Raw genomic sequence first — 72,089 nt, forward strand, 5'->3', positions numbered from 1 at the left:
GCTGTCGCATGGGGAACGCCCTCTTGTGTAAGGATTGTACTCTCAGTACAGGCCCTGCTTGAGAGAAACTCAGACATTGTCCTAGATCACTCCCTGGTGGTATACACACCACATGATGTCCATACAATCCTCACACAGGTAGACAGACGTCATTTGTCTTTGGCAAGACAGAGCAAAATGGAGATTGCTCTACAATCCTCCTGCAACATCTCATTTCAGCGTTGTTTGATTTTGAATCCTGCAACTCTTTTACCAGTAGGAGTTCAAGATTCAAAAGGGGGGAGTAGATGACAATATATTTTTGACCTCCCTTTCAGAAGATGACTTATTTGACAGTCAACATGAACATGACTGTGTTGGCCTGATGTCTCAGGAGACAGTCGGCTTCAGTCAGGTTACTGATGCCTCATTGGAAAATCCTGACTATGAGATGTTTGTGGACGGTTCCAGGTACCTAACAGAAAAAGGCAAATTTGTTACAGGGTATGCTGTAGTCACTATACATGACACCATAGTATAAGAAGCCCTTCCACCACACATGTCAGCAAGAGGCTGAACTGAAAGCCCTTATAGAAGCCTGCAAAGTAGCTAAGGATAGCACAGCAAACATTTACACTGACTCCAGGTATGCTTTTGGCATTGCACATGGTTATGGTCCAATATGGAGGTCCAGGAACTTCCTGACGGCACAGGGTAAGCCAATTAAGAATGGAAGCTTAGTAAGTCAGTTGATGGAGGCCATATTGCTCCCTAAGCAGTTGGCAATTGTGAAAGTCAGAGCTCACACAAGGGGAAGAGACCCTGAGACTATTGGAAATGAAAAGGCTGATTGAGCAGCCAGAGCAGCAGCACTGCTAGCATGGAAGGGTCTCAACCAGGTGAACAAAATAGACATTGACCTAGCAGACCCCAAGGGGCTGTACTCTAAAGTGACTAGTGAGGAAATTGAGAAATGGACAAAGGCTGGTGCCAGAGAATGTGAAGGAATGTGGAAAATGGGGGATAGATTGTGTCTGCCCGCAGCAGTATACCCCCAAATGGCTGGTTTGGCCCACGATACGGTGCACACCTCTCAAAATGCCATGGAGTCACTAGTGGGTAAACTATGGTTTGCCCTAGGTTTTGGAAGGGCTGCAGGTAATCACGTAAAAGCATGTCACATATGTGCTCTACACAATCCAGGACAGGTAGTTAAGACACCCACCAAATGCACACCAAAATCCCTGTATCCATTCCAAAGGTTACAAGTAGATTACATACAGTTGCCTAAGTCTGGAATGTACAGTACGTATTGGTTTGTGTGGTTGGGCCGAGGCCTATCTTGTGGGTCGGACAACCGCACAGGTAACTGCCAAGAAATTGATGTCTGAGCTTGTGTGTAGATTGGGGATACCTGAGGTGATAGAATCTGATAGAGGTACACAATTCACAGGTGAAATAATGAAGCGAATAATGTCTGCGTTGGGGATTGAGCAAGCTTTCCACACACCCTACCATCCCCAGAGTTCAGGAAAAGTGGAAAGGTTGAATGGCACACTAAAGTTAAAAATCCAGAAAGCCATGGCAGAGACAGGAAGGCCCAGGCCAGAGTGCCTGTCTCTAGCATTATACTCAGTGAGGACCACTCCGAATAAAAAGACAGGTCTGTCACCATTTGAGGTGATTTTTGGAAGTATGCCTAGACTAGGGTTGTGTTTTCCTAGACTTTACAACTCAGTTATGACGGCACTGCCAGCTATGTCCAGAACTTGTGTCAAAGATTGAAAGCAACATATAAACAGGTGTTTTCTTCTATTCCAGACTCTTTTGATTTTTCAGGAACACATAGCTTGCAGTCTGGTGATTGGGTGGTCTGAAAAGATATACCAGGAAGCCTCTTGAACCCAGATATGACGGCCCCTCCAAGTGCTGCTGACAACTGCCACTTCAGTCAAATTGGAGGGAAAATCTACCTGGATACACGCTTCCCATTGTAAAAAGGGTCCTGAACGACGGCAGGAATGAAAAGATGGACATTACTTGTTTTATGCTTTCTTAGAGGACTCAAAATCAGTGTGGAAATTGTGGGCAAATGTAATTGTAGGGATACCAATAGTGGGGTGGACAGATTACACATGGTGGCAAGGTAACCTTACTGGGGATATTACAAACCATTGTACAAACTGCTTTCTCAAGTTAATTTTGATGTGTTTTAATCGATGTCTTGATAGAGATAAACATAAGTGGTAGACATTAGGAATATCAGATGGGGAATCCAGCGGGCCTGGCATCTACATTGTAGGTGAACCGTACTCATCTGATATTAAGGAATGTCTAAAATGGGGGAGATGTGAAGGGTTAAAATATCTTTTGGAAAATACATGGCTTGCAGTTCAAAATCACAAGGGTGAAAGAGAGAACTGAAACTGATTCAGCACAAATCATTAGCTTCTTATAGCTTAAAATTGTCTGTTAAGCAGCAAAGATGGAACTTTAAGACAAAGGCTTTTTAGCCTCAGCCTGTCTTGTGACATGACGTAATAAGATCATATGCCTTGCTGCTTGTCTGTGACTATATATACTTGAGATACTGTACAATAAAGTGTGGCACTTGAATAACTGACAGCTGTGTCTGTTGTGTGTGTCACCCGAGCGCTCGTAACTTCCTCTTTTTCAATTAGGCCTACGACGAACATACCTCAGGGGGTCTTGAGCCCCCCCTAACAATATATATTCAATTCACAAGATAAAGGAGGAGCATATCGATAAACTAGCAAGTTGGAATACAAAAAAGGAACATAACTTACATGTTGCAACATGATGTATTTTCATTGCATTTTTTTTCTGCAGTGTTTTTTAGCTGCACTTCACTCTGTGGGCCCTTAGCCTTATACAGTATTCATAAATATACCCCCTTATATATACAGCGAGGCATGACCAGTAATAAACTGTACCTACCTCTTCTTTGGAGATTGCACCTGTCACTGACAGCCAACTCCCTGCTCCTGGTGATGCAAGGATTTACCAGTGCATACTTGAAGAGGTTTAACTAACCAACTGGATATGTACAGTCAATGGGCAGTCATCAAGGGGTTAACTACCGATCTAACGTTAATAAAAATGTGATCCCAAGAGCAGTTTTAATAGGTCACAGCTATAAGAGCTATATTTGTTGCAATACTGATACAGAGTGCTGTTGTAGTAGGCTAGCAGCTCAAGCTTATTTGTAGATAGTAAATCCAAAAAGAAAATACATATAGACTGTAGCTCACCGTATTTGTCCGGATCTTCAGGGGTGCACGACTGAAACTCCTCTGGACTAATGGAGCCAAAACTTGCATGACAAAACCAATGAGATAGACCGCACTGCTTCCGAGTTCCATAAAATTTAACTTTTAATCCGACATTGTTAAGATAAAGTTACAAAAATAAACACAAAAGTGGCAGTAGGAAAAACATACAAAGTGGTTAAAAACCTGCGGACGCGTTTCGAGGTGATCTACCTCTTAGTCATAGCGTATCTGACACTGCTTATACCTTCAGTCTTATAAACCCCTCTAAGCCTCACCTTCCACATGTGTGTAGTTGTTTAATTAAAAGTCTCTTCTGTGTGTGTCTCTTTGTTAGTTGTTAAATCGATTTAAATAAAGTTTTATCCAAAATCAATCCTAGTTTTCTTTTTCTTAAATAAAACAAATCGTCATTCTCCATATCTTTCATTCCAACCTTTAGAAATTTTCCTCAATATTCTTTCCCGCCTATTAATAAATATCTATCTTTCTATTTTGCATTTTATATGTATCTATGACCTATCCCTCTCTGCCTCTATAACCATATCTTCACTCATTGGTTGGTAAATAGCTTCCTTATGTACGTTTATAGGCAGCCACAATGTATCTTTGTATATATATCTATCCATCTATATTATTACTTTTGACTTCTCAATAAAAACTTTTAACCAATGGGCATCGAGACACATGATTACTCTATTCAAATTAGACTTCGGACAAGGTTTAATATCTACTATAAAACTTGAATGAACTGTTCTAACCAATAGAAAAGAGGTCATGTGACTTCTCTTAGAATACTATTTCTCCCACGGTAAAGAAAGACAGACCACGTGGCCACTATTGGCCACTAAAATTTCAATGAACGTTTGTTGATTTTCCTTATAGACAAAACTACTGTTATTCGGACGATCTCTTCTTAAAGCAAGATATTTCCAGAGGACCAGGTAAATTTATTTTTCATAGTTCCTTTTTCCACAAAATTATAGCATTCTTCTAAGTTTTATCTATGATGCTGTGACACAGTTCACTTAAAGGGGTTGTTCCATCACAAGGATCCTATCTATACTGCTTGTTAATGTGGATGTAAGACTTTTCCTAAATACACTGCTTCAGCAAAACTGCTTTGTTTGTCCACTATCTTACTTTATTTAATTCATTGTTGACACATCCCTGACTTATCTGCTCAAAAGTCAAGTGATGTGTCTGCCTGCACTCAGGGGGGAGGGAGAAGGGGCTAAGTGCACGGGAGCGAGCCTGTGTATCTAGCTATTCCTGTGTCTACACCACGTGACCTAGCTTCCTGTTAGCAGATAGAGGAGAGGAGCTGCTTTCATTTCTTCTGTTCTCCCAGTTATCAGGTTAGCTAATTCAATTGTGTTCATTATGGCAGAGACAGGAAGTCTCTGTATGTAACACAGAATGGAGTTGCTCCTGCCTGTACTTCATAGTCCAATATTGTGCATATAGTATTGTTTGAGGACCTTTGATGACATCACAGGCCCTTCAGCCGCCCCATAGGATCACGCTATGCGGTGGGCGGAGCTACATGCTAATTTGGGGCGGAGCTAAACAGCAGGTTGCATATGAAACCCAGCCCACCAAATGACGCAAGAAACCAGGAAGACAGAAGATTTTACAGCAGTGAAGACTGGTGAGTATGCAACGTGGGAATACCCCTTTAACACATTGACTAATAAAAATACGCTAAGTCTGACCTTATGCTCATCCCTGACGGACTCCTGCTATTAAACCACTTTGTATGTTTGTATATTTTCCTACTTCCACTTTTGTGTTTATTCTTGTAACTTTATCTTAACAATGTCAGATTAAAAGTTAGATTTTATGGAACTCGGAAGCAGTGCGGACTATCTCATTATTTGTAGAGATGAGCGAACAGTGTTCTATCGAACACATGTTCGATCGGATATCAGGCTGTTCGATGTGTTCGATTCGAATCGAACATCACGTGGCAAACTCCAAAAAAAATTTGATTCCCCTCCCACCTTCCCTGGCGCTTTTTTTGCACCAATAACAGCGCAGGGGAGGTGGGACAGGAACTACGACACCGGAGGCATCGAAAAAAATCGGAAAAAGTCATTGGCTGCCGAAATCAGGTGACCTCCAATTTAGACGAATAGTGGATTTCAAATCCGGTTCATATGAGAATGTGAACTTTGTGACTAAGAGACAGGGATAGATGTACAGGCAGGGATAGCTAGGGATAACCTTTATATAGGTAGGAATGTTATTAAAAATAACTTTTTGGGGCTCTATCGGGTGTGTAATTGTGATTTTTGTGACATAAACTTTTTCCCATAGGAATGCATTGGACAGCGCTGATTGGCCAGAGTACGGAATTCGACCAATCAGCGCTGGCTCTGCTGGAGGAGGCGGAGTCTAAGATCGCTCCACACCAGTCTCCATTCAGGTCCGACCTTAGACTCCGCCTCCTCCGGCAGAGCCAGCGCTGATTGGCCGAAGGCTGGGCAATGCATTCCTATGGGAATGCAGAGACTTAGCAGTGCTGAGCCAGTTCTGCTCAACTACACCGTGTGCCGGTCAGCCCATCTGATATAGCAGAGCCGAGTGTGCACACTCGGCTCTGCTACATCAGATGGCTCTGCCTTGGCCAGCCTTCAGCCAATCAGCGCTGGCTCTGCCGGTGGAGGCGGAGTCTAAGGTCGGACCTGAATGGAGACTGGTGTGGAGCGATCTTAGACTCCGCCTCCTCCAGCAGAGCCAGCGCTGATTGGTCGAATTCCGTACTCTGGCCAATCAGTGCTGGCCAATGCATTCCTATATCCACACTCGGCTCTGCTACATCAGATGTAGGAGAGCCGAGTGTGCACACTCGGCTCTGCTACTTCTGATGTGCCGGTCAGCCCATCTGATATAGCAGAGCCGAGTGTGCACATCTGATGTAGCAGAGCCGAGTGTGCACACTCGGCTCTGCTACATCTGATGTGCCGGTCAGCCCATCTGATGTAGCAGAGCCGAGTGTGCACACTCGGCTCTGCTATAGCAGATGGGCTGACCGGCACACTCGGCTCTGCTACTTCTGATGTGCCGGTCAGCCCATCTGATATAGCAGAGCCGAGTGTGCACATCTGATGTAGCAGAGTCAGCCCATCTGATATAGCAGAGCTGAGTTGGCACATCTGATGTAGCAGAGCCGAGTGTGCACACTCGGCTCTGCTACATCTGATGAGCCGGTCAGCCCATCTGATGTAGCAGAGCCGAGTGTGCACATCCGAGTGTACATGCCGACCGGGACCATTTTGTTAGGTCCGGGCCGCGCCGCGGGGCCCCACTAAGCGCGGGGCCCTGGGCGGTTGCCTGGCTCGCCTGGCCCTGGATCCGCCCCTGGCAATGACCTCTACTGTTCTGGTTTTGGTGTTGTTGACTCACCTCCTGAAATACAATGGAAGTAGTACTCTCCTGCACATACTGTAAAACGCCACAATTTTTCCCGCAATTGCTGCGTTTCTATCCCTTGGATCCTGGCCTAAGAAGGTCATGCACATTATAAGGCAGTGCACAGGTTTCAAGCAATATGGGATAAAAAGGGTCTCTCTGCTGCTGGTGCAATACCTTGGACAAGGTATGAAAACATTAGATATTTCACAAAACTTAGAAGGGCGCTATCACTGGGAAAAGTCATTTTTAACTAATCACATCTTTGCATAGGCTTTAGAAATGCTATTTCACACTTACCTTTAGTATGTAGATTGCCTCAGTGGTTTCTGAATAAGTCCGTTTTTATTCATATGCTAATGAGCTTCCAGCCAGCACAGGAAGTTCCCAGCAGCCTCCTCTCTTCTATTATCTCCTATGTGTGCGTGCAAACAGGAAGTTGAGTCATCAGCAGCAGCCTCCCATAGGAAACAACAGGAGAGGAGTGCACAATGTATCGTGCAACAGTCTAATTAGCATATGAATAAAAACGGACTTATTCATAAACCACTGAGGCAATCTACATGCTAAAGGTAGGTGTGGAATAGACTTCCTAAAGGCTATGCAAGCATGTGTTTAGTTAAAAATGACTTTTCCTAGTGATAGAGCCCCTTTAAGTGTGACTGTTGTGCTGTGAAGAGGTTTGAGGCTGATTTAGAGCACAGACGGGTTTGTGTAGATAAAATAATAAAGAGGAATGAGATAAATACATCCAATTAAGAAAGATGCTGCTAAAATAATTTTACAAAGCAGCAAACAGGTATTTGAAGTTGCTGGTGCCTCTGGTGTCCCACAAACCTCAAGGTGTAGGATCCTCCAGAGGCTTGCAGTTGTGTATAAACCTTCTACGTAGCAATTCCTAAACAGTGCTCATAAGCAGAAATGGTTCCAGTGGGCCCAGACATACATGAAGACTAATTTTGAAATAGTCTTGAACAAATGTATGGCATTTAGAGTTCTTAATTTGTGAAAAAAAAAATTATCACTGGGAGGCAATAAATCTTGATTTATACTCTAATGGTTGATGATTTGAACATATACTGATCATTTGGATTGACCATTTAGAAAAATCAGAGGAAAATATAATTTGCATAATAATTTGGAATGTGGGGGAGGAGTCTATGGACTCTGATACCACTAATATTGGTGATGAATGTCCTGAAACAGTTGAATGGATTGGTGCTGCATGAATGAGGGTCCAAGTATTGGACGTTGGTTCTGAAGTGTAGCTCGTTTAAGTTGGATTGACTGGTAGCAGTATGGCCGCACAGTGACTACAGTATTGAAGCGCTGGATTCCGGATTTGAATCCTGCCAAGGACAACATATGTAAAAAAAAATTATTTTTTTCTGTAGATTGTGAGCCCTATATAGGTGAGTGAGTCAGGCCTGACATATAAACAATGTTGGGAGTTGCAGCTCCAGGAAGTAGCTGATCTGAGGAGGTTCTGACAGCCTAAGTTAATTTTGGGTCCAACAGCAGGGACCCCTGAGGATCAGCTGTTTGAAGGGACCATTGTGCTTTTGAAAGAACCGTGAGCCTTTTTCTATTTACATCACACAGTATCTGTTTTATAGTGAATGTGCAATGTAATTACAGCCCATAGTAAGGGTGTATTCACACGGAGTAAAGTGCCGCGTGATGTGGCACGTATACGCCGCCTAAGATTTTGCGGGCCGTATACGCTCCCATTGATTTCAATGGGAGCCGGGATTGTATACGCGGCGTTATTTTGCGGCCGCAAAATAGTACCGCGTATACGATCCTGGCTCTCATTGAAATCAATGGGAGCGTATACAGCCTGCAAAATCTCACGCGGCGTATACGTGCCACATCACGCGGCACTTTACTCCGTGTGAATGCACCCTAACATTGCATGGCTGCTATAAAACAGATGGCATGTGTTTTAAATAGTGAAGGGGCCCCCCATAGTATAATATGCTCCCCAGACTCCACACTCCCAAAGTATAATACTCCACAGGGAACCCACATAGTATAATTTGCTCCACAATGACCCCACACTATTTAATATGCTACCCAGAGACCCCACACTGTATATTGCTCCTCAGTGTCCCCACACAGTATGATATGCTCCCCAGAGCCTCAATCCCCACACTATAATACTGAGAGCCTCCATGCAGTTTAATGCTCCACAGTATCCCCACATATAATATGCTCCCCACAGAGACCCCACACAGTTTAAAATGCTCCCAAGAGCCCCCTTCCCCAGTATAATAGACTCTGGAAGCTTCAAACTGCTTCAGGCTTACCCCTTAAGATTTATTTCAACAAATATTCGTGAGGCTTGGCCCTATGGTTCATTTAGGTGCCATTATTGTACTCTAGAGTATCATCAGACCCCAGATTATAATAAATGGAGGTCCAGGGGAGGTGAGTAAAAATAACAAACACAAATACTCACCTTGTCTCATCTTTTCTGGTCATCCTTGCTTCATCCGGCTATTTCCAGTGTCCTTTTAAGGTCTCTCTGGCCTACAACTGATGTCTTGTGCCCCTGGGGTCACCACTGAGGCTAGTGATTGGACCAAAGTGGTTATGTGGGGTGCTTCAGCTGTGGATGTGCATTGGATAACCAGCCTCAGCAATCATTTGTACAAGATGCAATACAGAAAAGGGTGAACCAGGACAGTGTACAGCAGGGGTGGGGAACCCTCGGCTCTCCAGCTGCTGTGAAACTACAACTCCCTTCATGCTCCATTCACTTCCATGGGAGTTCCAAGAACATCAGAGAAAGTATGCATGCTGGGAGTTGTAGTTTTGCAACAGCTGGAGAGCCGTACGTTCCCTACCCCTGGTGTACAGAATAAGATCATTGCCCAGACATCATTGATCGACCAGGCCCTCCAGACTACAGAAGTTGCACAGTGAATACTTCACCAGCCCCCACAGCAGTTTGAGTGAAAGACCCTGTCCTGCATTGGTTGTGGCAGCAACAAGAATGCCTGACTGTATGGAACGGAGTACTTTACCATTGGCTGCAGCTGGTAATGATGAGTGCACATGGCTGGTGGTGCTGCCCATTGCATAGGTCACATAATGGTTGCAAGAGAAGAAGGGACATTTTGGACCTGAGTAAACAATTGCCTACTAGATTGGTACTATATTATCCAGACTTGTAGCAGGTCAACAGAATTATTGTTAGGAAAAGAGAGGGGTAGTAAACCAAGTCCTAGTTGTACTCAGCGCCGCACCTCTAATGAGGCGACGTGAGGTGCCCGCTTCGGGCGGCGGTCCGGGGGGGGGAGCGGCAGCCCGGGCATTTTTTTTTTTTCCCTCAGAACAAGCGCTCGGAGAGCTGCCGCTCTCCTTGCGCTGGTTCAGACATCTACGTATCAGTGTACGCGGCATCATCACGCCGCCTACGCTGATACACAGATGTCCTGTGAGAGGAGAGAATGCGGCAGCGGGAGCAGCAGCGCGCGGTCGGTCGGTAAGTATAACTCTTTTTTTTGTTTTTATAATAGGCCGCTGCCTGCTGGAGTATCTACGAGCAGGCAGTGGCCTATTTACCAACCCGGACCTGCTCACTGCCGCCCCCACTTCCCGTTGTACTTTAGGCCGCGGCGGGTGGTAGTGAATAGGCCCGGGCCAGGTTACGATCCTACTGCCACTGATATTATACTTGGGGGTCTTTTCAGACCTCCAAGTATAATAATCGGAGCCCCAGGGAGGTAAGAGAACATAATAAACAATGTTACTCATCTCTCCGGGATCCGGTGTTAATCCAAGCAGGCTGCGGGGCTATATGGTAATGCCCAGATGTCATGTGGTCTGGGATATTACCATATAGGCCCGAAGCCTGTGCTAGCAGTACTATATAGGCCAGAAGCCTGTGCTAGTAGTAATAGCCTGTTACTGCTAGCACAGGCTTTGGGCCTGTAGACTACTGCTAGCACAGGCTTTTGGCCTATATGGTAATATTCCAGACCACGTGACGTCTGGGACATTACCATATAGGCCCGAAGCCTGCTAGGAGTAACATTAGATCCCGGAGAGGTGAGTAACAGTGTTTATTATGTTCCCTCACCTCCCCTGGGGCTCCGATTATTATACTCAGGGTCTTAAAAGACCCCTGAGTATATTAATAGTTCATGGGTATGCAACTGTGGGGCATAATAGAGCTTGAAGGGTCCACTGTGGCCGCTGTAACCTCTATTATGCCCCACAGCGGCCCCCATGCAACCTCTATTAAGCCCCACAGTCTATTGTGCCACTGTGGGGCATAATATAGGCTGCAGGGGATGCTGTGAGATATTATATATATTGGATGTGTGGAGAAGTGCGGAGTCAAAGATGTCTGTGTTTCAGGGGCCACACGGTGGCTCAGTGGTTAGCACTGCAGCCTTGCAGCGCTGGAGTCCTGGTGTTCAAATCCTGCCAAGGGCATAAAACCATCTGCAAGGAGTTTGCATGTTCTCCCCGTGTTTGCATGGATTTCCATCCCATATTCCAAAAAAGACATAATGATAGGGAAAAATGTACATTGTGAGCTCTATGTGGGGCTCACAATCTACATTACAAAAAAAAAAAAAAAGATGTCTGTGTCACAGAGTCAAGTCACAGCTGGAAGAAGTGGTCATGGTGGTCCAAAGGGAAGAGATGGGAAATGTGGGAAGATGTCCCCTGTGAGTATTACTGCACAAAATATCACATCACATCACATTGCATTGTATTTATTGTAATTTATGCTAGCACCCCCCAATCCCCCCGCTGTCTGAGGCGGACGATCAAAAGATGAACAGCCCCCCCCTGGACTCAATACGGGGGGGGGGGGGGGGGGACGTCCTTTGATCGCCCGCCTCAGGCAGCAGAGAGGCTATGTTCACTGCTGGTTGTACTGATCCACATGATAAGCCTGCTGCAGATGGTCTTGATGGATAACCTTTCTTTGGGAGAGTTGCTGAAAGGTTACAAATATGTCTTGACCATCAAGGTCTATTTTATTAAGTTTGTGATGGCAATCTGTACTAAGGATAAATCCTACAAGAAATGGAACAGTTAAAAATGACAAAGTTTATTTATATTCCAATTAAATTATTATTCCAATCACTCTATGTATATGGAGCCCACAATTACTTGGCTGCTTTGTCAGCATGACACTAGATTTAGCATCATTGTTTATTGCAAAAAGCAACTATTTACTGCTACATAATGTAATAATCTGATAATTGTGACATGTTTTGTGGCATTAAATAATATATTTAGTGTATTGACATGAATACAGACTGATTCAACCTAGATGTTCAAGTAGAAAAGCACTCTACCATTCATAGATGTGGAATTCCCATACCTTTATAAATAGGAACAAGGGTGTAGATAGATTAGAATCTGCAATCTACACCTAACGTCTACTGTTCTTATATGCAAATGTCAGTATATACACACATGCAGATCACTCTTTAATTGCATGGATCGCCATTAAGGCTGAATAATTGTTATCCTAAATTGCCTAAATTTAGGATAACTACTACTAGATCACTACATTATCCTGTCTAAGGGCTAGTTCACACGTGAACTGCCCGCGCGGGTTTTGACACAGAGAGAGACGCAGCGAGCCACGTCTCTCTCTTATCAAAACCCGCCCGCCGCGACCATCGCGGTCGCGGCTTTCACCTCCGCTGTCGGCTCAAATGAATGAGCCAACATGGAGGGCGCTGCAGCCGGGCGGAAGCCGTGCGGCACAGCCCGCGCGGCTTCCGCCTGAAGAAAGGGCATGTCGCTTCTTTTCTCCGCTAGCAGCAGCCCGCCGCTAGCGGAGAAAAGAAGCCCGGCGGTCTCCATAGACCACCATTATAAGGGGAGGTTTTGGACGCGAAATCCGCTGTCAAAAACCTCCCCTTATACTCACGTGTGAACTATCCCTTAAGGCTGTCAGATAGATACATAGTTGCTACACTCTACGCGTTTCCACTTGTTATAATTAGTTTCATCAGGGGTGATTAAAGGGAGCATAAACATAAAAAAATAACTTAAAGATAACCATAAGCATAAAGAGGGCACTGCTAGGGTGTTAGTCCATAGCATTATGGTCTCTAAGAAACAAATTGTGGCCAAGGTCCTGTGGAAACATTTCATACTTCCCTATGAATGCCGTGCACATCTCCACTAAGACCAGGGAACCTGCCTCAAAGAGAGGGTGATTAAGGAGATGTGCATGATGTATCAAAAATGAAAGTCAATCATCAGCAGGACACGGGAATGGAGCCTTTCAACACATGACTTGCAACCTGTTGCAGCTGTTGTTTACCTTGGAAAAGCAGAAAAAGGTGGAATGGATGAATCGGTGTTGATGCATCTGTACATGTAACTACTGTATATTCCCCATTCAAGCAGATCTTTGGAAGGTACCAACAGGTGATGGAGGACAATGCCCATGTGTACATGGCCAGAGGCTTGGACGACACAGACCTGGATGGGGGAGCATCGACTGCTAGTGCAAGATTTATATGCCTTGGTGGTCTCACAGCAGAATGCCGAGACAATGAAACTGGCGTGGACAAAAATGATGGTACCCTTAACTCCATATTTTGTTTTACAAATATTGGAAATGATTAATTAAGTGTAGTGGTAGATCTCTTAAGGGGAGTATGGGATGTCCATTGATTATATGTCTCATCCAATCTTGAAGTTTCTAAGTCAGTAGAATCCCCCGTCAGTCCACCATTGAAATGATTTCTTGTGTTTCCCTGGTGGGAAGTCTGTAATACAGTATATGGTCACCAGTGGTCTGTGAGATGACATAAGTATTGGTGTTTATGTAGTTTGTCCCATGATGAGAGCATCTGTGACAGGACCAGCGACATTATTGTTGGTCTGTGTTGCGGTTATAACCAGATTACTGTTCTGATAGGAGTTGGGTGGCACATGTGAGCCTCCAAATTAACCCACTGAGGGAAATAGTGTTGAGAGAACACGTTGGTCATTTGGGCCAGGTGTACAGCATTGTAATAATGAAATAGTTGCAATACTCTAAGCATCCGGCTATTTTTGGAGTGTAAAGAGTTTTCTTGGACACCTAGAACCCCTAATGAATGACACAGCTTAGCTGGGCGATTTTTGAGGTGCTATGGTCTGATCCAAATGGCCAGCACACAGAATAGGTAAAAATTCTTAGGCTTGCAAAAGTATTCACACCCCTTGAACTTTTTCACATTTTGTCACCTGACAATCACAAAGTTAAATGTATTTTATTGTGATAGACCAACACAAAGCAGAAGATAATTGTGACGTCGAAGGAAAATGATAAATGGTTGAAAAGTGAAAATTTGAAAAGTGTGATGTGAACAAGTATTCAGCCCTCTTTACTCTGATACCCCTAAATAAATTCCAATACAGTCAATCGCTTTCAGAAGTCACTTAATTAAGTATTTAATAAGTAGACAATTAATTAATAAGTCAGGCTGTGTGTAATTTAGTCTCAGTATAAATACACCCTGTTCTATGAAGACCTCAGTTGTTTGTTAGAGAGCACTAATGAACAAACAGCATCATGAAGACCAAGGAACAGAAATAAAGTTGTGTATTTTATGTATTTCTGGCCCATCACACATATATGCCCCCCCCCCTTTTTCTGGCCCATCATATGTCCATATGACTCCCTTTTTCTGGCCCATCACATGGTATACGACCTTCTTTTTCTGGCCCATTACACAGTATACAGTATAACCCCCTTTTTCAGCCCATTCACAATATATGACATCCTTTTTTTAGCCCCCCACAATGTATATGACCACCTTTTTTTATGCATCCCCGCAGTATATGACCCCCGCAGTATATGACCCCACTTTTTAAGGCCCCCAACAGTATATGATCCTTTTCTTATGCCCCCCCCCCCCCCAAAATATATGACCCTCTTTTTGCCCACATACAGTATATAACCCCCCTTTTTTCCAACCTCCATACAGAGTAGCAGCCAATAATTTTTTCTTTCTAGTCCATACTCCAGTTTTGGCCACCTATAGTTGATGCTGAAAAACGCTAGGAAGCTGTATGCAGCGTCTCAGTAATCTTCAGTAAGTGTAGCACCACCTAGAGGAGGCAGTGGAAGGCGGCTAGGACTGGAGTATAGACAAGTGAATAAAAATTATTGTCAGCTGCTTATTGCAATAACACAATAAGTAGCTGTTGATTTGTGTCATCCAAAATGTTTTGCCTGGTCACTTTTGACACGCATGTCATAAGATTGCCATCACTGCTCTATTAACTGAGTAAGGGACTGACATATCCTTCATGTATGCATTAAATGCTATTGGAAAAACTTGCAAATCTGTTTCCCAAGATTAAGCCAAATCCTAACCAGATCGAAACAGTGCTGTCCACAGCTGGGATATTGATTTGGCTTAATATCGCATCATAGCAGCAAGGGCTTGTTGAAAAGTTGGGCATAATGTTAAGGGAGCTACCCCTAGAGGGCAGCAAACAGAGGCACTGTTTTCCTATTTACATCTTGGATTTGCATATTTTTTCCCATAATCCACCCAGTGGTGTTAAAAAGGCTTTTTGTAAGACTCCATATTCCTGAGAAGGTGCTCTCTCCTTAGGGAGTGATATTATCCCATAACCTTATATACTATTGCCATATAGGGCAATAAAACCTCTCTGAACTTTTAATAATAAGAAATGGAAAACCCAACAGATCCAGGTGCCTTATGAGCCTTAAAGCGTAACCAAACTTTCATACAACTTTTGATTTCTAGCAGTATTTGTGTCATTAATACATTTTGTAATATACTTTGTTAACAAATTTTGGATCATTACTGTAAAATCACTCTTTCCCTTGCTTCTGCTTTGAGAGCTGTTTTTGCCTCTCACTAAAGGCCCCTTCACACGGCGTAAGCGCTCGGCTCATTCCGAGCCGTACACGCGAGTGCTTCTAAACACTTCCCATTCACTTCAATGGGAGCGCACGTGTGAAGGGGCCCTAAATGTTACTGTGTACGGGACTATGGACTGTAACATGTAGAGAAAAAGAGAGGGGAAGGGTCACTTAAAACAGTTATACCTCAGACATTATAAAATGTTCAAACTTGTTCTTTGTGTCATATGAAAGAGGAGATTCTCTTCTTTCATGTAACACTAAGGCGGCAGTGCTTGCATGTCCACCATTACAGAATCTGAAGGCCAATCACAAGTGTTCAAGCTTTTATACTACACATGACTACCACTGTCTATTGACTGAGAGGCTGTCATGCGCCGCAGCAAATTTGGCTCTGCCCACTTTTATGTTGACTCCGCCCATTCTCATTCATTTTTCATGTGCTCCCACACAGTATAATCCTCCTACAGTCACCCGTAAATTATATGTCTCCCCTCCATCTCTCCCCCAGTTTCATATACGCCCTTCATCTGCCCCTAGTTTCATGTCCCCCCCTCCATCTCTGTCCCCAGTTTCATGCCATTCTCCCCCCTTCATCTGCCCACAGTTTCATGTCCCCCCATCTCTGCCCCAGTGTCATGCCGTTCTCTCCCCTTCATTTGCCCCAATGTCATACCATCCCCCCCCCCCTTCATCTGCTCCAGTTTCATGCCGTTCTCCCCCCTTCATCTGCCCCAGTGTCATGCCGTTCTCCCCCCCTTCATCTGCCCCAGTGTCATGCCGTTCCCCCCCTTCATCTGCTCCAGTGTCATGCCGTTCTCCCCCCTTTCATCTGCCCCAGTGTCATGCTGTTCTCTCCCCCTTCATCTGCCCCAGTGTCATGCCATTCTCCCCCCCTTCATTGTAAGGATCCAGTTCTGTTTTTACGTTTCACCTGTCTGTGGGCAAGTCTGCCTCGTTGTAAGATGGCCGCTATAGCTTCGGTGGCCATCTTGCCTGCTCTTGAGGCTATATTAACGAATGCACCTGTGTTCCTCCCTGCTTGAGTATCAGTCAGATCTTTGTCTCGGCTGCCTCTAGCTCTCCGCCTCTATTGTGAAGAGTCCTGTGGTTCTCTTGTTCCAGAGTTCTGCCATTTCCTACCATACCTGCATCTAGATACCTGTCTTCCTCCCGGCTGTTGCCCTTCAGCTTACCCCCTCAGCTGCACATGAGCTCCCCCTGATTGATTCAGTCTCTCATCAGGAAAACCTCTAGTGCTACACAACCTGCCTTTTACTACCGGCCGAACGCTACCCAGCTGTGCTGCAACTGACTGTAAGTTCGTCTCTTCCTTGCTGTAACTATTGTCTGCTGTGCATTTCCCCTATCAGCCATAGGTGTCCACAGAGCATTCACACATAGTGTAACAGGATACTCAAGCCCACAAGATGGAGGCCGCTGAGTCTGGGGACTTGGAGACCCGTGTTAAGAGAATACAGCAATACACAACTTCTTTGTATACAGAGTTGCAGTCGCTAAAGTCCAAGATAAATTCTCTAGAGATACAAGCTAACAAAAATGTGCAGGATCTTGGCAAAGCGATGCAGGACTTGCATACACGGACAACCGCGGTTGAGGCTTTGAAGTCAGCTCCCCCCGTAGTACTGAGCCCCCCAAAATTGCCACCATTTAGGTTTGGTGGGGACCGCGACAAGTACCGTGGCTTTGTAAACCAGTGTAAACTCTATTTTGATGCACATATCGGTCAATTTCCAAATGATCGCGCCAAGGTACTCTGCATCATCATGCTTCTGACACACAAGGCTCTAGCATGGGCAAACCCGCTAATTGAGACCGCTGATCCTTGTCTAGATAGTCTGACTCAGTTCCTTGATGGCATGGCCCTGATGTTTGATGATCCTAATCGTCGCGCCACTGCAGAGACCAACTTACTGGCGCTTCGACAGGGCCGACGTACGGTCACAGAGTATGCCATGGAATTTAAGAGATGGGCAGTGGACACGACTTGGAAATCTGAGGCGCAACTACCGTTGTTCAGGAGAGGATTATCCAGCGCCATTAAGGACGAACTGGCCCGTTCTGAGGCTCCCTCCAAGTTTGAAGAGTATGTACACCATTGCATATGGATTGATATCCGCTTATCCGAACGAAGACAAGAGAGGTGGGCAGCAATGAATCGCAGGGACAGCCCACCAGCATTTTCTCCTGCATTTCCCAAGGAACCTTCTAATAGGCCCCCACAGGAGACTGAGCCAATGCAACTAGATGTTGTACAGAGGTCTGAGAGTAATGCTCGTAGGGAACGCCGGCTGCGTGACGGTCTATGTCTCTATTGTGGGGAGTCCGGTCACTTTCTCATAAATTGCCCGAATCGACCTCGCAGGACTGTCGCAGCCGTGGCCGAAGGAGATTTGTCTGACTGTGAATCAGAAGCCTCAGAAGCGTCACAGCCTTTGAATGCAGTTATTCAGACCCTGTCGTCGGTGGCTTCACACCTGGAGAAGAGGAAGAAGGAGACCCATTGCCTCCTGCCAATTCAGATTTGGACCAACACTCGTTGGATTTCCACCTCAGCAATGGTGGATTCCGGAGCTAGTGGCAACTTCATGGATCTGGCCTTTGCTAAAGAACATGGTATCGCAACCCAACATAGGGCCTCACCCGTGCTTATGGAGACTGTGGATGGTTCCCCCCTGGTATCGGGGCCAATAGATCAGGAAACCAGATCCCTAAGGGTATCCATGCCGCCTGATCATCAGGAAGAACTATCCTTCATGCTTATCTCCTCTCCTCATTTTCCAGTAATCCTAGGCCTCCCATGGTTGAAAAAGCAGAACCCAGCTATCAACTGGGAAACTAGAGAGTTACGCTTCCCTGCAAAGAAGAAGTCAGCCATTTGCCCGGTCACATCTGTTCCTGACAATCCTTCTAACCTTTTTTCATCAGTCTATTCTGACTTCTTGGGCGTGAGTGACAAGAAGAATGCAGATAAACTTCCACCACACCGGCCATATGACTGTCCAATTGAGCTTTTGCCCGGTGCAGCAATACCGTTTGGCCACATCTATCCTCTAGCCGGGCCGGAGTTAAAGGCCCTCAAGGACTACGTTGATGAAAACCTGGCAAAGGGGTTTATTCGTCCTTCCTCATCTCCAGCAGGTGCTCCAATCTTTTTTGTGAAAAAGAAGGACGGGTCCCTCAGACCCTGCATAGATTATCGGGAACTCAACAAAATCACTGTTAAAAACCGTTATCCACTTCCTCTAATCCCCGAACTTCTGGAACGAGCTCGCTATGCCAAGATTTTTTCCAAATTAGATCTTCGAGGAGCATACAACTTACTGCGGATTAGAAAAGGAGACGAGTGGAAAACTGCCTTTCGGTGTCGGTACGGACACTTTGAATATCTGGTCATGCCGTTTGGTCTATGCAATGCCCCAGCTGCTTTCCAACATTTGGTTAATGACATCTTCCGGGATCTCTTGGATCAGTTCATGGTGGTGTATTTGGACGATATCCTTATTTTTTCCAGCTCTCTACAAGAACATGAGGAACATGTGAAGATTGTTCTGGACCGCCTACGAGTAAACCAACTTTACATTAAACTCGAAAAATGCGAGTTCCACAAGACTGAGATCCAGTTTTTGGGCTATGTAATCTCACAACAAGGATTGTATATGGATATCAGTAAGATCCAAGCAATCATGGATTGGCCGGTCCCGAAGAATACCCGAGAGGTACAACGTTTCATAGGCTTTGCCAACTTTTACCGGCGCTTTATTAAGCACTTCTCAGAGATTGTCAGTCCCATTACCCAACTTACCAAGAAGGGGACAGTGTTCCGTTGGACACCCCAAGCCCAGGAGGCATTTACTCGCCTTAAGTCAAGGTTCACATCCGCCCCAGTATTAATACATCCTGATCCGGAGTTGGCATTTATAATAGAGGTGGACGCTTCAGACAGTGCCGTGGGAGCTGTCTTATCTCAGAGAACAGGAGAGAAGGGTCTCTTGCACCCTTGTGCATACTTCTCCCGAAAGTTATCTTCTGCTGAGAGGAATTACGATGTCGGAAACAAGGAACTGTTGGCGATCATCTCCGCGTTCAAAGAATGGAGGCATCATTTGCAGGGGGCTTCTCAGCAGATTGTCGTACTCACCGATCACCGTAATTTGGAGTTTGTCCGATCCGCAAGATGTCTTTCTCCCCGACAGGTTCGCTGGAGCCTATTTCTAAACCAATTTAATTTTATCATCTCCTATCGACCGGGCTCCCGTAATGGCAAGGCTGATGCCCTTTCCCGGATGTTCTCTACCGAATCGGATTCGGCTCCCTCATTTGAGACTATAGTACCCGACGCCAATGTGGTGGGAGTGATACAGAATGAAGACTTAATCAACGCCTTTAAGGAAGCCTATGTCACTGATCCTCTCTTGTCCCAGCCGGCTAATGACGTTCATCTGACCTTTAAAAATGGAGTATGGTTCCAAGGCCAATGCCTCTACGTGCCTAAGTCTGCCAAACTAAGAGTACTAAGACTGATGCATGACTCCAAGGTGGCAGGTCATAAAGGGGTGCAGAAGACTCAGGAGTTCCTCTCACGATTCTTCTGGTGGCCGGGGTATCAGAGGGATGTTAAAGACTATGTCCGTTCTTGTGTCATCTGTGCCAGATGTAAGACACCTCGGTCTGCTCCGACTGGATTGCTACAACCTCTGCCAGTGCCTTCTCGTCCATGGGGATCCATATCTATGGACTTTATTGTCGAATTACCTATCTCTAAGGGTATGAATACCATTCTAGTTGTGGTTGATCGATTAACGAAGGCTGCCCACTTTATACCTTACCCCAGACTACCAACTGCTAAAGACACTGTGGAATTAATTATTCAAAATGTCTTTCGGCTGCACGGGGTCCCCGACGAAGTCATTTCAGATCGAGGAGCGCAATTCATGGCGAGATTCTGGCAAGGATTTTGTTCAGCATTAGACATTAAAGTCCGCTTGTCCTCTGCCTACCATCCGCAGTCAAACGGCCAGACCAAGAGGACCAATCAGACTTTGGAACAGTACCTGCGTTGTTTCATCAGTCATTTGCAGGATGATTGGCTGGATCTCCTTCCTCTGGCAGAATTCTCCTATAACAATTCCCAGAGTGCTTCTACAAAGGTGTCACCCTTCTATGCCAATCTGGGGTTCCACCCCAAAGTTTTTCCCAGGCTGCCAAGTGATGTCACCATACCGGCAGTTACGGAACGTGTGGCAATCATTCAGCAAAACTTGGAAGTGTTGAAGGAAACCTTGACTGCAGCTCAGGAGAGATATAAGAGATCAGCGGATCAGTCCCGCAGACCAGAACCCATATTCAAAGTTGGAGACTTAGTCTGGCTTTCTACAAAAAATTTAAAACTGAGAGTACCCTCCCCGAAGCTGGGGCAAAGATTTGTAGGACCATTTAAGATAAGTGCCATCATCAGTGCAGTGGCCGTTAGATTAAAGCTCCCCAACACCATGAAAATCCATCCAGTATTCCATGTTTCCCTATTGAAGGCTGCTATCCCTAATCCGTTCCCGGGACGCGCTGCCCAACCACCCGATTCAGTATTGATTGATGGTGAGGAACAATTTTTGGTGGAAGAGATTCTGGATTCTAGAATCCATAGGAACCAATTACAGTATCTGGTCAAGTGGGAAGGGTACCCGCCTGAAGAAAATTCTTGGGAACCTGTTGATAATATAAATGCTCCCCATCTGGTGTCCAGGTTCCACCGAAGACATCCCGGTAAGCCTGCCCATAGGGTGTCCGGAGGCCACCCCTAAGGGGGGGGTAGTGTAAGGATCCAGTTCTGTTTTTACGTTTCACCTGTCTGTGGGCAAGTCTGCCTCGTTGTAAGATGGCCGCTATAGCTTCGGTGGCCATCTTGCCTGCTCTTGAGGCTATATTAACGAATGCACCTGTGTTCCTCCCTGCTTGAGTATCAGTCAGATCTTTGTCTCGGCTGCCTCTAGCTCTCCGCCTCTATTGTGAAGAGTCCTGTGGTTCTCTTGTTCCAGAGTTCTGCCATTTCCTACCATACCTGCATCTAGATACCTGTCTTCCTCCCGGCTGTTGCCCTTCAGCTTATCCCCTCAGCTGCACATGAGCTCCCCCTGATTGATTCAGTCTCTCATCAGGAAAACCTCTAGTGCTACACAACCTGCCTTTTACTACCGGCCGAACGCTACCCAGCTGTGCTGCAACTGACTGTAAGTTCGTCTCTTCCTTGCTGTAACTATTGTCTGCTGTGCATTTCCCCTATCAGCCATAGGTGTCCACAGAGCATTCACACATAGTGTAACATTCATCTGCTCCAGTGTCGTGCCATTCTCCCCCCCTTCATCTACCCCAGTGTCATGCCGTCCCCCCCTTCATCTGCCCCAGTATCATGCCGTTCCCCCCCTTTCATCTGCCCCAGTGTCATGCCGTTCTCCCCCCCTTCATCTGCTCCAGTGTCATGCCGTTCTCCCCCCCTTCATCTGCCCCAGTGTCATGCCGTTCTCCCCCCGCCTTCATCTGCCCCAGTGTCATGCCGTTCTCCCCCCTTCATCTGTCCCAGTGTCATGCCGTTCTCCCCCTCCCTTCATCTGCCCCAGTGTAATGCCATTCTCCCCCCCTTCATTTGCCCCCAGTTTCATGGGCCCTCTTCATTATGTTCCACCTTAATGTTTAACACAAAACAAACACTTACACTCACCTTCCAACGCTCCCCCACCGCTCCTCTCCCCGCTCTTACTCCACTCACATAGTTGTAGGCCCGATGTGACGTCATCACATCGCGCCTACAAATGCAGAAGCCGGACCGCAGCGTTAAAGCAGAAGCTGAGCTGTGACAGCTCCTGCTTTAATCGCCTATGTATTCAGCTCATCGGCGTCCGAGAGACGCCAATGAGCTGAAATTGGGACAGGCAAGTGCTGGGGCGGGCAAGTTCCGGGGGGCCCCCGAGGCTCTGTGGGCCCCGGCACTTGCCCGACTATGGCCCTGTTATTAATACCCTATGAGTTTCCTAATTAAAGGGGGTTTCCAGGTCAAGAAGAAAAAATAAATTAGTGGGATTCCAACATCCGGGACCCCAACTGATCAGCTGTTTGAAGGGACCATAGCATTTGTGTAGGCACCGTGACTCCTTCTCTGTTTACATTATAGCATTTATTTCATAGTGGCCATGTGATGTAACTACAGCCTCATCCTATACACATCTATGTGACAAGACTGTAATTACATTGTACTGACACTATTTTTTCCGGCTAGCAGAAAAAAAATCGCTAGCGGAAAAAAAAAGCGAGCTGCTCCCATTCAAATGAAAGGGAGCCTTTTTTTGCAGGTGGATTTTGAGGCGGATTCCGCCTCAAAATCTATCTGCAAAAAAAACTGTGTGAACTAGCCCTAAGGGTTCAAAGAAAAGAGAAATAAAAAAGGTTGGAAAATTATAACTGACAAAGCACAAAACAGGCAAAAAACCCTGCTCTACTACACTCAGGACCCCTGCAGGTCACTGGTACTGAGACAGCGCAGTTCAGTTTTGTTTACATACTGCAAGCCACGCTGTTCACTGTATAAATGAGTCTGGGTACTGTAGTCTGGGACAGTGCTGCAGTACCCACACTCGCCATACAAACTGTAGGTGGTACCGGCGACCTGCGGGAGTCCAGGGTGTGGTATAGCAGTATGTATTTTGTAATAGTGATAACACCTGCCGCCACTCATTCAGAAATGTCTTACAGCCTGTTCTACAATATAGCCATATATTGCCATATGTTGCCATAGCTACCACCACTGGTAAAATTATTGTGGACTGGTCCATCACATTCTACTCTACTACACTGTTGGCGCCACAGTGTTAGCATAAAAAAAAAAAGTCAGATTTTAAAAAGTCCATATATCAAAAATAGCCATGTCATTGGATCTGCCTATGATTAGGCCCACAGAGTCACATGAGGAGCTGCGGCTTAATGACGACAGTGCATTCCACGTGACTGCTTAAAATGGATTTCCTTATTTAGCATTTCATTCCAGCATGGTCACAAAATCGATAGCGGGGAAATAAACAGGCGACAACCATTTTGCGTGCACTCACACTTCCTCAAGAGCTCACTCTGGTCTACGATACACACCCCTCTCTAACTATACATTGTAGCTTTATTTATACAAACATTCTCAAAATTTAATGACTTTAAAAACATATACCCAGGAGTATTGCAAAGTGTCAGCTGCATCACTTATTAGATTTATTGTATTCAATTGGGACATAAGTTGCATCTTTCTGTTACTTACTAATTAATAGAACTTAAATCATTGTGGTCATTCAGACTTAATGGACGAAGCATGTGTCTCCATTATAATTGCCGCTTCTTTTTGCAGCAGTTGTCTATGTCAATCTCCTCCAGCAGGAAGAAAATAAAAGAAATTAAAGAAAAATCTGAGTCCTTTAATTTCTGTCCCTGTATCTAAACTTGCTGTGTTTATGTCGATCTCCTCAGCAAGAGATTGGTGAATTACCTTAAATCCGAAAACCTCAAGACAGACGTGTCCGAATTATGGCATACTCCTATGTAATCAATTATGTGCGTAAGGAGAAAATACAGTATATTCTCCAAATCATGCATACATTGGATGGAATGTTTGGCCTACATAAAAGCACTACAATTACAAATAACTGCATAAATTACAGACTACGACATGTAATTAATTCAATCATATAGTAGGTGTGACCTCCAATCACCACATTCCTACCTATATTTAGTTGCTGGTAATACATATATTGCCTACATCGATAATTACATTTAGGGTGCATTCACACTGAGTAAACGCTAGCTTATTCTGAACGTAAAACACGTTCAGAATAAGCGGCGTCTAAAGCAGCTCCATTCATTTCTATGGGAGCGGGGATACGAGCGCTCCCCATAGAAATGAATGGGCTGCTTCTTTCACTTCGTGCAGTCCCATTGAAGTGAATGGGGAGTGCCGGCGTGTACGCTCCGGCATGAGCAGAGCTTGCCGTATACGCCGGCACTCCCCATTCACTTCAATGGGACTGCACGAAGTGAAAGAAGCAGCCCATTCATTTCTATGGGGAGCGCTCGTATCCCCACTCCCATAGAAATGAATGGAGCTGCTTTAGACGCCGCTTATTCTGAACGTGTTTTACGTTCAGAATAAGCTAGCGTTTACTCAGTGTGAATTCACCCTTATAGAGCTCTCACACAGCCAATTAGTTGTGTTTTTTGAACATACCTTCCCCATACCAATATATTTCCTATTGTGCAGCTTTTCTGAATGAAACAATGGGCTTTCTATTGGCTACTGTTTTTAATCTTGGATCACTCTCAACTATTGCAAATTTTTTGTATTACAGTACTAACTATATCACTCATTGGACTAAACATAAAGGAAAATATAACTTTTTTGTCTTTTTGTCCCTATTGGCTTTTACCTTCAGATCCCTGTGATCCTGCAGGGCAATCTGGGTTCTTGCCTTGTTTATAACTTGATCTGGGTGACCCCTGATTTGAAGTCTTTTTCCACTTGTTGTTCACAAGTATTAACCTTACTATTAATTCTTTTTAGACGAGTAAAATGTCTGTAATCGACTGATCTTTTAACACATTTAGAATGTTAACTTTAATACTTGATTTGCATTAGTGCATGTGGAGTTTGTGATATTCCATTGTTAGCAAACCCTCTCTATCCATATAGACTTGTACGTCCATAAACTCAATTGACTGATACCCATATTTAGAGATAAATTTCATATTTACACAGTGTGAAGTGGAGAGGGATATAGTGTGGGAGAACTGCTATTTTTCCCCAAGACTGTTGCAGTATGCACAGGCGTTTAGCTTGTAGGTCTCGGACTGGAGTAAAGTTCGGGCCAGTCCTGCAGGGCAATCCATTCCAGGCTTGGAAACAGACCAGCAGGGCTTTGTAAGCAGCACAGGTGTGCTGGTTAGAGAGAGAGAGAGAGGAGAGAGACTGAAACACACGCTCAACCAGTCTGGGAAAGCTCTGCCAAAAAGAACGCTGTTAAAGGGCCGGGTATGTGTACCCCTTGTTTACTTGTGAACCCTGTTTGTTAGGAGGTCAGCGGTAGGCTGACTTCCTGGTTAGTGACGGAATAACTCGTTTAGTAAGCCGCCGGAGAGGCATAGGTCTTTATTTTCAATTGTTTGTTTTGACATGCTGAGCAGCACTACCTGTACCTTTAAGCTTGTCTGCTGCAATAAAGACTGCTTTTGGGAAAGAAACTTGGGAACAAGCTGTCCAGGACTGGCTTGGCATCGAGCGGTGGATTGGGGAGGCCGCTGAAGCAGCGCTGCTCCAGCAGCCTCCCCTCACGCTCAGGCAGAGAGCAGGTCCTCTCCCTGCCTGCTCTCTGCCTGTGAACGCCGCTAAGCCCCGCCCCCTTTGCGTCGCCCCGCCCCTTCGCTCCGTCACACCCCTCCGCTCCGCCCCCTCCTCCCAGCGGGGGGGGGGGGCGGCTTTCTGTCGTTCGCCTCGGGCAGCGAAAGGGGTAGGTTCACCCCTGCTACCCCCCCTTCCCCCCATGGAGCTCCCAGTATTGATTCCATGTTGGATGCTGCACTGCTCACTCTATATATTCTTGATAACTGCAGTTGCGTGTATTTATAGTTGTATGGGCCATTTTAAGGTTAACAATTCCAGAAGCCACACTGCTCGCTTGCCATAGTGTGTAGATGGGTTTAGGTAGTGCAATGGTGCACATCGCATGGCGGATGAGCAGCATGGAATTGTCATTACCTGTAGCTGCGTTGTGTGAGTACAGCTGATCTGGAGGGGTCTTGACGGTGAGCTCCTAGACACAATTTCACTGGTGGGCCCTAGACATCCCAGTGTGGCACTGAACTAAACTTTATATTAGATTGCGCTTACTGTTGGAGGCGTAACAATAAGTGCAATGTGTGTAAAAGGTATAGAAAGGGTTACTTATAAAGAAAGAATGAAAATGTGGGATGGACTCAACCTTAGCTATATTACAGCTTCAGAAGACTGTGAAAACACAACACCCATACAATCATTCAATTAATCACCCAGTGTACTCTAGGTTCATCCTGGCCATGTTCACCTTTCCTGAGCTGTTATTACTACTGCTGAGTTGCCTGGTTACTATCAAATATCTCAAGGTAATATGGGCAACAAGGAGTCTTCCACCTGGACCAATTCCTTTACCTTTCATTGGTAACCTATGGACACTGAGATTTAAACTACACCCAGAGACTCTTAGAAAAGTAAGTCCTTGTCTTCTTAAATATATTGGTTTTACTTTTTTATTATGTATTTGTCTTTTAATGTTTTTATTTATCAATGTTGTGTCCTCTTCTGCGTTGTGTTGTATTATTAGTCACGGTCCCACAACTGCTAATAAGGGGGTAGTAGCTAAATCTAGCAAAACAGCTAAAAGAAAATTAGAAGAGGAAAAATATTGTATAAGGGTGCATTCACACTGAGTAAACGCTAGCTTATTCTGAACGTAAAACACGTTCAGAATAAGCGGCGTCTAAAGCAGCTCCATTCATTTCTATGGGAGCGGGGATACGAGCGCTCCCCATAGAAATGAATGGGCTGCTTCTTTCACTCCGTGCAGTCCCATTGAAGTGAATGGGGAGTGCCGGCGTATACGGCAAGCTCTGCTCATGCCGGAGCGTACACGCCGGCACTCCCCATTCACTTCAATGGGACTGCACGTAGTGAAAGAAGCAGCCCATTCATTTCTATGGGGAGCGCTCGTATCCCCGCTCCCATAGAAATGAATGGAGCTGCTTTAGACGCCGCTTATTCTGAACGTGTTTTACGTTCAGAATAAGCTAGCGTTTACTCAGTGTGAATGCACCCAAAGGGTGCATTCAGACTACGTAACGCCGGGCGTGTATGAGAGCCGTACACGCCGGCATTACGGCAGACTGCCGAACACTTCCCATTCACTTCAATGGGAGCGCTCGTAACAGCGGCGTTTACGAGCGCTCCCATTGAAGTGAATGGGAAGTGTTCGGCAGCCCTGCTGTAACGCCGGCGTGTACGGCTCTCATACACGCCCGGCGTTACGTAGTGTGCATGCACCCTAAGGGTGAATTCACACTACGTAACGCCGGGCGTGTATGAGAGCCGTACACGCCGGCATTACGGCAGACTGCCGAACACTTCCCATTCACTTCAATGGGAGCGCTCGTAACAGCGGCGTTTACGAGCGCTCCCATTGAAGTGAATGGAAAGTGTTCGGCAGTCTGCTGTAATGCCGGCGTGTACGGCTCTCATACACGCCCGGCGTTACGTAGTGTGAATGCACCCTAAGACTGTATACTGGTTCACACTAGTGTTATCTCTCCTTTGTTTTGGTCCATCAGAGGCGGACCGCTAAACAGCGGTAACATATTGACTATATTTGTGTCCATAGTTTTTAAACTTAAACTAGCGGATGAAAAAGTTTTCCGTACGGGACTTTTTACTCCACCAATTTTTATCATACACTGCAGAAGAGTCTGAAACTGAGATTGCAGCACAGAGGTGAACATAACTCAAAACCCTTTTCACATGGTCAGAATTTGGCACTTTCGCTATGTATGTTCCACTTCTGGTTTTGGCTTTCTAATATTGATGCAAAAAAACAGACTAAACACTGACCATGTGAAAGGGGTTTTCCCATGAACATAATATGAAAAATTAAACAATAAATAAGTTGATTTAGGGGGAAAAAAGTGTCTTAGATTTGGCACTTCTTTCTAAAATTTATCATGTCTGTGTTCCCCTATGATAAAAATCTTTACATTGTCTAACTATTAGACATAAGTAGATGTGGACTATTTTGCAGCAACTATTTTCTGCAATCATGTTGTGTATAACGGTTGTTTATCATGCATTCATGGGGAAATTACTATGGTGAATTCTGGCCTCAAATAGTTTGACAATTTTGTTTCCTAATATCTCGGCAATGGGTTCAAAATTAAGATGTGACAACTCGTGAGCCAAATAAAATGGAATATAAACTTAAAGGGGGTTTTCAGGGCAAAAATGTTTTTTAAAAAATAAATAAATGTCTGTTAGTGCCATTACTGGGTTAATAAATACACCCCTCTTGGAGCTCCTGGTATCTCCAGCATTCGATTACATGCTTCTGTTTTCTGCTATGTAAGTTCTTCACTAACCCCTCTCACCTTACTCCCCCCTCCCTCCCTCCTTCCTCACTTCTCCCTTCCTTCCTCATCCCCCTTCCTCACTCCTTCCCTCCCATACACTTCCTCCCTCTCTCTCTAGCTATCCCACCCTTCCCTACCTACTGAGCCCTACCCTCAACCCATATTATATGCTTACTCTCTGTGATTGTTCCTATTAGACAGCCCCTCCTCTTGTATTGATTTGGTTTGTGTGCACTCTTCTCCTCCAGCGATGATCCACTTCTACTGCGCATGTCTGCATGCGTAGTAGAGGTGAATTGTCGACAGCAGTGTGCACAGCGCTTGGAGAAGAGTGCGCATTCTGCAGAATCCATACAGGAGGAGGAAGAAGCGTGGAGAGTAAGTATAATGGAGTGGATGGGAGGGGGAGTAGTAATGATGAACTGTTTCTGGAAATGGGGAAACGGATCGTCACTAGATAATCAGAAAATGTCCTTGGGGCAGTCACATGATCACCTGAGGGATATGGGTAAATATACATTTTTTATTAATTATGTTATTTAAGAAAGTAGAAGGGTGGAGGGTGTTTATATTAGGGTAGGGATTTCCAGTTATCCCTGACAACCAGGGTCGGACTGGGGTGTGTAGGGCCCACCAGTGGAATTGTTTTTAGGGGCCCACCGCCAGTACCCCTGTAGATGAGCTGTACCGAGACAGGGCGGCTAAAGGTAATAACATTTCAGGAGCTATGCTGCTCACCTGCCATACGATGTGTACCACTACACTACCTAAACCCACTGCTACATCCTGTATGGCAACAGAGCAGCGTGGCTCCTAGAGTTGTCATTATTACCTGTAGCCGCACTGTAATGGAAAAACTCATCTGCAGAGGTCCTAGCTTTCAGACTCCTGCAGATGTAATATTGATGGCTTATCCTAAGGACAGGCCATAAATATTAAATCCTTTAAAGATGTTGTCCAGGAATTGGAGCAAAACATATGGCGGGTCTGAGGTTTAAAATAAAAAAAAGCATACTCACCTGTCCTCGGCACCACGTTGTCCACCGCCAGTGTCCATTCAGTCTCGTGCTGGCAACTTCTTGCTGGGAGTCCTGCAACTCATGTGACCGCTAAGATGAATTGGGTACAGGATTTCCAGAAATGAGGTGTTGCCATGAGACTGAACAGACAGCGGCAGAGGACAACAGGGTGCTGGGGATAGGTGAGTATGTTTTGTTTTTGTTTGTTTTTTAAAAAAAAATTCACACCTCTGTGGCAGCCACAGCGTCCTGCACTAATTGTTTTTAATGGGAGTCAGAATGAGGGAAGAATCAGCTGATTGAGTGAACTGTGGTACCTGTGTAAGCGCCGTGCCTTCTCTGTATATATAGTGTCATATATCTCATAGCGGCCATGTCATGTAACTACAGGCTCGTCCTATACATGTCTATGTGACAAGACTGTAACTACATCACACGGTCACTATAAACAGACATGTGATATAAACAGGAACCATAGCCCCTTCATACAACTGATCAGTGGGTCACTTATCTCTTATTGATGATTTATTTTGAGGATAGATCATCAATATAAATGAGCTAAAAAAAACTCCTTAAGCTTAAGGCCCCATGTGGCATCCTGTAGCAAAAAAGCGCTGCAGCCATGACGCATCGCGTTTCTTCCTGCAGCCCTTGGCACAGAAAGTTTGCAGAGCTTTCCTCTGTGTATTTTCTGCTTCAATTACCGTATATACTCGCGTATAAGCCGACCCGAATATAAGCCGAGACCCCTAATTTTATTTCTAAAAACTGAGAAAAACTTATTAACTCGAGTATAAGCCTAGGGAGAAATCCACCATTGCAGATAAAAGTCTGGTCATGTGCATTACAGCTTAGTAACTCCATGTGCCTCATAGTAATAGCAGTTAGCCCCATCATGTCCCTCACATTAACCCCCTCTGTGCCTCACATAAGAGTTACTGATATGTGGGACATATGGAGGTAATAATTAGGTATCTTCATAATTAAGGTCCTTCATTAGTACCCTCATGTGTCTCACATATTAGTAACCCTTATATGGGGCACACAGGGGTTAATATGAGGGACATGATGGGGTTAACTGTTACTAATGTAAGGCACATGGAGTTATTGATGTTCTATCCCCACATGAAGGCGATTGAAGGTGTAACTAATAGTGGCCATGTGACTCTCCTACCTTTGTATCCAAGCAGTGGAGCAGACCGGCAGGAGCTCAGGATAGATGGATTCAAACATAGACACGATGATATGATGAACCAAAGTGGGTTTATGTGACCCAAGAACAGCGACAAGAGATAACACAATACTGTAATAGCCTTGGTAGTAGTGGTATTAAATGCAGTCCTGTTGGTGTCTTTCCTGAGGCTAACTGCTGGTCAAAAAATAATGTCTTCACAAGCCCAAGTATTAACAAGTCCAGTCACACAGCTATGAAAAACTAAAATGGCTGCAGGGAGTGACATGTACCAGGGCTTTGCCTAAAACCACGCCCAAATAGAAAAAACTTTATTAACAAGAACAAGGGCGTGCAGCATGCAAATTTTGGCCAGCAGATGGCAATGCATAGAAATAACATGAAAGGGAAATAGTAATACAGGACATTTAACCATAGCTCCCAAGTGTCCCGATTTCCGCAGGACATTCACGATTTCAGACTGGTGTCCCACGGTCTCGCACAGCTTACTACATGTCCCGCTATTCCCCTCATGTGTGCCTTCATAAATAAACTTTATTAGATCAACATCGGCTGTTATCTCTGGGGAAAAGCTTATACTATGTTCCTGCAAGGACCTGGCTGATTACATCAGATGTCACATGACAGGGAGAGGGGGCGTGTCTGTGCTTGAAGCACGATCCTTCACATGAAGAAGAATCATATCAGTGGAGGAAAATAGAGAAACGGCAGGTGCCTGGTGTACTGTGAGAGGGCAGAGATGTGGGGTGCAGGGTGTACTGTGTGAGGGAGCAGAGATGTGAGGTGCAGGGTGTACTGAGGAGCAGAGATGTGAGGTGCAGAGTGTACTGTGTGAGGGAGCAGAGATGTGAGGTGCAGGGTGTACTGAGGAGCAGAGATGTGAGGTGCAGAGTGTACTGTGTGAGGGAGCAGAGATGTGAGGTGCAAGGTGTACTGAGGTGCAGAGATGTGAGGTGCAGGGTGTACTGTGTGAGGGAGCAGAGATGTGAGGTGCAGGGTGTACTGAGGTGCAGGGTGTACTGAGGTGCAGAGATGTGAGGTGCAGGGTGTACTGTGTGAGGGAGCAGAGATGTGGGGTGCAGGGTGTACTGTGTGAGGGAGCAGAGATGTGAGGTGCAGGGTGTACTGAGGTGAAGAGATGTGATGTGCAGGGTGTACTGTGTGAGGGAGCAGAGATGTGAGGTGCAGGGTGTAATGTGTGAGGGAGCAGAGATGTGAGGTGCAGGGTGTACTGAGGTGCAGAGATGTGAGGTGCAGGGTGTACTGTGTGAGGGAGCAGAGATGTGAGGTGCAGGGTGTACTGAGGTGCAGAGATGTGAGGTGCAGGGTGTACTGAGGTGCAGAGATGTGAGGTGCAGGGTGTACTGTGTGAGGGAGCAGAGATGTGGGGTGCAGGGTGTACTGTGTGAGGGAGCAGAGATGTGAGGTGCAGGGTGTACTGAGGTGAAGAGATGTGAGGTGCAGGGTGTATTGTGTGAGGGAGCAGAGATGTGAGGTGCAGGGTGTACTGAGGTGCAGAGATGTGAGGTGCAGGGTGTACTGAGGTGAAGAGATGTGAGGTGCAGGGTGTACTGTGTGAGGGAGCAGAGATGTGAGGTGCAGGGTGTACTGAGGTGCAGAGATGTGAGGTGCAGGGTGTACTGAGGTGAAGAGATGTGAGGTGCAGGGTGTACTGTGTGAGGGAGCAGAGATGTGAGGTGCAGGGTGTACTGAGGTGTAGAGATGTGAGGTGCAGGGTATACTGAGGTGCAGAGATGTGAGGTGCAGGGTGTACTGTGTGAGGGAGCAGAGATGTGGGGTGCAGGGTGTACTGTGTGAGGGAGCAGAGATGTGAGGTGCAGGGTGTACTGAGGTGCAGAGATGTGAGGTGCAGGGTGTACTGAGGTGCAGAGATGTGAGGTGCAGGGTGTACTGTGTGAGGGAGCAGAGATGTGGGGTGCAGGGTGTACTGAGGTGCAGAGATGTGAGGTGCAGAGTGTACTGTGTGAGGGAGCAGAGATGTGGGGTGCAGGGTGTACTGAGGTGAAGAGTTGTGGGGTGCAGGGTGTACTGTGTGAGGGAGCAGAGATGTGAGGTGCAGGGTGTACTGAGGAGCAGAGATGTGAGGTGCAGAGTGTACTGTGTGAGGGAGCAGAGATGTGAGGTGCAGGGTGTACTGAGGAGCAGAGATGTGAGGTGCAGAGTGTACTGTGTGAGGGAGCAGAGATGTGAGGTGCAAGGTGTACTGAGGTGCAGAGATGTGAGGTGCAGGGTGTACTGTGTGAGGGAGCAGAGATGTGAGGTGCAGGGTGTACTGAGGTGCAGGGTGTACTGAGGTGCAGAGATGTGAGGTGCAGGGTGTACTGTGTGAGGGAGCAGAGATGTGGGGTGCAGGGTGTACTGTGTGAGGGAGCAGAGATGTGAGGTGCAGGGTGTACTGAGGTGAAGAGATGTGAGGTGCAGGGTGTACTGTGTGAGGGAGCAGAGATGTGAGGTGCAGGGTGTAATGTGTGAGGGAGCAGAGATGTGAGGTGCAGGGTGTACTGAGGTGCAGAGATGTGAGGTGCAGGGTGTACTGTGTGAGGGAGCAGAGATGTGAGGTGCAGGGTGTACTGAGGTGCAGAGATGTGAGGTGCAGGGTGTACTGAGGTGCAGAGATGTGAGGTGCAGGGTGTACTGTGTGAGGGAGCAGAGATGTGGGGTGCAGGGTGTACTGTGTGAGGGAGCAGAGATGTGAGGTGCAGGGTGTACTGAGGTGAAGAGATGTGAGGTGCAGGGTGTATTGTGTGAGGGAGCAGAGATGTGAGGTGCAGGGTGTACTGAGGTGCAGAGATGTGAGGTGCAGGGTGTACTGAGGTGAAGAGATGTGAGGTGCAGGGTGTACTGTGTGAGGGAGCAGAGATGTGAGGTGCAGGGTGCACTGAGGTGCAGAGATGTGAGGTGCAGGGTGTACTGAGGTGAAGAGATGTGAGGTGCAGGGTGTACTGTGTGAGGGAGCAGAGATGTGAGGTGCAGGGTGTACTGAGGTGTAGAGATGTGAGGTGCAGGGTATACTGAGGTGCAGAGATGTGAGGTGCAGGGTGTACTGTGTGAGGGAGCAGAGATGTGGGGTGCAGGGTGTACTGTGTGAGGGAGCAGAGATGTGAGGTGCAGGGTGTACTGAGGTGCAGAGATGTGAGGTGCAGGGTGTACTGAGGTGCAGAGATGTGAGGTGCAGGGTGTACTGTGTGAGGGAGCAGAGATGTGGGGTGCAGGGTGTACTGAGGTGCAGAGATGTGAGGTGCAGAGTGTACTGTGTGAGGGAGCAGAGATGTGGGGTGCAGGGTGTACTGAGGTGAAGAGTTGTGGGGTGCAGGGTGTACTGTGTGAGGGAGCAGAGATGTGAGGTGCAGGGTGTACTGAGGAGCAGAGATGTGAGGTGCAGAGTGTACTGTGTGAGGGAGCAGAGATGTGAGGTGCAGGGTGTACTGAGGAGCAGAGATGTGAGGTGCAGAGTGTACTGTGTGAGGGAGCAGAGATGTGAGGTGCAGGGTGTACTGAGGTGCAGAGATGTGAGGTGCAGGGTGTACTGTGTGAGGGAGCAGAGATGTGAGGTACAGGGTGTACTGAGGTGCAGAGATGTGAGGTGCAGGGTGTACTGAGGTGCAGAGATGTGAGGTGCAGGGTGTACTGTGTGAGGGAGCAGAGATGTGGGGTGCAGGGTGTACTGTGTGAGGGAGCAGAGATGTGAGGTGCAGGGTGTACTGAGGTGCAGAGATGTGAGGTGCAGGGTATACTGAGGTGAAGAGATGTGAGGTGCAGGGTGTACTGTGTGAGGGAGCAGAGATGTGAGGTGCAGGGTGTACTGAGGTGTAGAGATGTGAGGTGCAGGGTATACTGAGGTGCAGAGATGTGAGGTGCAGGGTGTACTGTGTGAGGGAGCAGAGATGTGGGGTGCAGGGTGTACTGTGTGAGGGAGCAGAGATGTGAGGTGCAGGGTGTACTGAGGTGCAGAGATGTGAGGTGCAGGGTGTACTGAGGTGCAGAGATGTGAGGTGCAGGGTGTACTGTGTGAGGGAGCAGAGATGTGGGGTGCAGGGTGTACTGAGGAGCAGAGATGTGAGGTGTAGGGTGTACTGTGTGAGGGAGCAGAGATGTGGGGTGCAGGGTGTACTGAGGAGCAGAGATGTGAGGTGCAGGGTGTACTGAGGTGCAGAGATGTGGGGTGCAGGGTGTACTGAGGTGCAGAGATGTGAGGTGCAGGGTGTACTGTGTGAGGGAGCAGAGATGTGGGGTGCAGGGTGTACTGAGGTGCAGAGATGTGAGGTGCAGGGTGTACTGTGTGAGGGAGCAGAGATGTGGGGTGCAGGGTGTACTGTGTGAGGGAGCAGAGATGTGAGGTGCAGGGTGTACTGAGGTGCAGAGATGTGAGGTGCAGGGTGTACTGAGGTGAAGAGATGTGAGGTGCAGGGTATACTGAGGTGCAGAGATGTGAGGTGCAGGGTGTACTGTGTGAGGGAGCAGAGATGTGGGGTGCAGGGTGTACTGTGTGAGGGAGCAGAGATGTGAGGTGCAGGGTGTACTGAGGTGCAGAGATGTGAGGTGCAGGGTATACTGAGGTGAAGAGATGTGAGGTGCAGGGTGTACTGTGTGAGGGAGCAGAGATGTGAGGTGCAGGGTGTACTGAGGTGTAGAGATGTGAGGTGCAGGGTATACTGAGGTGCAGAGATGTGAGGTGCAGGGTGTACTGTGTGAGGGAGCAGAGATGTGGGGTGCAGGGTGTACTGTGTGAGGGAGCAGAGATGTGAGGTGCAGGGTGTACTGAGGTGCAGAGATGTGAGGTGCAGGGTGTACTGAGGTGCAGAGATGTGAGGTGCAGGGTGTACTGTGTGAGGGAGCAGAGATGTGGGGTGCAGGGTGTACTGAGGAGCAGAGATGTGAGGTGTAGGGTGTACTGTGTGAGGGAGCAGAGATGTGGGGTGCAGGGTGTACTGAGGAGCAGAGATGTGAGGTGCAGGGTGTACTGAGGTGCAGAGATGTGGGGTGCAGGGTGTACTGAGGTGCAGAGATGTGAGGTGCAGGGTGTACTGTGTGAGGGAGCAGAGATGTGGGGTGCAGGGTGTACTGAGGTGCAGAGATGTGAGGTGCAGGGTGTACTGTGTGAGGGAGTAGAGATGTGAGGTGCAGGGTGTACTGAGGTGCAGAGATGTGAGGTGCAGGGTGTACTGAGGTGCAGAGATGTGAGGTGCAGGGTGTACTGAGGAGCAGAGATGTGAGGTGCAGGGTGTACTGTGTGAGGGAGCAGAGATGTGAGGTGCAGGGTGTACTGTGTGAGGGAGCAGAGATATGGGGTGCTGGGTGTACTGAGGTGCAGAGATGTGGGGTGCTGGGTGTACTGAGGTGCAGAGATGTGAGGTGCACGGTGTACTTTGTGAGGGAGCAGAGATGTGAGGTGCAGGGTGTACTGTGTTAGGGAGCAGAGATGTGGTGTGCAGGGTTTACTGTGTCACAGGGGCAAAAATGTGAGGTACAAGATGTTCTGTGTGTAAGGGGGACAGATGTGGGGTGCAGGGGGTACAGGGGACATGAAACTGGGGGCAGATGAAGAAGGACATTAAAAAATAAGGGTCAGTGGGTGGAGACATTAAGCGGGGAGCAATTGGAAAGGGACATTAAACTGTGGACAACATGTCCACCTCTAGTTGCCCCCAGTTTAATGTCCCCTTCCAGCTACCCCAGTTTAATCTCCTTCTCTAGTTGCCCCAGTTTAATGTTCACTCCAGCTGCCATTAATTTGTCCTCCTCCAACTACCCCAGTTCAATGTCCCCCCCCCCCCTTTTGTATTTTCCCCCAGTTTAAACTGGGGCATGAGGAGAGGGACTCGTTACTCTAGGGAAATTGGAGGGGAACATTATAATATGGGGGCATATAATGTTATGGTGACTGTAGGAACATTATATTGTGTGGGGCACGTGGAAAGATGGATCAGTGGGCGGAGTCAACAGAAGTGGGCGGAGCTAAATTTGCCACACATTTTGTCCCTCTTTCTGTTCCTTGAAAGTTGGGAGGTATGATTTAACTAATAAGTATTAGGAGAACAGCACAACTGAAACTAAATTAATAACCCCAAATGCCTGACATTAATAGGCAGAGTAACTAAAGGAAGGTCCCTGTGTGTCACTTTACTGTAGCTTCCTCTCCTCCATACAACAGACATCTTCCATAAGACACAATGAATCCTGGCCACTCATCTGCAGGGTACATGATAAATCCTAGTGTGCTAAAGGACCTCTGATGACGTCATGACCATGTGATCAGACTCTGGTGTGGGCGGAGCTACTAGGATTTAGACTCAACCTTATCTGCAGATGTTACATACCAGTGGCTACAGGATCTTTGATGACATCACAGTCACGTGACCTCATGACAAGCCAATCACAGAGCAGTAGCACTAAAGGAGCTCCCCCTTCCAGGTCCTTCCAGTTTTCTGTTCTCCGTGGACCCTGACTCGTGTATAAGCCGAGGAGAGCTTTTTCAGCATGGAAAATGTGCTGAGAAAGTCGGCTTATACTCGAGTATATCTAAACCGCCAGAATTTCCATAGGTATGCTGCAATGTCTAAAACCGAGAAATTACAGCGTGTATCTTATTTTACCACAAAGCTGGGATGGGGCTTCACGTGGCGAAAACTCCACGGGAAAAAAACCCGGCATGTTACAATTCCTGCAAAGTGAATGGGATTCTAGCAAATCCCATCCACACATTGTGGATAAATATGTGCAGTGATTATGCTGCTAAACCGTTGGGGTTTAGTAAATCGCAACATATCAATTATACCTACGAAAACACTGGTGGATTCCCTATAGGTGTAATGGAAGTAGAAAGTGAAAAGTACTGCGGGAAAAAAACACAATGCATTACTGCTGCGGTTTTTCCTGCAGTGCTATTTTGTTGCAGTTTGCAACATGAGGCCTTAGTCTTAATAAAGCCCAAGTGCCACATTCATTAAATTAATTGCCCCCTCATAGTATGCCCCTGATTCCCCCTGACATAAATACTGCACCCTTAATGACCCCTTTATCAATGACCACCTCCTTGTGTTCATAATGCCTCCTAATATAACTTCCCCTTGTAGTCATAATGTCACCTAATAACCCTTATATAAATGACCCCCCTTATGTTCATAATGCCCCCTCTCTTATAGTTATAATTTCCCCCTTGTACTATTAAAATACCCACAACTAGGCTAAAAAAAAAGAGTTATACTCACCTATCTGCGATCCTGATGAACAGAGCCGCCGCCTCCCTTACGTCCAAGCACAGGACGTCTGTATATCAGCACAGTCAATCAAGATAAAAGTAAGATATATTAATGGCAACGCCTGGGTGGGCCCAGGGCAGCAGCCATTGGCATAACTAAAGCCTTGTGGGCCCGGGTGCAAACTTTTGTCCAGGGCCCCCTATCCCCTTACTAGAGCAAATTCTGGATAGTGGTGGTTACGGGCACTAAAGCAATATCTCAGATACTTGAAAGTGATACAGATTTAGTACCCACAACTGCAGTTATCAGGTATACGGTGAAAAAGCAGCGCCCCACATGTAAGCAATACTGTAACAGTACAACGTGCTCCACAGGAACCCCCAAACAGTATTATGTGCTCCATAGTGACCCCCAAACAGTATTATGTGCTCCATAGTGACCCCCAAACAGTATTACGTGCTCCATAGTGACCCCAAAACAGTATTATGTGCTCCATAGTGACCCCCAAACAGTATTACGTGCTCTATAGTGACCCCCAAACAGTATTACATGCACCACAGTGGCCCCCAAACAGTATTACATGCTTCATTTGTGACCCCCCCAAACAGTATTACATGCTCCATTTGTGACCCCCCAAACAGTATTACGTGCTCCAAAGTGACCCCCAAACAGTATTACGTGCTCCATAGTGACCCCCAAACAGTATTACATGCTCCATAGTGACCCCCAAACAGTATTACATGCACCACAGTGGCCCCCAAACAGTATTACGTGCTCCATAGTGACCCCCCAAACAGTATTACATGCTCCATAGTGACCCGCAAACAGTATTATGTGCACCACAGTGGCCCCCAAAAAGTGTTGGTGCTGTCACAATTTGCTTTTTCAGATAGATAGATATGGGAGAGCTAGCTAGACAGATAGCTATGGGATACATACAGTGTTGGCCAAAAGTATTGGCACCCCTGCAATTCTGTCAGATAATACTCAGTTTCTTCCAGAAAATGATTGCAAGCACAAACTCTTTGGTATTAATATCTTCATTTATTTTGCTTGCAATGAAAAAACACAAAAGAGAATGAAAAAAAAGTCAAATCATTGATCATTTTACACAAAACTCCAAAAATGGGCCGGACAAAAGTATTGGCACCCTCAGCCTAATACTTGGTAGCACAACCTTTAGACAAAATAACTGCGAACAACCACTTCCGCTAACCATCAATGAGTTTCTTACAATGCTCTGCTGGCATTTTAGACCATTCTTCTTTGGCAAACTGCTCCAGGTCCCTGAGATGTGAAGGGTGCCTTCTCCAAACTGCCATTGTGAGATCTCTCCACAGGTGTTCTATGGGATTCAGGTCTGGACTCATTGTTGGCCACTTTACAAGTCTCCAGTGCTTTCTCTCAAACCATTTTCTAGTACTTTTTGAAGTGTGTTTTGGGTCATTGTCCTACTGGAAGACCCATGACCTCTGAGGGAGACCCAGCTTTCTCACACTGGGCCTTACATTATGCTGCAAAATTTGTTGGTAGTCTTCAGACTTCATAATGCCATTCACACGGTCAAGCAGTCAAGTGCCAGCAAAGCAACCCCAAAACATCAGGGAATGTCCGCCATGTTTGACTGTAGGGACCGTGTTCTTTTCTTTGAAGGTCTCTTTTTTTTTTCCTGTAAACTCTATGTTGATGCCTTTTCCCAAAAAGAGTTACTGTAACTTAGATAGATTAATTCCTATTGTCAAGTATCACTGAAAGGGGATTTGACTTATCCACCAAAAGGAAAAAATGTATAAAACTTTACTTTTATTAGATAATTTTAAAACATGTAACCAAGTATAAAAACATGTCCTACACCATAACCCGCTGTGCAACGACTAATTAGTGCATAAGGGGGAGAGCTAGTAGCGCTATGTCTGTTGCGCCCTACACAAACACTTTCTCTACCTCCCTAATCCAATATACGACGTGCACCAATAGACCTCACAGATTTAAATAAGAACATGACCAAAATGCTGTAGAGGCTCAATGGAATGCTCCCCCACTCCTCCGAGGATACTGGCCTAACGCCACACCAACAGAGGAGGAAAGGTACCACTGGCTTGGTCACTGTTCAGATTATCTGCGTGTGGGTGCTACATCTATAACTGCTTTGTCTGAACCTACGCGTTTCTTCACTAAAAGTGATTCATCAGGGGTCTCTCTGCTGGGTCCTGAACATCGGACCCTGTTTACAACAGTTCGTGCAAGAAAGATAAGCGGTAGGTGGTCTGACTGCTAGCAGGACCGCCACTCGAACATTCAGGTCTTTGGAGATGGACTTGTAGCCTTGAGATTGCTCATGCTTCCTCACAATTTTGCTTCTCAAGTCCTCAGACAGTTCTTTGGTCTTCTTTCTTTTCTCCATGCTCAATGTGGTACACACAAGGACACAGGACAGAGGTTCAGTCAACTTTAATCCATTTCAACTGGCTGCAAGTGTGATTTAGTTATTGCCACCACCTGTTAGGTGCCTCAGGTAAGTAACAGGTGCTGTTAATTACACAAATTAGAGAAGCATCACATGATTTTTCAAACAGTGTCAATACTTTTGCCCACCCACGTTTTTATGTTTGGTGTGGAATTATATCCAATTTGGCATTTTGACAATTCTTTTTGTGGTTTTCCATTGAAGACAAATTAAATGAAGATAATAATACCAAAGAATTTGTGATTGCAATCATTTTCTGGAAGAAAGGGAGTATTATCTGACAGAATTGCAGGGGTGCCAATACTTTTGGCCAACACTGTATATAAAGTGACACGTCAGTTTTGAAAAATAAGACCTGATCCTTAATGTACGTTTGGGCTGTGTCCTTATTGGGTTCAGCACTCAGTATGACTAAAGTTTTAGTGTCTCTCCTCTTGTGCTTTTCTACAAACTAACAGTTTCATTACTTTATTGTAGTTGGCTGGATCTTATGGACCCATTTACACTGTCTGGCTTGGGGAGACTCCCCTTGTGGTGCTGAATGGTTGCAAAGCTGTAAGAGATGGCATAGTCTCTAATTCTGAGGCGTTGTCTGGCCGCCCTGTAGCCAGTTTTTTAAAAGATCTTCTTGGAGAAAAAGGTATATTTTTAGAACTGTTCCGGATGCTTATTCTGTTCAATTTGTCAAAAGACAATAATTTAAATTATTCTACACAAATAAACTATAGTTTACTAATAACTTCTTAGTCTTTCTCCATTCACTATGACATAAATATTGTACATTGAAGATTTTTATGTCAATTTTAATTTTTTCGATTTTAATTTCCAAACCAGTTACATGGTGATGACTCAAATCACAGTACAATCAAAATCATGTAAGTTTTAAAGAGGACCTTTCATGTCCTCGGCACATGCAGTTTTATATACCGCTAGAAAGCTGACAGTGCACTGAATTTAGTGCACTGTCAGTTTTTCCGTTATGTGCCCCCAGAAGAAGTACTGATATGAGGAAGAGGGGAATTCCTCACCACTCTGCGTCATTGCTGGTTGGTAAGTTCCCAGTTAAACTATCAAGAACTCCCTTCTGACAGTGAAGAGCTATTGGTAAATACACCGATAGCTCTTCACCCGGGGCACATAATGGGAAAACCAACAGTGTGCTGAATTCAGTGAACTGTCGGCTTTGTAGCGGTATATAAAACTGCATGTGCCCGAGGACATGAAAGGTCCTCTTTAAACTGCCAGGTAATCTTATTGTACTTTACAGCATATGGACATTATAGAAGATCTGGTACAAAGGGCAGCTCTGGCAAACTTTGCACAATTACAATTGCATGGCTTCCTATAGATTGGTATATTGTAATATTGGTGACCGATCCTTAGGCTGATCATCACTAGGGGTTTCCATAGACTTGGTATATGACGTGCTCACTGGAGAAGCTAAGCTGTTTTTAAATTTCTGACACAAATCTGTAAAAGACATAAAGATATCAGAAATGTTGGAAAATTCACTGGAAAGTCTAAAGTACAATCACAAACCTTTATATAGACTTCCAAAATATTTGATCTATGTTAAAATTGATATCTTGAGTATGTCTATGTAGGCATTCTCATGGCCAACGGACACACTTGGAAACAACAAAGGCGTTTTGGGTTGATGACATTAAGAAAACTTGGATTAGGAAAGAAGATATTGGAATCACAGATACAAGAAGAAGCAGAGTGTGTGGTGGAGCGATTTACAGCCATGAAAGGTTGGATAAAATAATTTTGGCCTGCGCTAATTATCTGTCATTTAAAGTTATGGTTATGTTGCTGACATGGGTACAGTGTCACGATTGTGTCTATGCCTCAAGCAACCGGATACTGAATGCAGCATGCACCTCTAAGGGAATGGGAAACTCTCCCTGGCGCTACAATAGCTGACTAGGCCCTGCCTGCGGGTGTTGGTCGGTTGTTCCCAAGTTAGTCCTTGCCCCAACAACTTATAGCTCTCTAAACACGAAGACCTAACGGATAGGTAGGAAGAGAGCTGAAAGAGACTAGGGACTGGGATACTAAAGGTGGTCACCCCTAACGAAACAAAGGTGAAGCTGCAAACAGAAACAACTAGGACCGGATGTGCTGGGAAACAAACACGCAGCACAACATAAACACACAACAGGAGTATGAGGAGAGGAACAGTGGAATAGTGAGGAAAGGGTATCACAGGACTGGGGAAAAATAAACCTGGAACCCTAAACAAAGCCTCACTAATACCCAGACAGTGTCAGGCAACCAGAAAATGTAGGACAGGGGTAGAGTAGAAGTGTTGAGGGGAAAACCAGACTCACACACAAGATAACACTCACACCACTTCCAAATCAGTTCCTTAAAGGGGTATTCCCATGTACATAAATATTTTTAAATTTGTAGATAATTAAAAGTTAAACATCTTTGCAAATATAAGTAATTAAAAATTCTGCAAAGTTTTAAAGATTTTCTCTACCTTTCTTAGTGGTGACAGTCTGTTATCTTGATCGGTTGCCAGTGGATACGACCATGAATGCAGGAACTTTCTAAGGTCAGAAAATCAGCCATGATTTCCTTATTGTGGCCGAGATATCTTCTAATACATGTAATGTCCCTGCCTGATAACCCGGCTACAATAAGAAAATCAAGGCTGGTACAAGTTCCAGACCATAGAAAGTTTCTACATTAGTGAATTTGCAAAAATGTTTATCTTTTAATTATCTACAAATATAGATATGATTATGTACATTGGAATACCCCTTTAACTGTGCAACTTCCACAAGTAACTCCTCCTAACTAGGCCACAAATTCAGGTTGGTAACCATGAAAACCAGCAAAGACTGAAGCCAGCCCTCTGCCTTATACAGGCCCCGGAACAATCCGATAGGTTGATGAGTATGACAAACACCTGAGGTTCAAATCAAAGAAACCTCAAGTGAACACTAAAGGCAGACACTCAACACCCAAATAAATAGCTCAGTGGCAAGAAAATAACCAGAAGAGCCACAGAACACCGGTTCAAATCCCCAGCTACACACCACCAGAAAACACACAAAGTTTACAAAGTACTCGGGTCCTGACATACAGGCAGAGTACTGATAGTCCATCCTGATGGGTCCCCAACGTGACTATACATGTTACAAATATATTATGTACTGTAATGGCAGACGTTATTTATAAAAGAGAATTTCAGTCTTATAATTCTGAGCTCTATATCTCCTGCATATTATTTTATTATCGAGTTCAGTGTATAAACAGTAGTTATTGAGCTTCCATAATCCCTCTAGTGGTGAATGCACTTTAAAAGTGAATTCTGCTGTATGCAAACTATCATAGACTGCCAGAAAAATGTTCTGGGAAATAAGGGTCATGGGTACTTTAACCACAATATAGGTATAGGTAAAACTGAGCCCTGATCACCCTAATCTGTGTTGGATTGGGGTTGACTGGGCCCACCAGAGTATTTGAGAGTCCATATCCCACAAATTCTATATGAATAATATTTTTTAAATAAATAATAGTACCTTGTATGGACAAATAAATGTTACCACATTCTGTATATATATTGAAACCTTCATACTATACATAAAATATTGTATCCATATTTAAATACAGCACAGTACAAATGTTTAAATCAGGAAAAGATGCTGCAAAAAATATTTTTAACAATAGAACTGTTAAGTTTATTTTTGAGAGAAATCTGATTTAGAGAAATCCAAATCAATATTTGGTGTGACCCTTTGGCAGAGCTATCCTGGAAGTGATGATATGGCCCCCACACAACGTCATGATTGGCTCTCCAAGATGTTTGGAACAACCTCCATGTTCCAAGTTCCTTCAAGAACTGTACAACACCAAGTACTATATAGTAAAGGTTGCATGACTTACAAACCATAATCTTCAGTAATAAGACAGTTACACAATATTTTCATGCTCTCCCCTTTTTGTGTCTGTCAGCTTCCCTCCTGTAAGTTTTTGCTTTTGCTTTTTAGGAGAACCATTTGATCCATCATTTTTACTTATTCATGCTGTGGTAAACATTATCTCCGCTGTGGTTTATGGACATCGTTTTTCTGCTGATGATGTTACATTTCAAGAACTGATCAGGTGTAACAATTGTGTTCTTGAAATCCTTGGTTCAAAGTGGGCTAGGGTAAGTCATAAGAGATTGTATAATTGTGAATTTAATTTCAGTGAATATGCAACCTTCATGTCAAAATGGGGCATCCATGCCTGATGCCTCTATAACTCAGTACAATCTGGATATTGTGTGGTTTTAGATAATGGCACATGGTAACTCCATGTAGTTGTTAACTAGGAACACTCAATATACGCTGGGCCAGATTTATGAAGACTGGCATTATTCTTGTCAGACTTCCCAGACCAGGAGCAAGCCTAATAAAGAGCAAACCCGCCAAGGGGAAAAGACATTTCTCCTTTATTTACAGCAGATTTCTGTAATTATAGTAAATCTGGCAAAGCCGTTGGCCTTGCCCCTTTTCAGTGTAGTGGCAAAGGCAGCACAGATTTTAAAAAGGTGGCATACAAGCCATAATAAATCTGCTCCAATTAGTTAATCTAGTTAATCCTGAATTACAGTGGCAGCAGGCAAGGATGCTCAGGTTTTAAATGCAGTTTCTGTTTTGGCCATACCGTGTTATCATACTCTAAGTGGCGTCTGGGGTCTTTTCATATCTCAGACTATAATGATTGGAGGACCAGTGGAGGTCAGCAGTCTTCGGCCTATTTGATGATGTCCCAGATGTCACGTGAGCCAGGCCAGGGTCATTATGCGTCACAACTAGAGATGAGCGAGAAGTGAAATATTCGAGATTCAATATTCGTTTCGAGTAGAGCCTCAATATTCAACTACTCGATCGAATATCGAATCCCATTATAGTCTATGGGAAAAAATGCTCGTTTCAGGGGAAACCACTATGTGACTAAAGGAGAGTCACCAAGTCCATGAGTAGTGAAGCGAGTGTTTAGGAGGAACGAAGTGCAGTTGAGGAGTGTTGAGGAGGAGCACTGTGCAGTTAAAGCGCACGGACCCCATAGACTATGGGCTGGTTCACATTAGCGCTTGCCTCCCATCCGGAAGAAGTCCGCAGGAAGAACCGGCCCTTACTCATCCTGCAGAACCAGCATTGATTGGCCGAATGCTAAAAAAGTGTACAGCATTCGGCCAATCAACACAGGTTCTGCCGGAGGATCACCTGTGACGAGGCGGAGTTTAAGATCGGACCACAATGAAGACTGCTGTGGTCCGATCTTAGACTCCGCCTCATCACAGACGAGCCTCTGGCAGAACCAGCGTTGATTGGCCGAATGCTGTACACTGTATAGCATTCGGCCAATCAACGCTGGTCAATGCATTCCTATGAGAAAAAGTCAGCTCCCACATAACCGCAAGCTGCCAGCTCTCCCGACTAGCAAGAACGAGCCTGCTGCAGAACCAGCGTTGATTGGCCGAATGCTATACAGTGTATAACATTCGGACAATCAACGCTGGTTCCGAATCGAATCTTTGCTGTGAATAGCGAGTAGTATTCAATCGAGTATGAGTATTTCAAATACTGTAGTATTCGATCGAATGCCTACTCGATCGAATACTACTCGCTCATCTCTAGTCACAACGCCAGCCTGGCTCACATGACGTCTGTACTAACATTGAAGAGATCTGAAAGCAGCGGCAAATGCCCTGGAGCCAGGGAGAGGTAAGTAACAGTGTTTTTTTATGTTTGTATCCTTCCCTGGGTCTCCTATCATTACACTCTGGGGTCTGAAAAGACCCCAGAGTATAATAATTGTTCATGGGTGGGTCACTATGGGGGTATAATAGTGTGTGCAGGGGATAGTATGGGGCATAATACTGTGTGCAGGGGCCACGGTGGGACATTATACTGTTTGGACGGGCCACTATCAGACATTACTCCGTGTGGAGGGACCACTATGGAGGCCACATTGAGACTTTATGGTATGTGTAAATGGGACGTTATACTGTTTGGGAGCCAGGAAAGGGTGCGCAATGCCTTGGGCTGGGGGGAAGGCCCCAAATCAAAAGTTTGCTGGGGGCTCAGTCTTTGCTAGTTAAACCACTAATAATAGATTATTACATAGTATTTTCATGTTTATTACTACAGGATAATGTGACTCATAAATGTGAAATGAGGGAAACGGGGGAGGGAAAATAAATGTCCACTTGCAAAAAGAGATGTAAAAAATGATAAGCGAACTCACGATATTGAAGATGGAGATGCACGGATGAAAGGTTTCCTCGGAAAACACACTGGTCCAATATAGATAGAGTGTAAAAATCCAGCAATCCACTTCGTAATAAAACTTAGCTTTTAATAAATTTGATGCATATACAAATGTGACTTCACAACGAACAAAACCTCAATGGTGTGAACAACATCGTAAGACTTTAACTGACGCATTTTGGAATGTCCATGCTTCCTTAGTCGTAGCCTAAGGAAGCATGGACGTAGCCTGTAGTTGTCACTCCTTGGTGCTGTACCTACTCCAAGACAGTGATAATTTTGGATGTCTTTTTTTTTATAAAGTCCGTTCTTTATCACTTTTCAACTGGCAGACACACTGATTGAAGAAAAATATTTGTTTCTCACAAATTCTGTAGTTGCCACTGCCACACTGTTGGCATAATAACAAAATAAAACTATACTATTCTATACCAATGCTATGCTGGTGTGGCATTCTGCTCCCATAAAGGGATTTCTTCACTACTGTGCAACCAGGAACCGTGTCTTCCAAATGACAAGCCTGTCTCACTTACAAGTCCCTAAACATATTTATATAAAACCATTGCTTTATCCAATATAAACCACATGTGTGTATTTAAAAAATAAAAATAAAAAAAATCAACCCCCTCTAAAAAAAAACCCAGCTAAAGTTTTAGAGCGTTTTAAATGTTACCATGCGTAAAACCAAGCGGTAACGTAGTGTATGGCTTAACTAACAGTTTGTATCTACTTCTTACCATCTGTTTGCAAAAGACATGCATGTCCATGTCACTTTGACATAACTTCAGCTGTGTTTGCCTTATGCCCCTTGCAGATGACTGTGGCTATGGTCAGTATACTATCCATGTATTTTGTGGATAGCACACTCACCCATTCAATTTAAAAGGCCCGTACACACAATCGTGAATTTCACAGTCCTGTGTGCAGGCCATCACTCCAAGATGCAAAATATAGAACATTTAATGAAAGGAGCTGTGGAATCACGGCCCGTGAAAAGGCAGCACATGAGGGACATCCCGGTGTCCCACGTGTGCTGCCCGAGCTTTTAAGTCACAGCCAGCCGGCTGCAGAACAGTCACCTGTAACTGGCCTTAGAGCTAAAAATTGGATAGATCTTCTAGAGTTCTAGGAGTCTTTATTGGGGACTTTTTAACAAACACTTCTTTCCCTCCATACTTTCCTATTGCAGAAAGATTTTGGTTACTATAATTTGATAGTGTCCAAGGTGGTAATAAGGTTGGATACTCATTTACTTACCCCGCCAGTCTTCCAGTTTTCACGGAAGCCGTGATTAAAGAAATAAAGCAACTTTATGATTCTTATCCTGCATCTGGCCTTAAGATATGCTTTGTCATATAACTTTCAACAAGACTATTTCTCTTAAGCATGAATCCCAGTGCACAATACTCTACGTAATGTCATTTCTCTAGATGTATGATGCTTTCCCGTGGCTGATGAAGCATATACCTGGACCACATCAAGATTCTTTTCAACACTTGAAATATGTGACTGAATATACAAAACGTGAGATTGAAATGCACAAAAAAAATAGATCAGAAGAACCTCGAGATATTATTGACTATTATTTTGATGAAATCGAAAAGGTAATATTTATAGGGGTATTCCCATCTCAAGGATTATATTCAGACTTGTAGCTTAAGCTGTAACTGAACTGTTTTATTCAAAATATTGCTTGTGTTGCTCCATTTGCCAGATACAACAAAATTCCTCTATTCAGTGTTTACAGCTGGTTGCCTTAGTTGTAGACCTATATTCTCATTTTTCCATCTTTCCGCATACAGCTTTCAGTTATTAAGCCATGATAACAGCTAGACAGGTTTCCTAAGCATCTTATGTTAACTGTGTATGTAAATCCAGAAATAACTATGATATTTATAAGCAGTGGTCTGAGCAAGAAGGAACTGGAAATCAGTACGTGGTGGAGAGGAGACAGGAGGGCAGCTGAGATCCTGAGATGAGAAAAAAACCCTTTAACACTTTTCTGACATCTGCCATAATAGTACGAAGTATGCCAGGTATTTAAATATGGCAGCTACTCAGGGGCTAAATGTCCGCTGTAGCCACCGGGTCTCTGCTGTATATTACAATCTATACCCGGCAGCAATGCTCACAATTAGTGCCCGCTTTGATCCTGGGTATTAATCAATACCCTTTGCACCTCGGTCAAAGCTGACTGAGGTGCCATTTTTCCGATGGCACATGGGTGTCACAATTTTGGGACCGAGATCTGGGATGGCAATCCATTGCCATGACAGCCAGGAACCTATTGAAGGCTCCCAGGCTTCTCTAGCATATACTTAAATTACAGGCTGCTCTATGCAGTCTGTAATAGAAGTGCCGTGATTTTACAATGCATTGTATTAGTGATCAAACCCAAGGGGGTCAACTAACCCCCCCCCTTTCCCTAGAAAACACATAAAAGTACATCTAAAAAGTCAAACATATATTCATTAGGTATAATTTCTTCTTTTTTTTTTTTTTTTTTTTTGCAAAGTTTTGGATTTTTTGTAAGGGTTCAAAACATAAAAAGAACTACCGTATATTAATTTGGTATTGCTAGAATCATACCGACCCGTAGAATACAGGAAATGTCATTTGGGCTGCACAGTGACTACTGAAGAAAAAGTCTAAGAACGGTGCACACATATAGTTTATTTATAATTCCACCACCTTCTGAATTTTTTTTATCCACCTTCCCAGTACATCGTATGGAATATTAAATGGTTCCAGTACAAAGTGCAATTTATCCTGCAAAGATTAAAGCCTCATAAAAAATTCCTACAATTGTACAGAAATGAGTGACCAACAAATCCCCTGTTGCAACTACTTCCTAAGGGTGCATTCACACAATGTCTTTTGGCACATAATGTGGCACGTAGAAGCTGCGGGAGCTTTTGTGGGCTGTATACGCTCCCATTGATTTCAGTGGGAGCGTGGATTGTATACGTGGCGCTATTTTGCATCTACTATAGCAAAATAGCGCCACGCATACGATGCACGCTCCCATTGAAATCAATGGGAGCGTATACAGCCCACAAAAGCTCCCGCGACGTCTACGTGCCACATTACGTGCCAAAAGACATTGTGTGAATGCACCCTTACTGTTCCTGATCATGTGCTATTCATTGTGCACATAACTTCAAGTGTTAGTCACAAACACCATGAGTGTGATGTCATCACTAATAAGAGCAGGAGTTGTCTGAATGTTATTGACTGCCAGAGCAGCCAGGAGGAGATTGGGGGTGGTCCTGGTCACCAGACAAGCCAGCACCTTATTTCACAGCAGTGATTATAGGCAGCAGAAGCAAGGTAGACAAGAAAATTTTTTACTTTTAACAATTCTACTCTTTTCTCTTTGCACAGGTATTCTTCCATGAGCGGTGATAGGGTTTTATGGATACTCACAAGCTGACAGAATAGTAGATGCATAGAGCGAGTGAAGGAGACGAGTAACATGTAAAAAAGATGTGAATGCTTTATCATTAGCATCAGACAGGATCCCTGTAGATCAGCTGTACATGGCTACAGAAGACAACATTTTGGTTGTCCTACTGCTGACCGACTGTATGATGTGAACCACTGCAGTACCTAAACCCACCGCTTCACACTGTATGGCAAGAGAGCAGCGTAGCTCCCGAAATTGTTATATTAACAATTTCCAATTTTAACATTTTTTTCCCTCTTTCTCTTTATGACTCCTAGTATCTTCTTTTCTGAGCTTTGAATGTGTTTTTCTTGTACTATTACTATATTATCTTTGCAGCTGTAACACACTAAATTTCCCCATGGTGGGGCTATTTAAAAGATTATCTTATTTTATTAACTTTAGCTGGGCTATCCTTGAAAAGCTAATCTGCTGGGATCCTGACTGTTGGATTCCCACAGATGTAATATTGATGGCCTATTGTAAGGACAGGTCATCAATATTAGATAGGTAAATGAACCCTATAAAGGAGTTTTCCAGGAATTGGAGCAACCCATGTGGCAAACAGGGAGGTGATGAGACTAATTAGCAGCCACTGCTATGAGTCCAGTGTAACACCCCCGAGGGAATCCACTGGGGGGCAATGAGGATTATAGAAATGGTTACAGTGGTGACCTCTTCACCAGCTTGATCACGCAATGCCTCCACCTGAATCTTCACCAGGCTTGTGAACACGGTGTTGGTTAGACTCCTCCACCAGGGGTCGATTTGGGAGAACCCCTATAGCCTACCTGTAATTTCACTTTTATGAAGGACCGTAGTAATTCAGGAACAAACCACACATGAAGGATTTAACCTTTTCTTAAGATGTGTATTAATAAATGGAATCAAAGCTGCAATGCATATAATACTGCAATAAACAAGGTACAAAAGCGTGCAGCACTTATGGTGTACACAGTATTAATTGCCTGACCATATTACCATGCTAGACAAGTCTTTATGAGAAATGACTTTAAGCTTGGAATACAGTAAGCAGCCAGTACATGGCCCCGCTGCAGGTTTAGCACTGGTATATGTTTAGACTCTATAGGGGCAATGGTAACCTATAGGAAACTAGGTATGCAATAAATAATTCGCTAAATTCAAAGTTTAGAGGCTTCAACTTACACACAAACGCCCATTCACACTGGCATTTGCTAACTCTCAGAATGGCAGTACAAGATAAACAATTTAACACTTGTCACAAGCCCCATCACTGCCAGGAGGGATTTTTAGAATAAACCTAAGTTTAGGGGAGAGTGGAAAAAAAATGTCCTCTTAGGAGCAGATATCCAGTCTTAACCAGTTGCAATGCCCTCCTTAATGTGATATAGAAACTGTCACAGCAATCCATATGTAGGTGAAATCCTGCTATAATCCTGCCATAAACAGTCTATAAAGAAAGAGAACTTAAGGGCTAGTTCACACGGGGGCATGGAGGCGGATTTCACCTCAAAATCTGCCTCCATACAATGGTGGTTTATGGAGACCACCAGGCTTCTTTTTTTCGCTAGCGGCATGTTGCCGCTAGCGGAAAAAAGAAGCGAGCTGCCCTTTCTTCAGGCGGATTCCGGTTGTGGCAGGCGGGTTTTGACCTGAGAGTGACGCAGGGTGCCAAAATCCACTCCCACCCCTTCCCCCCCTCGTTTTTCATCTGACCAGAGCACCTTCTTCCACATGTTTAGTGTGTCTCACAGGTGCCTTGTGGAAAACTTTAAACAAGACTTTTTATTGATATTTTTGAGAAATGGCTTTCTTCTTGCCACTCTTCTATAAAGGCCAGATTTGTGCAGTGCACGACTGATTGTTGTCCTATGGACAGACTCTCCCACCTTAGCTGTAGATCTCTGCAATTCATCCAGAGTGATCATGGGCCTCTTGGCTGCATCTCTGATCAGTCTTCTCCTTGTTTGAGATGAACGTTTAGAGGGACAGCCGGGTCTTGGTAGATTTGCACTGGTCTGATACTCTTTCCATTTCAATATGATTGCTTGCACAGTGCTCCTTGGGATGTCTAAAGCTTGGGAAATCTTTTTGTATCCAAATCTGGCTTTATACTTCTCCACAACAGTATCTCGGACCTGCCTGGAGTGTTCCTTGGTCTTCATGATACTCTCTGCGCTTTATACAGAACCCTGAGACTATCACAGAGCAGGTGCATTTATACGGAGACTTGATTACACACAGGTAGATACTATTTATCATCATCAGTCATTTAGGACAACATTGGATCATTCAGAGATCCTCAATGAACTGAACGGAGTGAGTTTGCTGCACTGAAAATAAAGGGGCCGAATAATATGAACACCCCACTTTTCAGTTTTTTCTATGTTAAAAAAGTTTAAATATCCAATAAATTTTGTTCCACTTCATAATTGTCTCCCACTTGTTGTTGATTTTTCCCCAAAAAATTAAAATGTTGTATCGATAGATAGATAGATAGATAGGAGATAGATAGATAGATAGATAGATAGATAGATAGATAGATAGATGAATATATATGTAACTATATAATGTTTGTATAAATATATGTAAATATATACACAAACAAGTATGTGTACTGAGCATGAATGAAAAACTTGTAGGAAGTGCAGTGGACAAATGCTTGGGGGCTTCCTGGAAAAGTTCTGACACTGTCATAACCAGGGACAAGAAATGAGGTACTGCATGAATCTGGAAATATGAGGAAAATATGATAAAAAAAATGGTCCAAAGACATAAAGACTCTCAGTTATGCTTATTCATTCATATGACAAGCATTTCCTGCCTTTAATCACTTTTCTTAGTCCCAGAAAATCCCTTTAAATGACATGTCAATTCTATTTGATGGAATATTTTCTATATAGTTGTTATAATACTTTTATATTGTTACTTAATCCCACCTTTCTATTATCTATAGAATAGAAAAGATACAGATTCCACTTTTGATGATGATGAATACCTGATTTCAGTTATCACTGACTTGTTTGGGGCCGGATCAGAAACCACAGCCACCTCACTTTTGTGGAGTCTTCTGTACATGGTGGCATACCCCAACATACAACGTGAGTAGAGCTTACAGTATGTAAAGTTACTTTTACAATCCTTAAATTCGTGCAAGGGACTCTTCTCTTGGGTCTAGGCCTACAATTAATTTGGAGTTAGTGAAAACCAACTTTATTCTATATTTTTTTAAAAACCGCATTGGACAACCTTTTTACAAGAATAGAGGATGTATGGGTGGATATTCTTATACCTTAAACTCTATTTTAATTTGGATCATATTATTTTTATCTGTCCATTTTACAGGAAAGGTACAGAAAGAACTGGATACTGTACTTGATGGAAACCAGATTTGCTATGAAGATAGAAAGCATCTTCCTTACACAAATGCTGTGATACATGAGATTCAGCGTTATGGAAACATAGCAGCTGTGGGAATTCCAAGAACTTGCATAAAAGACTGTAAAGTTTGTAACTACAGCTTGAAGAAGGTGGGGATTTTGATGACGTGTAATGGGGGTTCACATGTAGGAATTTGATGCTAAATTTGTGAAGCAGAAATACATTTCTACTTCATGAATATGCACACTGACTTTGAAGAGGATTTTGACTCTGAATTTGAAGCAGAATTTGGAAAAGTGTGCCAGTCTATTTAGCCTATTTTGCCTTTATTGGGCAGGGCTAAATTCCAAATTCTGCTAGTGAATTTTGTTAAATCCCACATAGATGGAAAAGAGATATTTTCTGCTTCCCATTCATATCAATGGAAGTTCTCAGGCAGAATCCACTTGAAAAACAAGCAGGGAGCTATTTTCCACTAGCTGAAAAGTTCAGCCAGCAGAAACATCAGATACTGTTTCCCAATGAAATGGAAGGGAGACTGATTTTAGGCAGATTTTAAGATGGATTAAACGCCAAATTCAACACCAAATTCGTATATATGTAAACACCCCCTAAATCTGACCAGAATGTGTCTACATGTTACACAATCTTTGGAATAAAAAGTGTTGGACCACAAATGAAAACTGATCCACCACATACGGAATAAGACTGGTAACAATATACAAAAGTTAGGAAATGTATTTGTATCTCTAGCTTCAAAACCACTGTCTGTATTTAATATGCCATTGTGCCTATAGAGTAAACCATTTGGGGTGAGAACTGAGTAACTGATGCAAACCATGACTTAGGAGCTTCCAATGGAGGCAGTGGAGGACAAAATTGGTTTTCTCCTTCCTCAGCTAGGGGAAGAAACAAGTTGTTTGATTGACCCCTGTTAATCCATAAACTGTGAGTTACTATGCTTGTAATTCTGTCTTCTGAATCTCATTCCTACACCTACAATCCCAGGCCCTCCAACAACCATCTGGCTCAGGGAGAATATACACCAGAACATGCCTTGGGGAAAACACTACTACCAACAGAAGGCAGTAGGAGATACTTGCCACATGATTACAGCTCCCAGCCTTCCTCCCAAAAGACTGCTGTACATTTGTAACCACTCTACCATTCAAGTGAGGGACTTGGGAGTCTTTAGTTGGACATCAGACAATTATCTCCCTATTCTATGCATAGGAAGGAAATGTTTATTCTTGGAACATGCTTTCCCTAGTCTTTGCTATTGATGATCTATTTTCTAAGCTACTTAATTTTTCTCTTGTCATATAGTATATATAATTTATAATAATATATCTCCCATAAGGACACAATGGTTCTGGCAAATGTGGACTCTGCGCTATCAGATCCACAATACTGGAAACTACCCAATCAGTTTAACCCTCAGAATTTCTTGGACAGTGATGGGAATTTTTTGATGAATGAGGCTTTCATGCCTTTCTCTGCAGGTAAGAATACTTCTTCAATGTGTTTCTAAATGGTAAATAGATATTTCAACCGTAAACCTAGGTATGGGAACATGTAACTGCCAAAACTTTTAAAAAGTTTAATTTTTTTTCTGCATGTTATTACCATTTATACCTTGTTTCTACCTGCATGGATTTTAGCAGATAAAGCAGTTGCTGTATATGGTTATACCCTTATACAGTTGATGAATGTCAGAAATATTCCAGTTTCATAAAAACATGCTATTTTTAGTAAAATTTAGTAATACAATTTCAAATTCCTGAAAGTTTAAAAAATTTCTAATTGCAATCATTCAATAGGAACCTTTATTGGTTATTTCCAGTGACTGAAAATCTCTGTGGCTCATGTGATTGTAAGATGGTTGAAACTACCAAATTTAACAAGTATAGTCTACTTGTACGCCAGTCTTAGTTACCCAGCTGACACAAGATGCTTCTTAATTCAAGTGCACTTCTTGACATGAACTATAGTACATCTGCCTTGGTCTCTGCCCTAATCCACCCACAACAACATCAAAGTGGCTCATTTATGCTGCAGAACTGTGAGACAAAGGCAGTGTTTTGGCACAGAGGGAATAGTAAATACTCTCCTCTCTTTTGTTTTTTTTCATTTTTTATTGCAACTCATTGTTACATTGTGTTTTGCACTGTTGTCACTTAAAGTATTTTCTGCAACACAGGGGCTCTTCTGGCAGAACCCAGTTGCACCTATTGACTTCTCAATAGGTTTATGATCTGTACCTTCATTATTGTGGGAGTTGTTGGTTGTTATGTTTTCAGTTATCTAGTAAATATTTGTACAGTTTCCATGCGGCCAAATGTCTCCTTAGTCATTTACCTGCACAACCTTGGGGCACTCTGATTCTCATCAGGCTTATGAGAGTTGAAGAGAAACCAAAAAAAGGTAAACAGACACTCAGAATAATGAGGTCATAAAAGACCAAGATTCAGAATGAATAAAATATACAAACTTTAATATTACCACATTAAAAAAATTATTATACAAAATATATGATGCAAATGGCAACAGTAAATATACGAAAATGAGCACAGCAGAAGTGTCCAATGGTGCCCTAAATAGCAATAAAGTACAGATAATAGAGAGATGTACATTTATAAGCCTATAGCACATAGACCGAATGGGTCAGCTATCCAGTGAGGTTCCAATACACAGTTGATACCAACAGGATTAGGTAGAATTGTAGTATAGTAAATTGGGTATGCAGACACAATAGGAGTTGTATAGTATAATAATATATAATAGTATAATAGAGTTGTAGTATAGTAAATTGTGTATGCATACACAGCAAGTTCCACACCTATGACACTTTACAGACAGGGGTGGTTATTGCACTTCACCACTACCTCAATCCTCTGACCCTTTTCACCATGGCAATCTGGGGTGACCCCCTGAGACCTAGTCCTCCGTCCCAATGACTACTGGAGAAATGAAGGGCATATCTTGATTGTGGATACCTCAGTTCCCTCACTCATATAGCAGTCTCTCCACTAACTTAGGACTGCTTGTTAACACTATCTTCCACTAACTAGCCTAGAGACCTAAAGGCATACCTCCCAACTTTTGAAGAACCGAAAGAGGAACAAAATGTGCAGTGCGCGTAGCGTGCCGCGGTAAATTTAGCCCCGCCCACTTTTATGTTGACTCCGCCCATTCTCATTAATTTTTCATGTGCCCGCACACAGTATAATCCTCCTACAGTCACCCGTAAATTATATGGCCCCCCTCTATCTCTCCCCCAGTTTCATATACACCCTTCATCTCTGCCCCCAGTTTCATGTCCCCTCCATCTCTGTCCCCAGATTCATGTCCCCCCCATTTCTGCCCACAGTTTCATGTCCCCCATCTCTGCCCCCAGATTCATGTCCCCTCCATCTCTGCCCCCAGATTCATGTCCCCTCCATCTCTGCCCCCAGATTCATGTCCCCTCCATCTCTGACCCCAGATTCATGTCCCTCCATCTCGGCCCCCAGGTTCATGTCCCCTCCATCTCTGCCCCCAGATTCATGTCCTCTCCATCTCTGCCCCCAGATGCATGTCCCCACATCTCTGCCCCTAGTTTCATGCCGTCCTCTCCTTCATCTGCCCCCAGTTTCACGTTCCACCTCAGTGTACACATTACACTTACCTTCTCCCCCGCCGCTCTCTCTGCGCCTCTCTCTCTCGCGCACAGTTGTAGACGCAATGTGACGTCATCACATCGCGTCTACACAGTCAGTAGCTGGCGTGCAGCGGCGAAGCAAGTACAACAACACAGAAATGGGCATTTAACACCGTGTTAAGAGTAAACCTGGAAAATGCCAATAGGCCGTAATAACCAATATAAAGGTCAGTGCACACTGAGTTTTTTGGCGCTGATTTTGACACTGAATCTGCCTCAAAATCAGCCTCACCCCAGTTTGATTAGAAAAAGGTCAGAAATGTGTGCCACTGCTCCATTCATTTTAATGAGAATTGGAAATCTTTACCAATGTATACCAAGCCTTTTAGATTTAATCTAAGTCTCTTATGATGCCATATGTTTGAGTAGACTGGGTGAACATATCACAGTGCAGATTTTGCAATTGAGACCTGTGTTAAAAATTCTCACATTCTTCCTCCCATTGTTCTCAATTGGAAAACCATGTAATGTTTTTATTTCTTGGATCTGCGATTTGATTCTATATGGAGCCTGTCCTATCTTCACATGGAATTGCTTGGGTACAGTGTCAGTCACAACATTCAGATGTAGCCCTAATCCATCTGTGGCATTATAAATTGAAAACCAATGTCAAAAATCCAAGAGATGACTTTAACTTTATCTTGGCAAAATGGACCTGATTACGTGCACCGATTTTACCCCAGTCAGTGAAAATAGCAGAGATAAGGCCCCCCCCCCCCCCCCCCAGTGTTCCACTAATCAGATGACAAGGCTAGAGATCAAGCCATTCAAAGACTAAAAGACTAGTACACCAATTGGATCCGTACAATATTGTATTTTTTAGCATTCACTTTTAGATGCATTTTCTTACAAATAAACCTTTTAGTACCCTGTAATCCAGAAAATGCACAATCCATTTATTCCACTCTTTGCTGTGCTTTAATATTCCCTACTCCATAATCTTCCATTTTTCCCATACAGGATCTCGGGTGTGTCTGGGAGAGCAGCTTGCTCGTAGTGAACTTTTTATCTTCTTCAGCACTATAATGCGATCATTCAGCCTCCAGCTCCCGGAAGGAGTGACTGAAGTCAACACAGAGTATATCTATAACATGACATTACAGCCTCACCCCTACAAGATCTGTGCTGTCACCCGATAAGTTGTATCTTAATAAATGATGAAGGCTTGTTCAATCTTCTTGGCCAGACCAATATCTCCTTACATATTTTATGTTTTACTATACCTTTTTCTTTGCTTATTATTAATTAAAAATGAAAATGTGTTTTGGCTGTATGTAGCCTTTGTAGGTTAGTAGGTCCTATTAATAATCAAGACAGATTGTTTTTATTGTTATTTAATTTCCTGAAAAATGATTTCAAAATGAATATGATCCATTTCCTGTTTGATATTGATTGATACTGTTTGAAAGTGGTCATTAAAATCTCTGCTAAACTTATGTTGTACTGTTTTAATAACCTATCTTTGCAATGTTGTTTTGTTTTTTTAATGGTATATACATAGGGTTGAGCGATCGGGATCAGAAAAGATCAGATTCGATTGGCGATCGAGTAAATTTCACAATCGCAATCAGAATTCCGCTCCCGATCTTTTCTGGCGGGATCGAGGTCAGAGGTTATCTCAAGATCGGTTCAACTCTATTCATGATGTAAGCCGATGGCTGGTCAGGTAATGGAGGGGGTGTACATCTCACTCAAACTACTAAGATGGGTGGGATGAGAAAACTCCAGGAATGTTTGTTCTCAGCAGACAACTTTCGTCTGCTGAGCATTTTGGTAAATGCTCAGTACTGGGCTGGATTTTTAGGAATGACAGGTAGGATGGGTAGCGGGACCTGTCATTCCACCCCCCTCCAGTCCACACTTTGGGGATTTTCCGGCAGTGACTCAGCTGCAGCGAGTCTCCTCATCAAGGAGGCTTAAAGGGGTTGTCCCATCACAAGGATCCTATCTATACTGCTTGTTAATGTGAATGTAAGACTTTTCCTAAATACATTGTTTCAGCAAAACTGCTTTGTTTGTCCACTATCTTACTTTATTCTTTTTTTTTTTTTTTTTACACATCCCTTGACTTATCTGGTCATAAGTCAAGTGATATATCTGCTTCTCTGAGGGGGGAGGGAGGAGGGGCTAAGTGCACGGGAGCGAGCCTGGACGGGGGGGGGGGGGGTAGTTTACCCTTTGGGGGGAAGGGGCCGCAAATACAGACCCGGCATCCGCTGTAATAGAGAGGTGGGGGGAGATGCCAGGGACGGTTAGATGTCAGCAAAGATGCCTGCAACATCGCTATGCTCCTGCCCTGCATGAAGCCAGCAGCAGCAGGAGCGATGCTGCTATTCTGGGGGGGGGGTGGAGGAGCGGAATAACAGCATCGCTTCTGCCGCTGCTGGCTTCATGCAGGGCAGACGCATAGCGATGTTGCAGGCATCTGTGCATCTGTGCCGGCGCCTACACTCCTCGGCATCCGCCTCTCTATTACAGTGGATGCTGGGTCTGTATTCACATATGCAAAGCCAAGCGGCGAGATGCCGCTGGCCCTGTGTGCATGCTCATAGACCAGTCTAGCCTTCACAATGCGAATACAGACCCGGCATCCGCCTCTCTCTATTACAGCGGATGCCGGGTCTGTATTTGCATTGTGAAGGCTAGACTGGTCTATGAGCGTGCACGCAGGGCCAGCGGCATCTCGCCGCTGGCTTTGCATATGTAACCCCGCCCACCAATGACGCAACAAAGCCGGAAGAAAGAAGAATTTACAACAAAGACTGGTGAGTATGTGACGTGGGAATACCCCTTTAAGAAGCCAGCTCCAGCAGCAACACTTGGGCAGATCTTGGCTGGAGAGCTGACAGAGAGGTCATATTTTTGGAGCTGTGTCCTGAATGATTCTACTGGCTTTTGGATTTCTGTTATTCTAGGTGAGGTAACCTATTCTATGTTTAGTATTGTTTCCTTGTTGCTGCACTACCTTTTGTGAGTGAAAATAAAACTCTACTTTTATTTTGGACTAAACAAACTGGACTTGTGTGTCTATGCCACCCCACCTAGCAACCCCAGTCCCTGACAATGTATATATTATTAGTAGGGTTGAGTGACCGGGAAAGATCAGATCCCGATCTGCAATGAAGCAAATTTCACAATCGCGATCGGCTGGAAAATGATCGGAAATCGAATTTTAAAATCGATCCTGAAATCTCAAGATCAGCTCAACCCTATATATACATATATACAAATGTATTGAAGAGCTGCAACTTGTGGAGCATGCTCTATACCTGTCTGTTTGCAATATACGTCATGAACCTATTGTACTTTCTTTCAGCATAAAAACAAGTTTTAGGCTAAGGCCCCATGCAGTGAGCTGCAGAGAAAAAGCACTGCAGGAAACTGGAGGGGAAAAAACATGGCAGAAATGCATCACGGTTTTTCCTACAGAGCTTTTCACAGAAAGTTCTCAGTTTTCTTTTGCGGCCATTCCGCTTCAGCATTTTTGTAGGTATAATTGACTTGCTGTGATTTATATAAACACAACGTTTTCTGAAATCGCAGCATGTCCTCTGCAGATATTTTTCGGCAATGTGTAGACGGTATTATCCATCACTTTGCAGGTACAGTAAAACAATGTGGTTTTTGCCGTGACCAAATTGCAGTGTTTAGCTAGATTGATCCCCGGCCTTAAAGTTCTCCCTGGCAACACAGTAGAAGGTCTATCCTGTATTTGCCTTGTATTGACAGTATATATATGTACAGCAAATGCCAAAGGGGATGTATCACTTTAAATTGCTGCATCTCTGATTTTATGACGCCTAGGAAAATGCTTCTAGTGTAATTTGGAAGATTTAACTATGGTTAAAGTTTTGACATCCACCGTGGATGTAAGGAAGGGATTAGCTGTTTGTTGAGGTGACTGCACTGCCTTAGGCCTCATTCAGTATTCTCAAGTTGTGGGCAAGTGACTAGTTATGGGCAAGCCTCATAAGTTCTAGCTTTGTTTGTCTCAATGCATTTGTCTATCTAGCTCTCTAAGGCAAAAACATCACAAGTGATTTCAAAGTGACTAAGTAAAAATATAGTACAAAACTTTTTGGTGGGAGATGTCTGCCCGTGTGTATGTATGTGAGTATATATAGACACAGGGTCGGTTTTAGACAAACTGTGGCCTTGGGCAAAATTAAAAGTGGGGCCTCAAATGCTGATATACCAACTCCGCCATCATATTTCCAGTGGAAGGCCTTTTAATAACTTCGCCGGTGGCACAGTGGTTGGCACTGCAGCCTTACAATTGATAGTTGTCAATTATACCTACAGAAATACTGGCAGACTTTCTGTGAAAAACACTGCAGAAATCTTATGCTGCATTTCCTCTGCAGTCTTTTTTGCAGTGATTCACTGGCATGGTGCCTTAGTCTAAAATGGTCTAAAAATAAGTAATGATTAGATAGAATTATGTAGTTAAAGGGAGTCTAGCATTGGAATTTTACATTTCTAACTAAGCCCATCTTCTGGAGCCTTTAGAAAAGCTATTGTAGTCATACCTTTTATTTCCTAATCCTTGTAGCCTTTTTCTGAAAAACTTGTTTTATTATGCAAATCAGTCTTTTGGGAGCACAGTGAGCAATGCCCCTGTGCTCCGAGTACACCCACGTCAGACTGGACCCGCATTGCCACCCCCTTCTTGTTTGCTGTTCTCTCTTTTTCTTTTCTTTGTTTCCTTATCCAGTCAGTATACTGAACAGGGACTAATCTAAGATGAAATCCAAGATATTGCATGTAAGCTCAGACCCGAAACTGAAGTGCTCATGCATATAGCGCATGTGGGAGGATTCATTCACGCCAAGAAGACAAGGAGGAAAGAAGAGGAGAAGGAGTGAACAGCAAGCAAGAAGGGGGATGGGGGGGGGGGTGGAGGCGTCGATGCAGGTCCAGTCTGATGACCTGGGAATGGTCCCTGTGTTCCCAGAAGACTGATTTGCATAAGAAGAAAACAGGTTTTTCCAGGAAAATGGCTACAACAATCAGGAAACAAAAAGGTATGTCTGCAATAGCCTTTCTAAAAGCTACATGAAGATAGGCTTGGTTAAATATGGAAAATCCAAATGATAGACTCCAAAAACACACTAACCTTTCATTAGCATATCAATTTTTTTGGGGGGGTTTGTTTTTACTTATTTTGCATATTATTGTGAGTATTTAACATAAAAAGCCAAAGTACATTGTATACAATTGTTGCACAAACACCAGGTCTACTGGCTAGGCAGGGCTAGAAGTGACAACAGTTTCTTACATTTGCAACTGGGCTGTTTTTTTTTGTTTGTTTGTTTGTTTTTTTGGCAAATAATTCCAAATGAAATAATGGGCTTAGGGCACCCTGAAAAGAAAAAAAAGGTATATCCAGCACTTGGAATCCAGCGTAGTAGTATAGTATAATAAAACTTTTATTTAGACATATTCTTCCATAAAATTATGTCATCGTACAGAGGGTAAGCTTATGCTTGACATAATTTTATGGAAGAATGATATTTCTAAATAAAAGTTTTATTATACTACACTGGATTCCGAGTGCTGGATATACTTTTTTTCTTTTCCTACTGCTACATTTTGGTTCAGCCGAGAGCCCTTATCCGTGCACCTATTCCATGGAAATTCAGCTACATTGGAACGCTAACGGGTCTAACATGTGATTAGTGCACTTTCCAATAATTTTGTCTAGTTAGAGTTGTGACTTTTATATCATTATTAGGGCAGCCTGGCAAGTTATCGCAATCCGTGCCTCAGTGGTACAGTTTATGGGTATATATCTTGCTAGGCTGCACCCGTATGTGCTATGATGCTTCCAATGAAGAGTCCAGGAGCAGCCTACAAGTTACCCCAACCACAAGCCAGTATCACATCTCTATTTGTAGGGAATCTGCAACAGCAATGTCTAAAGCCCAAACACAGATGTCAATCTAGCTTGGGGGTCATTTATATAGGAGGCACATTGTTTTTTTGTGCTCTAGATACACCACAGATTTCACCATATACTTTGAAAGAAAAAAATATGCGTTATCCGCAACAATTCTGAAGGCTTGAAAGTCCTCATCACGGCTGTTCTTTTGCAACATGTGGATTACCCACATACACTGTACTGAACTACTACATTTCTAAGAACCTGTAAACCAGAATGTTCTTTTTACAGGGGTTGTCCAGGATTAGAAAACATGGATGAATTGTTCCATAAACAGCTCCATTGGTTAAGTTTTGTTTTGAAGCTCATTTCCATTGAAGTGAATGAGGCAAAGTTACACCTATGGACAGCTGTGCCATTGTTTACATGAACGGGGCCTTCATACTTGCGCCCATGTCTGCCTCAAATCTCTCTGCAGGGAAAATGTTTTTTTTTTTGGCTGGACACAAAGTCCTATTTAAAACTGACCGCTGGGAAGCTGTCCCCTATGCAGTTTTCCCTGGGGAATAGGACGGAGACCCAGCGGTTGGACACGGGCACAGGTGTGAACGCCCCCTAAAAAACCTACAAAATTAGAGCTTGTGTCATGATCCATTAGCAAATAAGAAAAAAAAAAAAAAAAACTTTTTGAAACAGCAAATTGATCTCGAGAGTAAAATAAAAACAGCAGGATATATTAACATCAAAGGCCTGAAGCTTTATTATAATTATTAAATTCACTTTTTTTTTTCATATTTTCAATAACTATATACAAAACACTGAAAATACAATAAAACTGGACAGCAGACCAAAATAAAATATAAAGCAAATCAGGAAAAAAAATAAATTTAACTTTAAGAGCTCAGTGACATTAAAGGCCTGTGTTTTTAGGGGGTCCTCTTTTGGAATGGGGCGCAGAAGAAATTGATCCCAGCACAGGTAAGAATTAGGGAACCCCTTTTTCTGTGCAGAGATGTAATCCTTTTATTGGCAGGAAAGATTTTTTTGTTTTTTGTTTAGTTTTTTTTTTCTTATTAAACATACAGGCATACACAAGCTGAGCCCCATAAAGGAAGTCTTCAATTATCGGGTACTTCAAAGACATTTACCGAAAAGCCATCTAACATGTAGAGCGTTCATCCAGTGTTATGGCTATGTTTCTTATACATTATATAGTGCTTGCCAGAAATGAGTGAGACTCCTACCCTATAAGGAAAGCAGAAAAACCTTCCCTTTTGGAGAATTTATTTTTGCTTTCCTCTGACAAGAATCTCCCCTATGGGTCTTGTTTTTTTATTGGAAAGATCTATTCTGGTATATAAAGTGCTACAACTTGAATAATTTAACCCAAGCAGAAAAGATTTATGGCATATAGACTTAAAGGAAGCCATTTCTTGTCATTTGTTACCCAATGTAAGCTGTGAATTTTAAAGAAATATATACACACATGTTCAACATTTTCTGGCAGTTACATGCACACCCTTTCCTTAGACTGTAGGCATTAAATATTGCAAGTTGTAATAAGATTAAGGAGAGACATTTCTTTAAGAACCAGCAGCATTTGACTAGCATTTAGGGTTAAGTGCATTGAATAGGAGTTCACGAATAACATGAATGCTTCCTTCAAATTAAAAAGAAGTCCACACAACCGGTCCATGGTATTGAGTATGGTATTGTAGCGCCAACCCTTGTCTCTGAAGAGACTAGAGCTGCAATACCAAACACAACCTAGGGTTAGTTGTGGTGTCATTTCCATAGGAAACCACCATGCTAATCTAATTCTGTTCAGCCTCTGCCTTACACACAAATTCAAGTTATAAAACTCTGAATTCTGCCTTATCAGATTTGCCAAGTGTGACTTACTAAATAAGCCCGATATGCCAACTTAGGACAGTGATCCTTCCTTATTCAGAATGACCGCACAAAGTTTTAATTTGTAATGAACCGACAAAATGTCTACTATCCACATTTTTCAGGTAACACCTATATGATGTGAATAGGCAAAATATTAAAACATTGTTTCCAATGCATGAAGATAGAACCTGTCTATCTGGAGATATTTCATTCCAGTTGGATAAAATTTTAAATAAAAGCAAAAGCCTGCTAGATTTTCAAGATGAAAGGCATCACTCAAGACCGCCACATACTGGACCAAACCATGGACAGACTACTACACCCCTCCATCCACAGGAACATAGCTTGATTTTTTACAATTTTATGTATTTTTTTTTTTATTTTTCTATTATATTTACAGGATTTTTTTTTCCTCGTTTGGTCATTAATGCCATGACCCATTATTTCAGTATGACTGGATAACCACAGTAAATATATACAATACTAAAAACATATATAATGTTATTAAGTCATTAAGCCAAATTAATTTCCTGGCATGTCAAAACTAGTCTCATATTTAAGAACTGGCAGGTACAAGCTGAAGGATCTCTTTCAATGCAGTTCTCTGATATGTTCACCTGACATACTGGAAAGTGACTTCATTACATTTACCCATTAAGGTTTTTTTTATGCATTACTTATTTTCCTACATTTTCCTTCCATATTCGCCATTAAATAGCCAGGCAGGGTGCAGATATTACAGCCAGTTATTAATATTTTATAGATCACTTAACACAGTATATAAAGGAATTGAACATATTATTGCTAGGCAACTGTTCAATGGTTTCAGTGCGTTTCTAGGTTCATTAGAAGAAACCACTGGTAAGAACATATAAATAATTTTACTTATAAAACAGAGTCCGCTGCTTGGGGAAGAAGCATACAAGTCGATGACATGCTACATGATCTTTCCTGTAAAACAGATATTGCATTATTGTTTGACATAAGAATAGTTGACTTCCTTTTGCCACTTTTTCGGTGGGACCAGCAGCACCATCTCCATGGACAGAGTTTCCGGCCAAGTTGACGAAATTTATGCCGAAAACTCCTGTTGATCCAGAAGTAAACAAAGCAGTTAAGGAAGCCATTTCCACTTGGAAGCCACAAGGACACAAATTCCACCCACTCAGGGACTCGCTCATGAGTAATAGCTGAAAAGAAAAAAAAAATAAAAAGGAAAAAAGTTCTAAGCAATATTTGCATGAATAAATTTAGGTTTTTGCATCCTAAACTTCAACACATGCTGAGCTACAGCATAAGGGTGCATTCACACCAAGTATATGCTGAGCTGATTCTGAACGTAAAACACGTTCAGAATGAGCGCGTTCAAAGCAGATCCCATTCATTTCAATGGGAGCCGGCATACGAGCGCTCCCCATTGAAATGAATGGGCTGCTTTTCTTCCCTATTCCTTTCAATGTAATACACGCGTATCACATTGAAACCAATAGGGAAAAAAGCAGCCCATTGATTTCAATGGGGAGTGCACGCATGCCGGCTCCCATTCAAGTCAATAGGAACTGCTTTTTACGCGCTCATTCTGAACGTGTTTTTACTATCAGAATGAGCGCAGCGTTACATCATGTGAAGGCTCCCTAAGACTTTATTGATACATCCATGAATTATAGGCGTGTGCTGTCTACAATCTTTGCAGACAACACATGATCTCATTGATTTCAATAGGAGTACTCAGACTTCTGTTCCAAACTTCTCCAAAAGACAGTCGGGCCATTAAAAGGAAACCTACCAATTTGCTCTGTTCTGCAGACCAAATACCCACTCTGGGTCCATGAAAAAAAAGAAAAAAACTAAACCCACAGAATTTTGGGATGCCATGTGCGAGCGGCCCTTTTTCCTCAAGGTACTGCAGCCAGTCCATATTTGTTAGGGATAAAGAAGGAACTTATTGTTCACTGGAAGAATGTCCATTTCTAGATTCATTAGAAGACCAAAATAATTGAGAACTTAGTAGGTCACCAACTCTTTACTCAGAGATATTAAATAATATTTTACCAGTGGCCTTTTCTAATGAACCTAGAAAATGTATCACCACTGAACCATTTTCACTTAAACCTGTTGCAGTTTTAAAAATCGCAGCTTGTCATTTACACCTATGGAATAAATGAGGCTTCCCTATAGGTAGAAACGAAGCAGAAAGTCCATAGAGGAATACTGAGGACGTTTCGTGAAAAGCGGTTTTTCCTGCATCACATTTTTGTTTCGGTCTGCTACGTGGAGCTTTAGCCATATACACTATTGTCTACACGAGTTCTGGACACACTGCCTCTAACGTCTTCATATAAATTGAATAGTATGTACCACAGATCACATACATGTACAGGAAATGTAGATACAGGGTGTAGTAACAATAGGTACCAGGCCCTAGACTCTGAGGGGGCCGCAAAGGTCCCTCTGCCACTTAAATATACCATATAGCACATATACTTTTTATATGGCAAGTACAGAAGTGTGCAGGTCATTGTAAATGGTGGTTGGACCATAGCAGGTCTATTATAGGAATCTATTTTATTGGCTGACACTACTTGTGTAGTTTAAAATAAAAAAAAGACAGACATCAGCTAAAGGAAACTCCTATTGAACGAAGGAGTAACAAAATCAGTTAAACAAGTATTAATTCAACTATATTATATGTCTTACCATTATACAGGATAGTGATCATACATGGCGCCCAACATGCGTAGAATACACAGACTACTGGAATAAGGACCCTTGATGCGGCATCTCCCTTTCGTTGTCCTTTTTCTCCCACTTCCTTGGATATACACAGACTGTTATTTATTCCGTACAGTTTAGGTGAAGGAACATTTTCACACACTGTGGGAATCACCACTTTCGGATTCCTGCCAGCTATGCACACACTCATCCGTCGACTCTGCTTTCTTGCCACTAACCACAGTCGAAGGTTGGCAAAAGTGACAATAGTCGAGCAGGGAAAAAAAATGACTGTTGTGAGGAGTAGAGAGTAAATCATATTACTGGCATAGTCTGGGTTACAGATTAGGGAGGCCCGGGAAAAATAGACATGTATCACTCTCCCACCAGGGATGGAAATGGGAAACAAGAAGATTGGTGGCAACAACCAAGCTGCAGCAATCAGTAACTTGACTCGACGACGGCTCATTACTCTGTTGTAGTGTAGAGGAAAGAACACCGCTACATAGCGCTCCAGGCTAATGGTTGCCAATGAGTAGATTGACGAGGCAAATACAGAAGAATTGATGAAAGCCACTATGTGACAATATGACCCGAGAGTAGAATTCATATCATCTTCATCACCAGGCTCTAAAACAAGGCTACCATACAGATTGAGTGGGACCACTATTAAGGCCAATGTGACATCAGTGCCAGTCAAGGAGATTAGAATATACCGACTATTACTGGACCAGCCAGAAACAGATGAGGCAATGACTAACAGAACAAAAAAGTTCCCCAAGATGATTAGACAGCCCAGTGCGGAGATTATGCCTATTTTCAGAGCATGGTTACCATCTGTGCATGACCACCTTTCTGACATGCGCTCCTGATCCATCTCCATGGTACTTGCATTCCAGGTGGACATGTTGGTCAAGGCTCTGAGCAAGATTGATAGCATCATTGCAGCAGAAATAGGTAGTCTGGTCCCAGGAGTTCAGGAGATGGACTCGCCCTACAAAAATAGATAGGTATAACTGTCAAAATCATATCAGTAGTCATTTTTGTATTTATTTCTAGAGCACCATTAATTCCATGGTGCTGTACATATTAGGGTTTACATACAGTACACAAAATAAATGCAATACTAACAGTGACCGGCGAGACTGAAGGTCATGCCCACAAGGGCTTACAATCTATGAGGGAAGAGGGATAGAGACATTAGTTGAGGGTGGAAACACTTCAGATGGCGAGGTGGTGACAGTAGTGTTATTGGAGGTTGTAGGCCTTCCTGATTAGGCAAGTCTTCAGCGTCACAGTCTTATGTGTCATGGTAGTGAGTTCCAGAGTATGGGGGATGCACGAGAGAAGTCTTGGAGACAGTTGTGTGAAGAGCAAATAAGAGCAGAGTAGGAGGTCTTGGGAGGATCAGAGGTTACATGTGGGCAGGTAGTGCAAGATTAGTTTAAAGATGTATGGAGATTACAGGTTGTGGATGGCTTTATATGTTAGTTAACATTTTGAACTCTATTCGTTGGGCAATGAATAGCTAGTGAAGAAGAATGCGAGGAGAGGAGTATTAAGCGAGCAGCACAGTTTAAGGTGGACATGGAGGAGACAGAGCATTTGCTGGGAGGCCATGGAGAAGGGTGTTACAGTAGTCCAAGTGGGATATTATCAGGGGGTGGACAAGCATTTTTGTACTTTCAGGAGTGAGGAAGGAGTGGATTCGGTGGATGTTCTTGAGTTGGCAGCAGGTGGTGTTGAGTGTTTGGATGTGTGGCTTGAAGGATATGTTAGAGTCCAAGGTTATTCCAAGGCAGCAGGCCTGTGGGACTTGGGTAAGTGTGGTCCAATTAACTTTGATAGATGGGTCAGGTCGAGGGGTCATGCGAGGTGCGGCAAAGATGATGAACTCAGTTTTCTCCATGTTGAGTCTACAAAAGCGGGAGGAGAGAAGGAGGCTATGGCTACAAGACACTCTAGAACTCTGGACAATAGAGCGGTAATGTCTGGTCCAGAAAGCTACATTTGCGTGTAATCGGAATAGCAATGGTATTGAAAACCATGAAATTCTATGAGTTGGCCAAGGGTGTAGATTGAGAACAGGAGGGATCATAGGAGGGATCCTAGGATGGAATCTTGGGGGACACCTAAAGAAAGAGGGCATGGCGAGGAGGTGGTATGTGAGTGGAAGACGCTGAATGCGCAGCCAGTTAGGTATGAGGAGAAAAAGGAAAGGGCCAGGTCTGAGATACCAAGGGATGAGAGAATTTCTAACAAGAGGGAGTGGTCGACTGTGTCAAAGGCAGAGGAGAGATCAAGTTGGAGGACAGAGTAGAGATGTTTGTCTATGATAGTTAGTAGGTCGTTTGAAACTTTGGTTACTGTAGTTTCTGGGTAGTGATGGGGTCTAAACCCTGACTGTAATCTGTCAAGAGTACGTTGGACAAGTGATAGGAGGATAGTTCAAAGTGGAAGTGTTGCTCAAGCAATTTTGATGTGGTTGTGAAGGTAGTTAAGGTTCCTGCGGAGGAGTGTTGTTTTAAGGGGGGGGGGGGGAAGGTCTATTACAGAGGAGAGGGAAGATAATGTTACCCCTCGTTCACTTCTGCTTTTGTATTCTGTCTGTGGAGAGTCCGCATGGAAACCTCCCGTACGGAATACAAACGCAATTGCAAGCGCTGTGCTGTCAAAGCGTACGTACCCCATAGACTATAATGGGGTCCGTGTGCTTGCTGTGCACTGCCCACACGAATCATGTCCACATGATTAATGATTATAGTCTATGGGGTCCGTGCGCATTGACAGCACAGCGCTTGCAATTGCCTTTGTATTCCGTTCGGGGGGGCTGTCTCCATGGACGGAATACAAAAGCAAATGTGATCCAACCCTTAGCAAGTTGTGGTCAGAGATTTAGAGAGGTTGGGTAGACAGCAGAGGTGGATGAATATGAGGTCCAGTGTGTGCCCTGTTATGTGATTGACAGAGATGGACCATTGAGAGAGACCAAAGGAGGTGGAGAGGGACAGGAGATTGGAAGCAGAGAGGTGGTTTGAGTTAATGTAGATGTTGAAGTCACCTATGATGATGGTGGGGGTTTCTGTGGATATGAAGTGCGTTAGCCAGGTGGTGAAAAGGTCGATGAAGGCAGCTATAGGCCTTGGTAGTCAGTATATGACAGCCAGTTGGAAGTTGGAGTAAAAGAAAACAGAGTGCACTTCAAAGGATGGCAGGGTAAGAGCAGGTAGCGGTTGTATGAGCATTCTACAGTGAATTGGAGAGGGCGGGGAGGTGCTGGAGGGGCAGGAGAAAGGAAAATAGGTGTAAGATTTAGAGTGTTCCATACGCTGGTACTGGTTGTGTAGTAAGAGGGAGAAGATCTGACAGTAGGTATGAGACAAGGAGGTTCAGGATTGGGAGAAAAGTCACTAGAAGTAAGGAGAAGCAGAGTGAGATCTCAGGTGTAAATAGGAGAGAGTATGGGGAGGTTGGGTATGGAGCAGAAAGCTTGCAGGTATGGGAGTAGCTGTGCAGAGAAGGTCAGACAGTGACGTAGAATAGATTGAGAGAAAGATTTTGAAACTTGCAATAGTGATTTGGAGTGTAAGAGTCAGTTTTACAACTAAGGGAAGAACAACAGAGGTTATAGTGACAAACATTCTTGCTTCTATTTTAAGGTATTGGTTTGGTGGCCTTAAAGAGAAATTTTTGAAGATACCTTCAGTTCCCTTCTAGTCCAATTCACAGTCCCTTTGTCAAATGCAGTCAATGTCCACACTGACAGCATTGGAGTTGCAGGCCTGTAGAAGACAGTAGCTTTCTTGTTCGCACACAGGTTGAGCTAGGCTCGCATAGACCCTGCTAACTAAGGCTTATGCTGAAGATTGCTTCACAGACTTTCATGCAGGGCTCCAGACTAACTACAAGGCTCCCCAGACACAATGTACAGACATTTGTTTACATGGTGTACGTTCCTGCTGTGTAGTTTCCACACAACCTCCCTCTCACACCCCATTGCCCTCACTCCCTTACACTCCCTAGATTCGACTCCAAGCAAATGCTCCCTCCACCAGCATGTCAGCTAACCGCCCTCCCCTCACACACCAAGACCCAACCCCCACCGACCTGCAGTCAACTGCAATCTGACTATCTGATCCTGCAGGAGTCTCAGGTGTGTAAGGAAATGAAGAATAT

At 43.9% G+C, this 72,089-nt stretch overlaps 2 protein-coding genes across 2 annotated transcripts; one reads left to right on the top strand and one right to left on the bottom strand.

Moving 5' to 3' along the window:
- The first annotated feature begins 26,673 nt into the window (after positions 1-26,673).
- LOC142194455 (cytochrome P450 2J4-like) lies at positions 26,674-58,566 on the top strand. The gene is made up of 9 exons (XM_075263599.1): positions 26,674-26,844; positions 41,122-41,284; positions 42,249-42,398; positions 44,649-44,809; positions 48,350-48,523; positions 53,303-53,447; positions 53,692-53,876; positions 55,088-55,229; positions 58,388-58,566. The coding sequence occupies exons 1-9, from the start codon at positions 26,674-26,676 to the stop codon at positions 58,564-58,566; spliced, it is 1,470 nt and encodes a 489-aa protein (XP_075119700.1).
- A 7,520-nt stretch (positions 58,567-66,086) lies between these two features.
- Positions 66,087-68,856, bottom strand: LOC142194462 (D(4) dopamine receptor-like). Its single transcript, XM_075263611.1, has 2 exons — positions 67,899-68,856; positions 66,087-66,391 (listed from the first exon to the last, which is right to left on the bottom strand). Exons 1-2 carry the CDS (start codon positions 68,854-68,856, stop codon positions 66,087-66,089), a joined length of 1,263 nt encoding a protein of 420 aa, XP_075119712.1.
- Between the last annotated feature and the right edge of the window lie 3,233 nt (positions 68,857-72,089).

Source organism: Leptodactylus fuscus, chromosome 1, assembly GCF_031893055.1.
Source record: "Leptodactylus fuscus isolate aLepFus1 chromosome 1, aLepFus1.hap2, whole genome shotgun sequence".
Classification (NCBI taxonomy): Eukaryota; Metazoa; Chordata; class Amphibia; order Anura; family Leptodactylidae; genus Leptodactylus; species Leptodactylus fuscus.

Coding starts and splice junctions, on each gene's coding strand:
- LOC142194455 (XM_075263599.1), top strand. CDS start 26,674: ATGTTCACCTTTCCTGAGCTGTTATTACTACTGCTGAGTTGCCTGGTT. Junction 26,845..41,121: donor ACCCAGAGACTCTTAGAAAA/GTAAGTCCTTGT, acceptor ACTTTATTGTAG/TTGGCTGGATCTTATGGACC. Junction 48,524..53,302: donor ATTTTGATGAAATCGAAAAG/GTAATATTTATA, acceptor TATTATCTATAG/AATAGAAAAGATACAGATTC.
- LOC142194462 (XM_075263611.1), bottom strand. CDS start 68,856: ATGATGCTATCAATCTTGCTCAGAGCCTTGACCAACATGTCCACCTGG. Junction 66,392..67,898: donor GATCACTATCCTGTATAATG/GTAAGACATATA, acceptor TTTTCTTTTCAG/CTATTACTCATGAGCGAGTC.